This window comes from Hyla sarda, chromosome 3 (assembly GCF_029499605.1).
Source record: "Hyla sarda isolate aHylSar1 chromosome 3, aHylSar1.hap1, whole genome shotgun sequence".
In the NCBI taxonomy this organism is placed as follows: domain Eukaryota; kingdom Metazoa; phylum Chordata; class Amphibia; order Anura; family Hylidae; genus Hyla; species Hyla sarda.
The window spans coordinates 273,531,449-273,603,537 of NC_079191.1; positions in this window are offsets into that span (position 1 = coordinate 273,531,449).

Sequence of the window (72,089 nt, forward strand, 5' to 3'; positions counted from 1 at the left end):
CATCCCTTCCCCTTATCCCCTTACACCCTTCACTTCAATTCCCCGGTTGGTCTTGATGGACGTATGTCTTTTTTCAACCGTACTAACTATGTAACTATATTTACCCAAACTTTGCTTTTTTTTATTTTAGTTTTAATATAAGCATGCCTTAGATAATAAGCAAATCTGCCCAGCTGCCAAGTATTCTATGTTTTACAGATGATTCCTGACCTTCTTCGCTTCTGTTCGTGCTGCAGGACACAAGTAACACTTACCTAAAAGCTGTGCAGTGGGCGCAGCTTTAGTGGCATCAGTTTAACACATTTCCTTTCAATTGAAACTATATATATTTAACAAAATACCTAACAAGAAGCTGGTATCTGGTAGAAATGAGTCGCCTACCTATGTCTCCATATCTGACTACATGCTACATCTTTATCTCTTAAAGCCTTGGCTTAAAAGCTGAAAGTCAGTTCTGAGTATTATAATTTATATGATGCTCAGTTTTATGACATCCAGAATACACAATACTTACTGATATTCCACATATTTTCAATCCATTCCAATTCATATGAACGGATAAAGTCTAAGCAGAAATGCCAACTCAACTCTTGGCACTAATCTCAAAGGAGATTCCTTGTCAGGTCATAAATAATGGTTTTTCTAATTTATCATCTGGCAAATGATATTGTACTCGACAGATTGACAAATCAGGTGGATATATTATTAACTCTGACAGGTCAAACGTAAGACTTGAGGGGGGACTCCGCCCTAGACATCTTATCCCCTATCCAAAGGATACCCCCCACGATCTCCCTGCTGCACTCTGTGTTCGTTTAGAACATCAGGTGCAGCTCTGGAGCGCCGGAGGCTTGTGACATCACGGCCACGCCCCCTCAATGCAAGTCTATGGGAGGGGGCGTGCACCGGATGTTTGGGGTATAGCAGCCGAGATCTTTGGATGGGGGATGGGATGTTTATTGTCAATTTTCTCTTTAAAGTAATGAGCAATAATTGCACCTAATCTAAAGCTGGCAGATGGGGGGGTAAGTGTAAAGTCTGACCTGGTAGTTAGAGTGTCCATACATGTAGCAGTTTATGCTGCACTGACGGAATATGCTTTTACAATGAATTGCGTGATATTTCAGGCTTGCCACTTGTTTCAATGTGCTTCACCTATAAAAGATGCACATATGAGAACTGTATTGCAATTTGTGTTGGTACTCTGTAAATACATGATGTATAAACCACTGTATGTGCGACCACGAGTTGCATTTAAACTTCATTTTCCCTTATGGGTCTCTTTTGCCTTATTCCAATAAACAAATGTAGAATTATATATATATGGTACTAACTTTAATAGGTTGGAGACTTGCAAATCTCTATACGTTCTTCCTAGTGTGGCGGTCTGTTCTTCTGACATGGATGATCATTTTCTTTTAAAACGGTTGAAATGATTGATGACCACTTACAGACTGTAACTGCATTGACCCTCCTTGTCTTGAACATGTGAAGCCATAATGCTTTATTTGCCCAAGTCTTATTGGATACATTTTTGCAATTGCAGCGTGCCTTTTTTAAGGTTTTAGGGGAACATTGTGATTTATATTATTCAAACAAAGAATTGCAACAGAAAAAAAAAATATATGTATATTTTTAATTTCCCCTCCCAACTATTTCACAGAGCCACCCCTGTCCAGACTCCCCTGCTAGGGGAATATCTTATCCAAGATACCATTGCCATCATGTCCATGTCTTTAACCATTAGGGGGCCTGAAGTTCCCAATGTTAACCAGGATCCTATTGTGGACTAAGAGCCACATTCTGACTCTATCCGTGGCCCACTCTCTGCTGGCAGCCTACTCATAGCAAGTTTTCCATGCTGAAGACTTCTGGTCTAAGGCAAATATAAACTCATCCTCCACCTTGTTCTATTGATCACTCTTGTAGTTAGTTCTGGCTAGCCTTATCGGGCATGGCTTGCTCACATTATCACTTTTTAAATGACATTTCCTGGCATCTGTCTCCCAAGGACATCCATTTTACCAAGGGTTAAGCCCACCACCAGCTACCATGTTGAAGACCAGCGATCTTTCTCCATCTGATATTATCTACAGGACTAGAAGTTCTTCTTCTATTACATGACTCCTAACTTTTTTTTTCATGATTTTTCTTCGGCATGGATTGGATCTGGTATTGGTTGTAGTATTTTTCCTGACATGCAGATTATTTTCCAAGAAGTCACCCATCTGGCTACTTTTTGGTTAACCACCATACTTTATGACCTCATGGTCCTTAAGGTATTCAGTCATCTCCCTACAATCTTAAGTGTGAGATTATTCTGCAGATGGTTCATAGTTGTTTTGGTGGTGGTCACTTCCATCCATTCCGTGCTGTTCTTCATCCAGTTTTATTCCTGTCCCAATTAATACCTGTTTAATCCCCGCTGTCTAGCGCCACTGCTGTTGTCTTCCTTGTCAGCTTTGTTTACTTGGCTGCAGAGATAAAGTGCCTGTATACTCATGTCACTATTACAGCCAATCCAAAATCTCAGGCTATGTTCACAAGGCAATGTCCGTACAGAAAATTTGCGTGGACATTGCCCCTGAATGAAGAGCACTGGCATAACATGCCGGCCCTAGGACCACTGGAAATGTGCCGTCTCATAGACAGCAATGTATTCCATGCGGAGTCCACAGAAAGAATAGACATGTTCATTCCTTCTGAGGACACCGGAATTTTAATTTCTGGCGTGAAAATCCTGCTATGTGCACAGCGCAGCAGAATCCCATTGAATTCAAATGTAGAATTCCACACAGAAATTCTGGCATGTGAACATAGCCTCAGGGTTTCATGTCCTCTTTTGTTGAGATCGGCTGTTTTGTTGACATTGAAAAACATGTCAACTAGGCTGGCAGGGATGATCAGTGTAGAGGTGCTGGATGCAGTATGGAATAAACTGGTAAGTAGAGGTTTGCTTGTTTTCACACTAAAGCATTTCCGGTGCAGCAGCCTCCCAATCTCTTCTATGGGATTTTGCTATGCAGTGCACCCTGCAGAGTTCGGCAGCAGACGTTCATTTTTTCACCAGAACCCACGTGTACTACATTGCTGTCAATGGTGGCGGCGCATGTCCTTGCAGTCCTAGTGGCGATGGAGTTTATCATGGCTGAATTTATTATGACAGAAGTTTAAAACTCCGGTCCTAAAGAACAAGTACACCAGATTGGGATGCACTCAATTTATAAAGGGGTACAGATCCTAAATCTTTTATTGACCCCACTCCACGCTCTGAAATGTACTCATCTATGCGCTGGAGTAGATTTCTGCCATAGTTTACACTCATTTCTGACACTCATTTCAACCCACTGGGCCGAGGGAGATTGTGAGACACCACCAAGCCCAGATCACTATGGAACAATTCTAGAACAAATGACACAAGAAACACTTTTTATCTTTTAGATGCACGTTTTTATTAAAGAGCTTTATTTGCACTTTTTAATTATATTTTTATTAGGGCGATCTTACAGGGGCATTAGCTACATTGCACCTGGACATGTACCCCAAAACAGAGGCCAGTCCAGTTACAAATAGTAGTAAATCAGGTGGTGGCCACAGCTACTAATGCCCTTTTAAGAGTGTCCTTAGCAGTAGGCAGAGGTTTCATATTCTATTAAATAATGCAGCTTGTGACTCTTTCTCGGGTCCAGTACAGAGTAAACTTGAAGAAGAGCCACCACCGGGTAATCCAGAGGAAGGCGAAGAAAAACCCCGGAGATTTCAATCTCAGGGGAAAAAATAATTCCTTCCTGACCCCACAAGTGGCGATCGGACATAACCCTGGATCACGTCTATCGTCTGCCTCCTGCTGCTGAGTGTGACTATTACCATCTCTATACAACACAATGGTACTTATACATCTCTATACAATACAATGATAATTATTCATCTCTATACAATACAATGCAATGATACTTCTACTCTATACGATACAGTGATACTTAGACACTATTCAATAGATCCCCCTTAAAAGGGATCCCGCTTTCTCCATCTGTATCTTCAGCAGCTTCTTTCTTCAGCTAAATCTTCAGCCTCTTCAGCCACAACTCAGCAGCTCCAGCTGTGTCTCCTTCTTTTATACAAGTACATCATTGTGATGTCACACAGTGTTGGTTTTGTGATGTCATGTCTTGCCAAGGATATCAAAGCAAACGGCAGCCATTTTGTTGGTCTTGTTATGAAATTGCTAATGCTAGCTACTGTCCTTAGATCATTTATTCTCCAGAAATGCAGATTTAACCTGTTGAAGACCAGAACATTTTAATATTATTGTTTTTTTTTATCCTTGCCTTCTAGGAGCCATAACTCTTATTTTATTTTTTATCTACAAAGGCCTTTTTTATTGCAGAGCCCAATGTCCTTCATTTTACCACAAAATGGACTACTAAACGAATAATGAATTATGTCTGGGTGAAATTGTGGTGGCCCGGTACAGGAGTTGTACCCCTGTACCCCAGCTGCCCTGTCAGGCAGCCTCCCTGCAGTGTCCCCTGGGCCCCCTGCACCTGTTCCACTTGTACAGTTATCATTATGCTGTGTATTGTATATAAAAGTGTCATGTCTTTAAGAACCGTTGACATGTGATTAAACAAGTGTCATGTGATTAAGGAATGTCCAGCACCAAGTGCGGTAAAACCAAAGGTACTTTTTTGTAGGATCAGCGGATAGAAACTTGCATCAGGCAGGAGCCGACATGTTTCGGACCGTTACAGGCCCTTAGTCATGGCATAACACACAAGATAACATCCAAACTTGAAATACTTTCTTAGGAACATCTCATGTATCATGACATCACACTTAATAAAGACATTTGGAAAACATGGAAATGGAACTGGAACAATGGATGTGTATGTACCGACACAGTGTTAGAGGGGGCGATTTGAAACGTAAGTTATTCAATAGAGAATCCTATTGGATTTTCATGTTAAACACAAGAGAGCCGAATGGAATGAACTGGAGACATGACCTAATATTGACCTATTGACGTGTCCATCTAATTTATCCTGCCCCCCTTATTTCTTTTTTATTTTATTTTTTATTACTTTGTGTAGGGTTGCTGTATAATTGCATTCATTTTTTGTGTGGGTTTTTTCTGCCTGAATTCATGTGTACATGAAGCCTCTCTCCCCCCTTCCATTGTATGTGTGCTTAGTCACGCTGGAGGGAACTGGGAGCAGGCTACATGTCGACCTAGTGCTGCTGTAATTGCCCACTGGCCCCTGGTTTTTGCTTATTACGCACAGGAAGGTTAGCGTTAGGTCCCGTGCCATCTGAGAAACCTTGGCGTTGGTGTGCGGGCTCTGGTGTGTCCTTAATATAAGGATACACAGGCGAATGTCTCAATTTTAACATCAGTGTTGAGGGATTAGCCAATGTCATTGTATACATCTACCACAGTAGTGCACCTACATTTCTGTATTGTAATATTCTAATTGTTACACATCCACACCGTTTATCTGGTGTAGGATTCTATTGTGGCACTTGTAGTGCACTGCAGGCATCCTCCATTGTATGCATTTTTATGCTGGGGATCGCCCCTAGCAACGGACTACAAGGGCAGGATCTGCTCCCCCAGTATATATACACAACTGCATTTGGGGTTGAGCACCTCCAGCCATTTAAGACCACGTTTTTTGTTGTTGTTTGTAAATTTATACGTGGAGGTGTGTAAACTCCATATGTTAATGTGCCTTGATCATTTTCCAGGCAGCATTAGGGTTGCACCTGTGAGGCCATGCACCTATATCAGCCAACTTGGGTGAGGCTTGTAGCCTCTCTCCCCCCTTCCATTGTATGTGTGCTTAGTCACGCTGGAGGGAACTGGGAGCAGGCTACATGTCGACCTAGTGCTGCTGTAATTGCCCACTGGCCCCTGGTTTTTGCTTATTACGCACAGGTAGGTTAGCGTTAGGTCCCGTGCCATCTGAGAAACCTTGGCGTTGGTGTGCGGGCTCTGGTGTGTCCTTCATATAAGGATACACTGGCGAATGTCTAAATTTTAACATCAGTGTTGAGGGATTAGCCAATGTCATTGTATACATCTACCACAGTAGTGCACCTACATTTCTGTATTGAATTCATGTATACATACACATCCATTGTTCCATTTCCATGTTTTCCACATGTCATTATTAACCCCTTAAGTACTCAGGGTTTTTCTGTTTTTTGCACTTTCGTTTTTTCCTCCTTACCTTTTAAAAATCATAACCCTTTCAATTTTCCACCTAAAAATCCATATTATGGCTTATTTTTTGCGTCGCCTATTCTACTTTGCAGTGACATTAGTCATTTTAACCAAAAATGCACGGAGAAACGGAAAAAAAATCATTGTGCGACAAAATCGAAGAAAAAACGCCATTTTGTAACTTTTGGGGGCATCCGTTTCTACGCAGTGCATATTTCGGTAAAAAATACACCTTATCATTATTCTGTAGGTTCACATGGTAAAAATGAAACCCTACTTATATAGGTTTGATTTTGTCGCACTTCTGGAAAAAAATCATAACTACATGCAGGAAAATTTATACGTTTAAAAATGTCAACTTCTGACCCCTATAACTTTTTTATTTTTCCATATACAGAGCGGTATGAGGACTAATTTTTTGCACCGTGATCTGAAGTTTTTATCGGTATGATTTTTGTTTTGATCGGACTTTTTGATCACTTTTTATTCATTTTTTAATGGTATAAAAAGTGACCAAAAAACGCTTTTTTGGACTTTGGATTTTTTTTGCGCATACGCCATTGACCGTGCGGTTTAATTAATGATATATTTTTATAGTTCGGACATTTACGCACGCGGCGATATCACATATGTTTATTTATTTATTTTTTTACACTGTTTTATTTTTTTTTATGGGAAAAGGGGGGTGATTCAAACTTTTATTAGGGAAGGGGTTAAATGACCTTTATTAACACTTTTTTTTAATTTTTTTTGAAGTGTTATAGGTCCCATAGGGACCTATAACACTGCACACACTGATCTTTTACACAGATCACAGGCGTGTATTAACACGCCTGGGATCAGTGTTATCGGCGCTTGACTGCTCCTGCCTGGATCTCAGGCACTTAGCAATCGTTCGCCGATCGGACACCGAGGAGGCAGGTAAGGGCCCCTATGCTCTGAATCATCATTCTGGGAATGTGATGTGTGTGGCCGTCCCTATCCTGTTGCCTCAAATGCGCACCCGCCCAGGTTTTTTTTGGGCAATTTAGTGGTTAATGGGGGTTAAAATTTTGAATGTACTCTGGACTTGGTACATTGGTCAAATTATGGAAAATTCAAATGAAAAGGGAAAATTTAGCGCTCCATGGAAGTGTGATACTCCCTGAAGCAGTTTTTTATGCAGAGGCCCGGATAATCTGGGCAAGCGTCACACTGACTGGTGGTGTCCTTCCGTATCCCCTTCCTGTGACACACTCTGCATCTTTTCTGGAATCGTCCTGTCCTTCCAGTGCGGGGGACCTCACCTGGAAAGTGCTGGCCAGGGACGATCCTGGCGCCTATAATTCCAGACCCTTGGGAAGTCCGGCCTGATCTTTCCCGGTCAGCAAAGATCAGGAACCTTAGGACTTCTTCTTAGTACTGGAGGAATGTCCCTGTGTTGCCAGCATACTGGGATAGTACAAAAGTGTTGTACATGGCAAACTGTATCAAGTAGACCGCAACTTTTTTGTACTATGCCTATGTTTTCCGCATGGCGTTATATGGCTTGAGGACTTGATCTGAGAGATCAACTCCCCCCATATACCGATTGTAGTCCAGAATACAATCGGGCTTGAGGACAAGTCCCACGGTACCTCGCACAGGGACAGGGGTGCTGCCATTCCCATGAATAGTGGTGAGTATAAGGACATCACTCTTATCCATATACTTCACCGACAACAGGTTATCATGGGTCAGGGCACGGGACTCACCCTTGGGGATAGGCGTCTGGATCAAATTTAGAGGGAGGCCTCTCTGGTTCTTCCGCACGGTCCCACAAGTGGACGTGGATCTGGCAGAAAGGGATTTGAACAGAGGGATGCTGGTATAAAACTTATTTACGTACACGTGGAAACCCTTATCCAGCAATGGGTGCATAAGGTCCCAAATGAGTTTCCCGCTAACACCCAGAGTGGGGGGACATTCTGGGGGGGTTCAATACGAGAATCTCGTCCCTCATATACTCCAAACTTGCAAATGTACTCGGAGGTACTCTCGCAGAGTTTGTAGAGTTTCACGCTATACCGCGCCCGCTTGAGGGAATATACTGGCGGAAGATGAGTCTCCCCTTAAAACTGATGAGAGGCCTCCAAAAATTTGGCCCCAAAGTGATCAATGACCGGCCTAATGCAAGCATTTCCGAATGGCCTCGAACCGCTTCCTTGTCATCACCATACTGTAAAGCGGGGTCTGATAGAGGACATCCCCGCTCCAGTAAATGATGAGAACTTGGGTTTTTTGACCAGGCCCATATGCAGCGAGAGGCCCCAAAATGTCCTCATTTCCGCTGCATCAATGGCGCGCCATTCAATGGACCTGGCCGAAAATGAATCGGGGTGGTGGGCAATGAACTGCTGGGCATACCAGTTTGTTTGCTCCACCTTGGGATTGACCCGGCTGTCACTGAAAAAAAACTTTAAAAAGTCTGGAGGGGCAAGCTGTGCATAACTAGCTTGCCCCCTGACTGATGAGCAGTTAAGGGGTTAAGAAATATACTGGCAAGGTTTTTAGCCCCCTCCCCCGCCTGTAAAACTTGTGGGTAAATATAGTGGTATGTCCCATGGGTGGGGGGGAAGGAGTGCACCAATCAGGGGTTTAATAGTTTCCCGGGCTTTCAGGGGCCCTCCCCTGGGTATTTATAGCTGTGATGCCTCCCTTCCCCCCTCAATCTGCCCAGGACCTGGAGTTTTGGCTGCCGGTTCGTATGTTTCTGCCCCTTATTTATGGCCCGGATGGAGCAGGAGGGTGAGGGCTGGCATGCTCCCTTGTGGCTGAGCTGGCCTCCCCTCCTGTTGTGCCTGAGGCGGGTTCGGGAGGCTGGCGGACCTCTCACAGTCCCGCTCTCCTTTCCCACTATGTTCCCTGTGAGACCTGTCCCGCCCGTTCCTTTTGCCCTCTTCCCTGCCCGTGGCCAAAGCCTTCTCCCCTGCCTGTGCCTGGATCCCTCCCTCCGGGTGTGCTCCTTATGAGCATGCTCTGCTGTTTTCCTTGTCCCCCCTGTCCCCCTCATTGTCCCCTCCATCTCCTTTTCCTTTCTTGTGGTCCCCTCCATCTCCTCCCCCCCCCCCCCCCCTGTTCCCCTCCGTCTCTGGATTCAGCGGCCCCTGGGGGGCTGCTGCTGTTTTAACCCCCTATGCGCGAATGGACGCTTATTAACGTCCATTTGCGCGTCTCCAGCTATAATGCATGCTCACAAGGTGAGTGCGCATTATATCCTCGGGGTACCGGTTGCTCTTAGCAACCAGGACCCATGCTACTGCCGGACATCGTCGATCGGGCAGATGTCCGGCATTACATCTTTAGACGCGGCGATCTAAGTTCATCGCCGCGTCTGAAAGTGTAATTCCAAGCATCCCGGCTGCTCAGTCGGGCTGATCGGGACCATCGCGATCTAATTGCGATGTCCCGATCAGCTGGGACGCAGCAGGAGGGTCACTTACCTGCCTCCCGCGCGTCCGCTCGTTGGTTGATTGCTCCAAGCCTGAAATTCAGGCTTAAGCAATCAATCGTTGATAGCACCGATCATTGCCATGTTAACCCCTTCCCGCAGAATGTCATATATAAACGCCGGGTTGTGCAGTGCGTTCGCGCATCCCGGCGTTTATAAATGACATTCAGTTAACCCGGCGATGCGCAGCATCGCACGGGTTAACTGGCAGAAGTCCCGCTGTTTCCAGCAGGGGACAACTTCTGCTTCACCCCCAGGACCATCAATTGATGGTCCTGGTCAGCGATCACTGTGATTGGTCCCTGTGGACCAATCACAGTGATCTGGGGTGAAAGTTCAGATCCCCCGCACTGCCCGCCCCTGGAAGTCGGGCAGAACGGGGGACGAAGGCTGCGGGGGCTCGCGGGGACCTGCGGCACACGGGGGGGAACAGGAGGGGACCGGCGGACTTACCTGATCCAGCGGCGGGACCGAGGAGCAGCGCGGGACTGGCCACGTGGACGAGCAGCGACGGGTAAGTATGTAGTCCTCAGAGGCAGCAGTGAAGATCTTCACTGCTGCTTCTAGGAGTCTGAAAACTACAACTCCCAGCATGCCTAGACAGCCTTTGGCTGTCCGGGCATGCTGGGAGTTGTAGTTTTGCAACATCTGGAGGGCCCCAGTTTGGAGACCATTGTATAATGGTCTCCAATCTGTGCTCTTCCAGCTGTTGCAAAACTACAACTCCCAGCATGCACTGACTGTCCAGGCATGCTGGGAGTTTTAGTTAAGCAACATCTGGCCCTTCAGATGTTGCCGAACTACAACTCCCAGCATGCCCTTCAGCTGTCCGGGCATGCTGGGAGTTGTAGTTTTGCAACAGCTGGAGACACACTGGTTGGGAAACATTGTTTCTAACTCAGTGTTTCCTAACCTGTGTGCCTCCAGCTGTTGCAAAACTATAACTCCCAGCATGCACTAAAAGACCATGCATGCTGGGAGTTGTAATTTTGCAACATCTGGAGGGCCCCAGTTTGGAGACCATTGTATAATGGTCTCCAATCTGTGCTCTTCCAGCTGTTGCAAAACTACAACTCCCAGTATGCACTGACTGTCCAGGCATGCTGGGAGTTTTAGTTCAGCAACATCTGGCCCTTCAGATGTTGCCGAACTACAACTCCCAGCATGCCCTTCAGCTGTCTGGGCATGCTGGGAGTTGTAGTTTTGCAACAACTGGAGACACACTGGTTGGGAAACATTGTCTGTTTCTAACTCAGTGTTTCCTAACCTGTGTGCCTCCAGCTGTTGCAAAACTATGACTCCCAGCATGCACTAACAGACCATGCATGCTGGGAGTTGTGGTTTTGCAACAGCTGATGCAAGCCCCCCCCCGCCCCGCCACCCCCGTGAATGTACAGGGTACATTCACATGGGCGAGGCTTTTACAGTGGGTTTCTCGCATCTTGAGATGCAGCAAATTTTGCGCTGGGAAACTCGCTGTAACCCCCCGCCCATGTGACTGTACCCTAAAAACACTACACTACACTAACACAAAATAAAATAAAAAGTTAAAAACACTACATATACACATACCCCTACACAGCCCCCCTCCCCCAATAAGAACGTCCGGTACACCACTGTTTCCAAAGCAGAGCCTCCAGCTGTTGAAAAACAACAACTCCCAGTATTGTCGGACAGCCGTTGACTGTCCAGGCATGCTGGGAGTTTTGCAACAGCTGGAGGCACCCTGTTTGGGAATCACTGGCGTAGAATACCCCTATGTCCACCCCTATGCAAATCCCTAATTTAGGCCTCAAATGCACATGGCGCTCTCACTTTGGAGCACTGTCGTATTTCAGGGCAACAGTTTAGGGTCACATATGGGGTATCGCTGTACTCGGGAGAAATTGTGTTACAAGGTTTGGGGGGCTTTTTCTTCTTTAACCCTTCATGAAAAGGAAATGTTGGGGTCTACACCAGAATGTTAGTGTAAAAATTTTTTTTTTTTTACACTAACATGCTGATGTTGCCCTATACTTTACATTTTCACAAGAGGTAAAAGGGAAAAAAGCCCCCCAAAATTTGTAACGCAATTTCTCCCGACTACAGAGATACCCCATATGTGAGCGCAAAGTGCTCTGGGGGCGCACAACAAGGCCCAGAAGGGAGAGCGCACCATGTACATTTGAGGTGATTTGCACAGGGATGGCTGATTGTTACAGCGGTTTTGAAAAACGCAAAAAAAAAAAAACCCCACATGTGACCCCATTTCGGAAACGACACCCCTCACGGAATGTAATGAGGGGTGCAGTGAGAATTTACCCCCCACAGGTGTCTGACGGATCTTTGGAACAGTGGTCCATGAAAATGAAAACTTGTACAGCCCACTGTTCCAAAGACCTGTCAGACACCAGTGGGGGGCAAATGCTCACTGTACCCCTTGTTACGTTCCTCAAGGGGTCTAGTTTCCAAAATGGTATGCCATGTGGGGGTTATTTTGCTGTTCTGACACCTTAGGGGCTTCCTAAATGCGACATGCTCCCCGAGCAAAATTTGCTCTCAAAAAGCCAAATATGACTCCTTCTCTTCTGAGCATTGTAGTTCGCCCATAGTGCACTTCAGGTCAACTTATGGGGTACCTCCATACTCAGAAGAGATGGGGTTACAAATTTTGGGGGGTACTTTCTGCTATTAACCCTTGCAAAAAGGTGAAATTAGGGGGGAAACACACATTTTAGTGGAAATTTTTTTTTTTTTCTTTTACATATGCAAAAGTCGTGAAACACCTGTGGGGTAATAAGGCTCACTTTATTCCTTATTACATTCCTCAAGGGGTCTAGTTTCCAAAATGGTATGCCATGTGGGTATTTTTTGCTGTTCTGGCACCATAGGGGCTTCCTAAATGCGACATGCCCCCCGAGCAAAATTTGCTCTCAAAAAGCCAAATATGACTCCTTCTCTTCTGAGCATTGTAGTTCGCCCATAGTGCACTTCAGGTCAACTTATGGGGTACCTCCATACTCAGAAGAGAAGGGGTTACAAATATTGGGGGGTATTTCCTGCTATTAACCCTTGGAAAAATGTGAAATTTGTGGGGAAACACACATTTTAGTGAAAAAAAATAATTTTTTTTTACATATGCAAAAGTCGTGAAACACCTGTGGGGTATTAAGGCTCACTTTATTCCTTGTTATGTTCCTCAAGGGGTCTAGTTTCCAAAATGGTATGCCATGTGAGGGTTTTTTGCTGTTCTGGCTTCCTAAATGCAACATGCCCCCCAAAAACCATTTCAGAAAAACGTACTCTCCAAAATCCCCTTGTCGCTCCTTCGCTTCTGAGCCCTCTACTGCGCCCGCCGAACACTTACCATAGACATATGAGGTATGTGCTTACTCGAGAGAAATCAGGCTACAAATAGAAGTATACATTTTCTCCTTTTACCCCTTGTAAAAATTTAAAAATTGGGTCTACAAGAACATGCGAGTGTAAAAAATGAAGATTGTGAATTTTCTCCTTCACTTTGCTTCTATTCCTGTGAAACACCTAAAGGGTTAAAATGATGACTGAATGTCATTTTGAATACTTTCTGGGGTGCAGTTTTTATAATGGGGTCTTTTGTGGGGTGTTTCTAATAAGAAGACCCTTCAAATCCACTTCAAACCTGAACTGGTCCCTGAAAAATAGTGAGTTTGAAAATTTTGTGAAAAATTGGAAAATTGCTGCTGAACTTTGAAGCCCTCTGGTGTCTTCCAAAAGTAAAAACTCGTCACTTTTATGATGCAAACATAAAGTAGACATATTGTATATGTGAATAAAAATTTTTTTTATTTGTAATATACATTTTCCTTACAAGCAGAGAGCTTCAAAGTTAGAAAAATGCAAAATTTTAAAATTTTTCATCAAATTTTAGAATTTTTCACACGGAAAGGATGCAAGTTACCAAAAAATGTTACCACTACGTTAAAGTAGAATATGTCACGAAAAAACAATCTCGGAATCAGAATGATAACTAAAAGCATTCCAGAGTTATTAATGTTTAAAGTGACAGTGGTCAGATGTGCAAAAAACGCTCTGGTCCTTAAGGCCAAAATGGGCTTGGTCCTGAAGGGGTTAATACATGGCAAGTGATCAGTGTCAGGATCAGTGTGTGCAGGGTTATGGCTCCTATGGAGCTATAACATTGCAAACAAAAAAAAAAGTTAAGTTAATAAAGGTCATTTAACCCTTTCTATAATAAACGTTTGGTTCGCCCCCTTTTCCCCATCCAAAAATAAAAATAAAAAAGTGTGTGTATGTGTATGTATATGTATGTATATGTGTATGTCTGTATGTATGTGTGTATGTGTGCGTATGTATGTATATATCTATGTATATATGTGTGTATGTATGTATATATATATATATGTACATAACTGAACAAATAAAATGCTTTGTATTGCAGACATGCACATATGTGGTATCGCCGCATACGTGCATGTCTGGGGTATAACAATATGTCGTCATTTGAAGTGCTCCGTCTATGGCGTACGCGCAAATGTAAATAAATGAATAAATCAAATAAAATAAATTTAAATGAAAATAAATAAATAAATATTAAATTTAAATATATACGTGAAATATATAAATAAATATTATTGGTAATAATTGAATAGTTACATATGACAGTTCTGATTAGCATATTTGATAATTTTTTCTACCGTATGTATGAATAAACAGCAATCTCAAAATCCGCAGAGAACTGCAAGGGTACTGTGGACTACTTCGGATCACGGCGCAAACTATTTGAGCCCTCATACCGTCCCCTCTCATTTACCCAGCTCCTCACCCCCACCACACTAGCACCTCCCCCCTTATCTCCCCCTGCCCACTGCGACCACCCCCCCTCCCCATCACCTCTCCGCCCCGTGTTCCCAAACCCCCCCCCCTGCTGCCGCTACTGTCCTTCTTCCTCCTGCCTCTCCAATGCCCCCCGTGGAGGGCACCCCCGTGAGTGCCCGCGACCCGGTGGTCTCCAGCATGCCTTGCCCACGCCTGCGGCGGTGGTGAAGTGGTTCTTCCAGCTGTTGTGCTTCTCCATCTTCTGGAATTGGTGAGTGTTCTGATGCGGGGCTTGGCCCCTTCCCCGGTTAGTGTGCTTATGGCTGCGTTCTGTGCAGTGTTCCTCCTTTTGTTTCTGTGTGTATGTTGAGTTCGGTCTCTGGTTGGGAGTTGGGTACGTCTCTTCTTGACAGGGTGCTTTGGTAGGGTATCATTTTCTGTGGTGTGCGCTTGGGTGAGTGCTCTTTTGGCCTTACGCTCTGGGTGGCCGGGGTTTGGCGGACTTAGCTCCCGAGGCTTGTTCCTTATTCTGAATCGGTGGGTGCTGCCCAGTTACGGTTTTGTTTATTTTTGTTTTCTCCCCCTTTGTTTGGTTTATCTCTCCGTCTTTAGCTGTGGTCTCTCTCTCCACTGCTCCATTTGTCCTGGTGTATTTGTCTGTTTTTCCTGTTTTGCTCCCAATCTCTGGTAGGCATGGGACTTCTGTATGTCGTGCTTGGTGCTTTAGCTGATGTGTTCGGTGGGTAGGTTTCGCTTGAGTCTCCGGTGGGTAGATTTCGCTTGAGTCTCCGTTTGCCTTGCCTTGTGAGTTCTTCTGTTCGTGGTGGTATTCCGGAGGGGGATTCTCCTGTGCTCTACGCTTGTTGGGGTGTGGTTTGTTGTTGCAAGGCTGACACGCAAATTGTGAAGCGTTCCATATTTTGTGCTCGCTTCGGCAGCACATATGATAAAATTGGAACAATACTGAGTAGATTAGCATGGCTTCCGCATGCAGCGTTGGCGTTGGTCTGCTGCTTTCCTTTGGTCAGTGTGTGATTGTGTTTTCTTTGTTTTGGTTTCTTCGGGGGTCGCTAGGGGCCCTGGTTCCTGTCCTTGCTGGTTTCCTGATTGTTCCACGTGGAATATGGTTCTGGGCGGAGTTTTTTCCTGCAGGTTGTCTCTGGCCGCCGAGGGTATGTGGTATCTGTGCCCCCGCATATGTGCCCTGGGTGCGCTAAGGGCTGCTGTTTTGGTTGGTTGGGGTGTTTTCAGGAGTCGTGCAGTGGACAGGCCTGCTTTCTGTCCCCCGTTGCAGCTCACGGGGAGCTCGCTCTGTTCCCGGATGTGGCCGGTTTGGTTGGTTGTTGGTGTGGTTTGGTTTTCCAGTGGTGCTGCTGGGTGGTTTAGCCCTGGGTCTTGGTAGTCAGTGGGTTTCTGCCATGCTTGGGTTTTGTTTGCGCTTTTCCCTTGGTATTGGTTGTGGAACTTTGGGTGCTTGCTTCGGCAGCTCATGTTCTGGACTTGTAACGATACTGTGTGGGTTGGCATGGCCCCTGCGCTTGGTAGCGCTCTAATTTGGTGTTCCTTTTCTTCTTTTCTGGGGTGTGATATGAGTAATCGTGAGGCATGTTGTCGGTCTGACATTCGGGGAGTTGTCACTGCAATTACTCTTTAAGATTTCTTCCTGTGCTCAGCTTGTTGCACCTAGTGCTTCGCTGTTTGGAGTTACAATTTATTTTGGGGCTATGCTCCCTGGGGTCGGTATTGGGTGTTGACGCTTTGTCCCGTTTTTCTCTGGCAGTGGTTCCGGAGGTTGCTCCCTCGGGCGGAGTCGGAAGGTTTACTCGTGTGGCTGGCCTGTGGGTCATCGTGGAGAGTGGTGTGCATTTCTTGGTCCGCTTTGGTGGCTCCTGCGACTTGGTCGCACTCACGGTAAGGCGTTTGCGAGTGGTTGGTTTGGTGTGGAGGCCGGGATGTCTACAGCCGAGGTGGGTCCCGGAGGTTCCAAATGTGTCCAATGTGATTTGTTTTTCGTACCTGGAATGCCCTTTGTAGTAACCTTCCAGGCTCTGATGTTTAATTCCTATTTCATTTTCATAGGATGTGATGACGGAAGTTAACTGCTGTGTCACCTCTCCAAGGAGGTTCGAGATTTGGGCTGTGTTCTCCGTGCATCCAAATAACATTCTTAGTATGTGCCGCCGGGTATCTTCACCTGTTCATGTGAATCACCTTCAATTCCAAAAAAAATAAAATAAAAAGGTGGGCGGCTTTCCCATGGTGCTGCGATCCAGTGGGGTGCGATTGGCGCATGGCAGGGGGTAATTTTTTCTTTTCTGCTTTGCGGTTGGTGGAATGTTGGTGTGTACCTAGGGGCTGGGCCCATGAGTAGGTGACCTTGTTGTCGGCGACCGGTTTTTCCTATCAGTTTTTGGGTCGCTTGGTGGCAGCTGCGGGTCGGATTTTTGGTTGTCGCTTTTGCGTCGTTTTGCTGATCCGAGGTTTTGCGCTGCCTTTTTTCGGGGCTATGTGGATGGGGCACTTCCTTTCTCCTCGTCTGGGACTGGGGTGTCTGTTTTTTGGGTGCTTATTTTGTGCATTTCGCGAAACAGTAAAGAAAAAAAAAAAGGCCCTTTTGTCCGAGACTGCTTAGGCGATCCGGGTAGCGCAGCTTGTGCTGCATGGGGGTCAGTGAATGACTGTTTTTTCGGGTTGTCGTCCTTTTTTCTTTTTTGCTCCCCGCCCCCCGATTATTCAGTCTCGAATTTTTTGTCTGTTTTGGGTTTTGCTTTTCTTTGATAGGATGGGGTGTTGTGAGTTTGAGATTCGCCCTCTTTTGTATCGGGGCCGGCGGAGATGGCTTGGTTTCCGGAGAGGATAGCACAGCGCGTGGGGTGCTGGTGATCTGCATGTTGCGATGCTATTTTCGCCCAGTTTGATGTTTCCCATATGTGTTATGTTTTGTGAGCGGCTTTCCGCAAGGTGGTGCGAGTGCTGCGGCACTCTTCGGTGTATGGGCGAGTCTGAGAGATGAGTTCACACAAGAGTTATTAAAACAAAATAAAAAAATAAATAAAAAGGTCCTGGCGGCAGGTACCTCGGATTTCCTGGAGAGGAAATGTGTTGGGCGGATTTCCTGGAGAGGAAATGTGTTGGGCGGATTTCCTGGAGAGAAAATGTGTTGGGTGTGTCCGGGGGGCTGAGGTGGCCCCAGGTGTTGGCTATCCAGTATCTCTTGGGTGGGGGTCGGAGCCCAGTGTAGGGCTAACTGGTCTCCTCCGTGGTGGTAAGAAGACGGTGAAAGCGGGGTCAACCCGGGGTAGACCTCCACACAGGGCAGTGTGGCAGCACCTCTCGGGTTGGCAAGAAGCCAATCGGTGTCTTTGTTACAGTTAAATTGTTATTTATATAAGTAATTTTAGAAATAAAGCTGTGGCCGATCCCCACCCACGAAAAAGTTGAATTGTTGTTGTTTCAGTTATTATTTAATTATTTATTGTAGTAAGGGGGAGGGGTAGTTATAGCCTGCTAGGAGGTAATTGGGTCTCAACAGTCTGGAGGGGCAAGCTGTGCATAAATAGCTTGCCCCCTGACTGGTGAGCAGTTAAGGGGTTAAGAAATATACTGGCAAGGTTTTTAGCCCCCTCCCCCGCCTGTAAAACTTGTAGGTAAATATAGTGGTATGTCCCATGGGTGGGGGGGAAGGAGTGCACCAATCAGGGGTTTAATAGTTTCCCGGGCATTCAGGGGCCCTCCCCTGGGTATTTATAGCTGTGGTGCCTCCCTTCTCCACTCAATCTGCCCAGGACCCGGAGTTTTGCCCTCCCTCCCATTTTTGTATCTCTGTTCGTTGTAAGTCACAGCTTGGCGGTAAGGAGATGATGAAAGCGGGGTCAACCCGGGGTAGACCTCCACACAGGGCAGTGTGGCAGCACCTCTCGGGTTGGCAAGAAGCCAATCGGTGTCTTTGTTACAGTTAAATTGTTATTTATATAAGTAATTTTATAAATAAAGCTGTGCCGATCCCCACCCACGAAAAAGTTGAATTGTTGTTGTGTCAGTTATTAGTTAATTATTTATTGTAGTAAGGGGGAGGGGTAGTTATAGCCTGCTAGGAGGTAATTGGGTCTCAACAGTCTAGATCAGTGAAGCCAGCATGGTCAATCCGGATTCCTGAGTCGCCAACAAACTCAGGAATCTGTGGCTGATAACCCTCTGGTGGGCTCCAGACAGGGTCATCGGAAGGGGGCTCCGGTGCACTTGTCTGGGGAGCCGGACTCCTATTGCGAGCGGCATTGCCACTCGTACTAGTGTCGGCCACTGGGTCACTTTCATGGGGGGTGCGTGGCCTTGCCTGGCGGCGTCTCCGCCACCATACAGGGGACTCATCATCACTACTAGATGATGAGGAGGACGAGGAAGAACACAAAAAGTAGGATCTTCCTCGTCCTCACTGGCAGATTCGGAGTCGGAGGCTAAAAAGCGTAAGCCTCCGCTGCCGAAAATGCACGGCGAGCCATCGTTTTTTTTCTACAGTGGCGGGGGGAGGGGCGGTGACTGGGGGGGAGGTGGTGTGTGCGGGGGGGGGGGGTGCGAAGTATGTAGTGTGGTGCTTGGTGTACTACTTTATATAACAGTGTGTGATTATCCCTCACACACCGTTATAATGGGGGGGGGGGGAAACGCTGCAGCCAAAAAAAAGTGGTGACACACGCAGCGCCCTGAACCCCTAAAAGGTCCCTGGTGACACTGATCACAGGACCCTAGGGGCCTATTAGGGGGTCAGGTGGGGGGGGATTTTTTTATTTTTTTACTTTCACTTTTATTTTATACTTTCACTTTTATTTTACACCTACCTTTCCCTGAAAGAACACTGTCCCTGTACAAGGGGGGCAATCGCCGTGGATGAGGGGGCTCCGGAGCACAGAGGGGGGGACCCGGTCCTCTTCTGGTACCACTGCCCGCTGACTGAACTCAGCGAGCGGGCAGAGCTGCGTGAGGGGACCGTTAACCCCTCCTCTGCCGTGCTGCTATTGGCCGGACGATCGCCGGCCAATAGCAGCATTGTTGGAGCGGTGACAGTATTGTCACCACTCCCAGCAACCGAAGGTGATTGGCGGTGCGCTCTGCTGCGATCGCCGACATGTGGGGGTCCTGGGACCCCCTTCGGCGTTTATATGGCATGCCTGCCGAACGATTTCACCAGTCACACCATTCCGATCTCTGCCGGGTGCCGCGGCAGGGGCCGGAATATACCATGACGTACATGTATGTCATGGGTCCTTAAGTACTGGGGTCCCATGAGGTATATGTACGTCATGGGTCCTGAAGGGGTTAATGTGTTCAATAACATTCTATGGAAATGAATATAATAAAATATAATAAAACCAAACTGCAGCAATTCAAGTGTTGTTCCAATGTTGGAATTACTGCTTTTATATATCATACAGTGGCCCAGATCAATCTGCTTGAAACCCAGACTGTCTGGTGTTGCCCATAGCAACCAATCACAGCTTAGCTTGCATATCTTATTGAGTTTTGGATAATGAAAGTTGAGCTGTGGTTGGTTGTTATAGGCATAGCCAGATCAGCTTGGTTTAAAGGGGTATTCTGGGCAAAAACATTTTATCCCCGAGGGGGTCTCAGCAGAGGGTCCCCTGCAATCAGCCAGCTCACTATATTGTACTGCGGCCACGGATACTTTACATGAGCTACATTGGCTGCTGGGCCTGTCATGTGATGTCCCTGCGTGGAGATGCCGACACAGCGCAGAAAGACATCACCCATCAGTGTGGCCCTCCGACTCCCGCCGAACGGGATAGACCTAGGCCTGGTAAGCATGTTAAACTAAGTGTAACACCGCAGTATGGGAGGGTGTTATTCTATGTATCTCATATATTGGCCCAGAGGGATCAGAGGGGACATACTTTCACCCTTTGGGGGAATATTCGAGAAAAAGGTTGAGAACCACTGGATAGACTTTTCTGTTTAGTTAGTCTGCTACATTTTTATATATATATATATATATATATATATATATATATATATGTTTTTTTTTTTTTTTATATAACAAACTATCATTGTTGATAAACAAAGATACAATTATTAAAACCTGACAGCGATTTCTGCTAACAGAAGATATAAGGGACATATTGTTGAATATACAAAGAAACCAATGGTATATTTACCCAAACTCTGCATTTTTTTAATTTTAGTTTTAATATTTTTGTTTTCCCCTCTCAACTATTTCACAGAGCCACCCCTGTCCAGACTCCCCTGCTAGGGGAATATCTTATCCAAGATACCATTACCACCATGTCCATGTCTTTAACCGTTAGGGGGCCTGAAGTTCCCGATGTTAACCAGGATTCTATTGTGGACTAAGAGCCACATTCTGACTCTATCCGTGGCCCACTCTCTGCTGGCAGCCTACTCATAGCAAGTTTTCCATGCTGAAGACTTCTGGTCTAAGGTGAATATAAACTCATCCTCCACCTTGTTCTATTGATCACTCTTGTAGTTAGTTCTGGCTAGCCTTATCGGGCATGGCTTGCTCACGTTATCACTTTTTAAATGACATTTCCTGGCATCTGTCTCCCAAGGACATCCATTTTACCAAGGGTTAAGCCCACCACCAGCTACCATGTTGAAGACCAGCGATCTTTCTCCATCTGATATTTTCTACAGGACTAGAAGTTCTTCTTCCATTACATGACTCCTAACTCCTTTTTTTTTTTTTTTTTCAAGATCTTTCTTCAGCATGGATTGGATCTGGTACTGGTTGTAGTATTTTTCCTGACATGCAGATTATTTTCCAAGAAGTCACCCATCTGGCTACTTTTTGGTTAACCACCATACTTTATGACCTCATGGTCCTTGAGGTATTCAGTCATCTCCCTAAATCTTTAGTGTGAGATTATTCTGCAGATGGTTCATAGTTGTTTTGGTGGTGGTCACTTCCATCCATTCCATGCTGTTCTTCATCCAGTTTTATTCCTGTCCCAATTACTACCTGCTTAATCCCCGCTGTCTAGCGCCACTGCTGTGGTCTTCCTTGTCAGCTTTGTTTACTTGGCTGCAGAGATAAAGTGCCTGTATACTCATGTCACTATTGCAGCCAATCCAAAATCTCAGGCTATGTTCACAAGGCAATGTCCGTACAGAAAATCTGTGTGGACATTGCCCCTGATTGCAGAGCACTGGCATAACATGTCAGCCCTAGGGCCACTGGAAATGTGTCCTCTCATAGACAGCAATGTATTCCATGCGGAGTCCGCAGAAAGAATAGACATGTTCATTCCTTCTGAGGACACCGGAATTTGAATTTCTGGTGTGGAAATCCTGCTATGTGCACAGCGCAGCAGAATCCCATTGAATTCAAATGCAGAATTCCACACAGAAATTCTGGCATGCGAACATAGCCTCAGGGTTTCATGTCCTCTTTTGCTGAGATCGGCTGTTTTGTTGACATTGTAAAACATGTCAACTAGGCTGGCAGGGATGATCAGTGTAGAGGTGCTGGATGCAGTATGGACTAAACTGGTAAGTAGAGGTTTGTTTGTTTGTTTTCACACTAAAGCATTTCTGGTGCAGCAGCCTCCCAATCTCTTCTATGGGATTTTGCTATGCAGTGCACCCTTCAGAGTTCCGCAGCAGACGTTCATTTTTTCGCCAGAACCCACGTGTACTACATTGCTGTCAATGGTGGCGGCGCATGTCCTTGCAGTCCTAGTGGCGATGGATTTTATCATGGCTGAATTTATTATGACAGAAGTTTAAAACTCCGGTCCTAAAGAACAAGTACACCAGATTGGGATGCACCCAATTTATAAAGGGGTACAGATCCTAAATTCGATACATCTTTTATTGACCCCACTCCACGCTCTGAAATGTACTCATCTATGCGCTATAGTAGATTTCTGGCATAGTTTACACTCATTTCTGACACTCATTTCAACCCACTGGGCCGAGGGAGATTGTGAGACACCACCAAGCCCAGATCACTATGGAACAATTCTAGAACAAATGACACCAGAAACACTTTTTATCTTTTAGATGCACGTTTTTATTAAAGAGCTTTAGTTGCACTTTTTAATTATGTTTTTATTAGGGCGATCTTACAGGGGCATTAGCCACATTGCACCTGGACATGTACCCCAAAACAGAGGCCAGTCCAGTTACAAATAGTAGTAAATCAGGTGGTGGCCACAGCTACTAATGCCCTTTTAAGAGTGTCCTTAGCAGTAGGCAGAGGTTTCATATTCTATTAAATAATGCAGCTTGTGACTCTTTCTCGGGTCCAGTACAGAGTAAACCTGAAGAAGAGCCACCGCCGGGTAATCCAGAGGAAGGCGAAGAAAAACCCCGGAGATTTCAATCTCAGGGGAAAAAATAATTCCTTCCTGACCCCACAAGTGGCGATCGGACATAACCCTGGATCACGTCTATCGTCTGCCTCCTGCTGCTGAGTGTGACTATTACCATCTCTATACAACACAATGGTACTTATACATCTCTATACAATACAATGATAATTATTCATCTCTATACAATACAATGCAATGATACTTCTACTCTATACGATACAGTGATACTTAGACACTATTCAATAGATCCCCCTTAAAAGGGATCCCGCTTTCTCCATCTGTATCTTCAGCAGCTTCTTTCTTCAGCTAAATCTTCAGCCTCTTCAGCCACAACTCAGCAGCTCCAGCTGTGTCTCCTTCTTTTATGCAAGTACATCATTGTGATGTCACACAGTGTTGGTTTTGTGATGTCATGTCTTGCCAAGGATATCAAAGCAAACGGCAGCCATTTTGTTGGTCTTGTTATGAAATTGCTAATGCTAGCTACTGGCCTTAGATCATTTATTCTCCAGGAATGCAGATTTAACCTGTTGAAGACCAGAACATTTTATTATTGTTTTTTTTTTTTTATCCTTGCCTTCTAGGAGCCAAAACTATTTTATTTTTTTTATCTACAAAGGCCTTTTTTATTGCAGAGCCCAGTGTCCTTCATTTTACCACAAAATGGACTACAAAACCAATAATGAATTATGTATGGGTGAAATTGCGGTGAACCGGTATAGGAGTTGTACCCCTGTACCCTAGCTGCCCTGTCAGGCAGCCTCCCTGCAGTGTCCCCTGGGCCCCCTGCACCTGTTCCCCTTGTACAGTTATCTTTATGCTGTGTATTGTATATAAAAGTGTTATGTCTTTAAGAACCGTTGACATGCGATTAAACAAGTGTCATATGATTAAGGAATGTCCAGTGCCAAGTGCGGTAAAACCACAAGTACTTTATTGTAGGATCAGTGGATACAAACGTGCATCAGGCAGGAGCCGACGCGTTTTGGACCTTTACAGGTCCTTAGTCATGGCATAACACACAAGATAAAATCCAAACTTGAAATACTTTCTTAGGAACATCACATGTATCATGACATCACACTTAATAAAGACATGTGGAAAACATGGAAATGGAACAATGGATGTGTATGTACACATGAATTCAGGCAGAAAAAAACCCACACAAAAAATGAATGCAATTATACAGCAACCCTACACAAAGTAATAAACCAAAAGTAAATAAAAAATACGACTTCGGTTTTTTATTTAGCTGCTTGCTCTGCCTGTAGATGCCAATATGTGGGATGCACTTCAAACCCCCTCAAAACCCGCATTAGATGTCACATATCAGATGCCAGAGGTGAACAATTTAATATATCAGCCTTGTCCCGACATTTTCCGGACCAACATAATGGAGATGTATCCACATTGTGCGTTAATGCAATAGAACGGGTCCGAAACAGTGTTAGAGGGGGCGATTTGAAACGTAAGTTATTCATTAGAGAATCCTATTGGATTTTCATGTTAAACACAAGAGAGCCGAATGGAATGAACTGGAGACATGACCTAATATTGACCTATTGACGTGTCCATCTAATTTATCCTGCTCCCCTTATTTCTTTTTTATTTTATTCTTTTATTTTTTGGTTTATTACTTTGTGTAGGGATGCTGTATAATTGCATTCATTTTTGTGTGGGTTTTTCTACCTTAATTCATGTGTACATACACATCCATTGTTCCATTTCCATGATTTCCACATGTCATTATTAAGTGTGATGTCATGATACATGTGATGTTCCTAAGAAAGTATTTCATGTTTGGATGTTATCTTGTGTGTTATGCCATGACTAAGGACCTGAAACGGTCCGAAACACCTCGTCTCCTGCCTGATGCAAGTTTGTATCCGCTGAGCCTACAATAAAGTACTTGTCGTTTTACCACAATTGGCGCTGGACATTCCTTTGTTATACTGTTGATCCGGTCCGGGGACACTGCTAGCTAGCCCGTGCGCTGGTGCTGGAAACACAAGGGAGAGAGCTGTCCACACACAGTGTTGCTTTACAGTGACATGTGATTGTAACCCAGTGAGGTATCAGTGACCATGTGACCTTAGGGTGACCTATGGGACCCCTCTCAGTCTCCCCCATATAAGCCCTGGGAGGAGTTAGCTTAGTCTCTTGATTTCCAGTTAAAGGGGTACTCCGTTGCTCAGCATTTGGGACAAACTGTTCCGAACGCCGAAGCCAGCGCCGGGAGCTTGTGACATCATAGCCCCGCCCTCATGATGTCACACAAACCCTGCCCCCTCAATGCAAGTCTATGGGAGGGGGCATGACAGCCGTCACGCCCCCTCCCATAGACTTGCATTGAGGGGGTGGGGCGTGACATCACAAGCTTCCGGCACCGGCTCCAGCATTCGGAACAGTTTGTTCCTAACGCTGAGCAGCGGAGTACCCATTTAAGTCTTTGCTGAGTTCCGGTGCAGTCAAGTCCTAAGAATGTGTCTGGAGTACCGAGGAGGCCTCAAGTCAAACACGCAGCCACAAGTCTATAGGTTCACTACCCCCATGTCCCAGTCAAAGCCTGGTAAGCTACAAACGGGGTATAGTCAGTCTCAGTCAAGTCAGTCAAAGTCAACCTGTCTTCAGTCAGCGTGGCCTGCATCAAAATTGTCCCAGTCCACTACAAGTCCTAGCAAGCCCTAAGGTCACTGGTCACCTCCGTGGGCCTGACTAAGCTGTATAGGCTATTCCACCTGTCTAACTCAGTAAAGCTACCGTTGTTACGTAACTTGGCGTCAGAGTCATTATTGCCCCCATGCCTCCAGTTGTATACCTTCAGGTGGTATTGAGGATAAATCATGCCCTGGCATTGCTAACACCAGGGGTTAATGCCATCTGACCCTAGGGTACTAACCCCCTATTATTACCCCAGTACCCAACGCCCTAGGGGTACCGGGAAGAACCAGTACCAACAGGCCCGGAGCGTAAAAAAATGGTGCTCCTGGGCCTAGGCGGTAACAGGTTGGCGTTATTTAGGCTGGGGAGGGCCACAGTGTCACTGCTCTTACAGTATAGAACCCCCGTCTGTGCTGGTGTAGAAACCTTCTTCCCTCTAAACGTAGAGGCTGCCCCCTTGTTATAGATACAGTCCTGGGTACAAATAGATCATGGAGAAATCTCTGTACGGTCCCCTGATTTATTTATACATAGTTATGTGGTCGCCCCTAAGCCTTCTTTTTTCTAAACTAAATAACCCGAATTCTGATAATCTTTCTGGGTACTGTAGTCCTTTCATTCACCGTACGACTCTGGTTGCCCATCCAGCTGGTGCAAAATAAGGACTCCCTGTATTCCCGGACAGCCATTGACTGTCCATGCATGCTGGGAGTTTTGCCACAGCCGGAGGCACCCTGTTTGGGAAACAATGCCGTAGGGTATTTTTTGGTGGTGGAGGCAAGCGCTATGCTTGCATCTGGGTCCACCCTTATAAAAATGTATTTATGCCTCATATGTGCATGGTGCTCTCTCACTCTGGAGCCCTGTTTTATTTCGAGGCAACAGTTTAGGGCCACATATGGGGTATTTCCATACTTGGGAGAAAATGTGTTACAAATTTTGTGGGGCCTTTGCCCCCTCTGAAAAGGTAAAGTTGGGGTCTACTCCAGCATGTTATTGTAAAAATTTTTTATTTTTTACACTGACATGCTGGTGTTGCTCAATACTTTTCATTTTCATAAGAGGTAAAAGGGGAAAAAAACTAAATTTGTAACAATTTCTCTTGAGTATGGAAATACTCCATATGTGGATGTAAAATGCTCTGCGGTCACACAACAAGGCTCAGGAGTGGGAGCACACTATGTACATTTGAGGCCTAAACTGGTGATGTGCACATATGTGACCACATTTTAAAAACCACAACCCTCACGGAATGTAACAAGGGGTACAGTAAGCCTTAACACTCCACATGTGTTTGACAATTTTTTGTTAAAGTTGGACATGAAAATGAAAAATTTGATTTATTTCAGTAAAATGTTGGTGTTACCCCTAAGTTTTCATTTTCACAAGGAGTAATAGGAAAAAGCCCCCCAAAATTTGTCGCAATATTTCTTCTGAGTATGGAAATATCCCATGTGTGGACGTAAAGTGCTCTGCGGCGCACTACAGTTCTCAGAAGAGAAGAAGCGCCATGTAGGAGAGAGAACGTGTCTGGAATTGAAGGCCATGTGTGTTTACAAAGCCCCCATACTGCCAGAACGGTGCCCCCCCCCCCCCCCACACACACACACACACACATGTGACCCCATTTTGGAAACTACACCCCTCACGGAATGTTAAAAGGGGTACAGTGAGCATTTACACCCCACAGGTGTCTGACAGTTTTTTGGAAGGGTGGTCCATGAAAATGAAAAATGTCCTCTTGGGCTTTACAGGTGCTGTACTACAACACCAGAGATGAAAACTTAACATATAGGGATGAGCGAATCGACTTCGGATGCTTCATCGGAAGTAGATTCGTATAAAACTTTGTTGTAATACTGTAAGGAGTGGGAGCATAAGCTATTTCCTAATCATCAGATGGACCGGGCCCTTTATCCTATAGTATCCAGCCTTTTTATGTAGCATAAGCTATTTCCTAGTCATCAGATGGACCAGGTCCTTTATCCTATAGTATCCACCCTTTTTATGTAGCATAAGCTATTTCCTAGTCATCAGATGGACCAGGTCCCTTTGCTGGCTAGGATTTAGCAATCTCACATAGAGCAGGCTATTTCCTAGGCAGCAGAGGGACAAGGTCCTTTAGCTGGTTAGAGTCAGCCCTTGTTAAACGCTACTCTGAAAGTTAGATCTCATGCTAAAAGACACACTTCTTCTAGGCAGCTGATGGACCAGGTCCTTTATCCTATAGTATCCACCCTTTTTATGTAGCATACGCTATTTCCTGATCATCAGATGGACCGGGTCCTTTATCCTATAGTATCCAGCCTTTTTATGTAGCATAAGCTATTTCCTATTCATCAGATGGACCAGGTCCTTTATCCTATAGTATCCAGCCTTTTTATGTAGCAGAAGCTATTTCCTAGTCATCAGATGGACCAGGTCCTTTATCCTATAGTATCCACCCTTTTTATGTAGCAGAAGCTATTTCCTAGTCATCATATGGACCAGGTCCCTTTGCTGGCTAGGATTTAGCAATCTCACAAAGAGCAGGCTATTTCCTAGGCAGCAGAGGGACAAGGTCCTTTAGCTGGTTAGAGTCAACCCTTATAAGACACACTTCTTCTAGGCAGCTGATGGACCAGGTCCTTTATTCTATAGTATCCAGCCTTTTTATGTAGCATACGCTATTTCCTAATCATCAGATGGACTGGGTCCTTTATCCTATAGTATCCAGCATTTTTATGTAGCATAAGCTAATTTCCTAGGCAGCAAATAGACCGGGTCCTTTATTTCCTAGTCATAAGCTGGCTAGGATTTAGCAATCTCACATAGAACAGGCTATTTCCTAGTCATTAGATGGACCAGGTCCTTTATTTCCTAGTCATCAGATGGACCAGGTCCCTTTGCTGGCTAGGATTTAGCAATCTCACATAGAGCAGGCTATTTCCTAGGCAGCAGATGGACCAGGTCCTTTAGCTGCCTAGGATTTAGACTCTACCATGTGACACGTAATGTGACCGGAAGTGAGGCATCAAGCGCGGTGCGCGCAGTGTCATGAAACAGGAAGTGTGGCATAACATTACTAGTGAATAAGCTAGATATGGGGCAAGGTGAGTTAATGCAGTGCTGATGGAAATGGGGCCATATAGATGGCAACCCTAGCAGGACTACAAGAGTCTAATATCGGACTGAATGACCAATACTTAACAATAGATTGTGCTACCTTACAATGTTAAGAAAAAAAAAAAATAATAAAAAAAAATATATATATATATATATATATATATATATATATATATATATATATATACATATTCTTTTTTATCCATGCACCAATAGATCACAGCACAGAAGCTCAAAACTCCAATATATAAAGCAAGCTGTAGTCTTTTATTAGTTACCAGCAGTGCAACGTTTCGGCTGTATGTTAGCCTTTGTCAGGCATTAATAACAAGTGAACCCAGTGCATATGTATGTATATATATATATATATATATATATATATATATATATATATATATGTGGTACAAACATTTCTGATTGGTACAAATACAGGTGTAGGTGCTTCATCATTAAAAAGCCACATCCCCCAAAACATTCTCATTGGTCCATTTAGACATGTGTTTATGTAGTCATAGCAACCATAGTGGTTTATCCACAAAACACTAAAATACAACATCAATTATAAAGTGCTAAACATCCTAAAGTGTCCAGTGCTATAACTATGACAGGAGATATCTAGAAAGCTGAGCTGTGCCCTTGATGTCCATAACGCCGATTAACCAGCATTGCAAGCTTCTCTGTTTGTAAACATTCACAGAGCGCTTGCGCGCGTGTGATGTCATTTACTTCCTCCTCCTATTCGGAGGAACTATGCCAGTGCCCTCAGTAGCCCATGGCTGGATATTGCGCACGCGTCAGTTCTTTATCTCTTTACGAACTGACTGCCTCCTGTCCATGCGCATCAATAACTGACTTGCGCTATGGATCTAGGAGCATTCATGCATATGCGCATGCGCATCGATGTCACATATATATTGTGCATTGCGATGCGATTATTAAACAAAATATACAAAATTCCATATACATATACAAAATTGCTAAATAAAATCATCTTTATTATTACTGCTAAATAATAATGACTTGCAATTGTGGTGAACCTCTGTTTTACAATAAGTCTTATATTACATTACATACATATATAGAAATTGAACATCGGGAGCAGGTCAGCGAAGTCTAGATGTCATCATTCACCAGTGTTTTTGTTTAAAAGAAAGTGTTTCGTGCTATATATTAACCTACAAAAAATGAGATGAAATACCAATTAATAATATGTTATTGCACTGAGCAGTAAATAGAGAAAAGCATGAAAATAAAATGAAAAATGAATAAATGAAAAATAAAGATTGAAAAAATGAAGAAATAAAAAACAAAGAATAATAAATAAAAAATATACCATATTTATCGGGGTATACCACACACCGGCCTATAACACGCACCCTCTTTTACCAAGGATATTTGGGTGAAAAAAGTTTTTTACCCAAATATCCTTGGTAAAATGAGGGTGCGTGTGTGTGCAGGCGTATACCCCGATACACCCCCAGGAAAGGCAGGGGGAGAGATGCCGTCGCTGCCCGCTTCTCTCCCCCTGCCTTTCCTGGGGTCTAGAGCCCTGCTGCCGCCACTTCTCTCCCACTGGCTATCTGCACCGCTGCCCGTTCTCTCCCCCTGACAATCGGTACCAGGGGGAGAGAAGCGGCGCTGGCAATGGGGCAGCGGTGCCGATAGCCAGGGGGAGAGAAGGGGCAGTGGCACCCATTGCCGGCGCCGTTGCCCCGTTGCCTCCCCCATCCCTGGTTGTATAATTACCTGTTTCCGGGGTCGGGTCCGCGCTGCTTCAGGCCTCCGGTGTGCGTCCCCTGCGTCGTTGCTATGCACTGCACGGCGCGGCGCAATGACGACTGACATCATTGCGCCGTGCATTGCATAGCAACAACGCATGGGACGCACACCGGAGGCCTGAAGCAGCGCGGACCCGACCCCGGCAACAGGTAATTATACAACCGGGGATGGGGAGGCAACGGGGCAGTGGCGCCGGCAATGGGTGCCGCTGCCCGTTCTCTCCCCGTCTGTCGGCGCTGCTGCCCCATTGCCGGCACCGCTTCTCTCCCCCTGGCTATTGGGGCCAGCAATGAGGCAGCAGCACCGATAGCCAGGGGGAGAAAACAGGCAGCGGCACCGATAGCCAGGGGGAGAGAAGGGCCGGCAGCAGGGCTCTAGACCCCAGGACAGGCAGGGGCAGAGAAGCCGGCAGCGACGCAGGTCTCTGCACCTGCAAAGCCGCTGCAGTTCATTGATTAAAAGCGCCCGCTTTAAATCATTGAACTGCAGCGGCTTATCGGCGTATAACACGCAGGTAGACTTTAGGCTAAAAATTTTAGTATAAAAAGTGTGTTTTATATGCCGATAAATACGGTACTAAATAAAAATATACTAAATAAAAAATAAATAAAAAATAAACAATAAAAAGTAAAAAATTTGAAATAAATAAAAAATAATGATAAAAAATAGAAAATAAATAATAAATAATAAAAAATAAAATATGAAAAATAAACAAAACAGATGAAAAAATTGATAGTTGAAAAAAAGAAGAATAAGGAAAAGAAAGAGGGGGGAGGGGAGGGGGGAAGAAAAAAGAGAAAGAAAAGGGGGTGGAAAAAAAGAAATTAGAGAAAAAAAGAAAGGAAAAAAGGAGAGAAAAGGAGTGACAACAAAAAGTAAAAAAGAAGAATGAAAAAAAGAAGAAAGGGGACAGGGAAAAAGGATATCTTGGAAAGTTACATAAATGGTTTCAGGCTAAAATCCATATTAAGCCCCTTAGGGTGCAAAGTACCTAATCTGTGGATCCATCTTAACTCTTTTTGTCTCAATAGATTTTCACGATCCCCGCCCAAACGCATTGGGGGTACATGATTGATTACTCTGAACCTTAGCTGGGTGATGTTGTGCCCTGCCTCTATAAAATGTTTAGGTAACGGTAAGTCCATTTTACGTGTTCTGATTGAGGATTTATGTCCATTTAATCTTATGTGTACTTCATTTGTGGTTTCCCCTATATAATACAGTTCACATGGGCACTGTATCATATAAATCACGAAACTAGACCGACAAGTATATTTACCTTGTATCTTGATGGGTTGACCAGAATGTGGGTGATTAATGGTTTCCCCCTTTCTAATGCTGTTGCAATGACTGCACCCCAAACACGGAAAATTACCTGGTCGTAATGGTGCAAGTATGGTTTGTTGTCCTTGTTGGCTCCTTAAACTACCAATGTCTGATCTAATTAGGCGATCTTTTAGATTTCTGCCCTTGCGGTAAGCAATGATAGGGAACTCACCTATGTCAGTAGTTTTATCTTGTCATGATCCGGATACTGTGAGGATACTGGTGGTGGATCCTCTGTGTCAGTGGGGTGATGACGTGGGCCGTACCAGGGGAACGGAGTCTAAAGGGTTACTGGTTTTCACCAGAGCCCGCCACAAAGCGGGATGGACTTGCAGCGGCAGGTAACCCTCAGGTCGTTCCACCCGATAGCGACTCAACCCCAACTGACGGCTGAGATAGGCGCGGTACAAGGGATTAGGCACGTAGCAGAAGGTCAGGGCAGGCAGCAAGGATCGTAGTCAGGGGCAACGGCAGAGGGTCTGGAACACTGGCTTGGGACATACAAGGAACGCTTTCAATGGCACAAGGGCAACAAGATCCGGTGATGCTGGGAAGGGGAAGTGAGGTAATATAGGTATGGACACAGGTGTATTCACTAATTGGGCCAGGTGCCAATCAGAGGCGCACTGGCCCTTTAAATCGCAGAGAGCCAGCGCGCGCGCACCCTAGGGAGCGGGGCCGCATGCGCCGGGACTGAACTGACGGAGGACAGGACGGGTAAGGAGACTGGGATGCGAACCGCGAGCGGGCGCATCCCGCTTCGCGGGTCGCATCCCAGCCAGTGACATTAATGCAGCGCTCCCGGTCAGCGGGTCTGACCGGGGCGCTGCGACAAGGTGAACGCTGCGAGCGCTCCGGGGAGGAGCGGGGACCCGGAGCGCTCGGCGTAACAGTACCCCCCCCCTTGGGTCTCCCCCTCTTTTTGGAACCCGAAAACTTGTGAATGAGCTCCTTGTCGAGGATGTTATCCTCGGGTACCCAAGACCTCTCTTCAGGTCCACAATTCTCCCAATCTACGAGAATTTTTTTTTTACCTCTGACTGTCTAACCGCGAAGACATCGGAGGAGCCAGAGACAGGAGCTGGAGCGACAACCTTGGGAGAGAAGCGGTTAAGGACAAAAGGTTTGAGAAGAGAAACATGAAAAGAGTTAGGAATACGGAGAGAAGGGGGAAGAAGAAGTTTGTAGGAGACAGGATTGATTTGACTCTTGATTTTAAAGGGTCCAAGATAACGTGGTCCCAGCTTATAGCTGGGGACACGGAAGCGGATATACTTGGCAGAGAGCCACACTTTGTCCCCAGGAGCGAAGACAGGAGGATTTCTTCTCTTTTTATCGGCATGCTTCTTCATACGGGATGAGGCCAGTAGGAGGGACTTTTGAGTTTCTTTCCAGATGATAGAGAAGTCCCAGGTAACTTCATCAACAGCAGGCAATCCAGAAGAAGTGGGAATGGGGAGGGGGGCAGAGGGTGTTGGCCGTACACCACAAAGAACGGGGATTTGGCGTAGGATTCAGAGTTTTTGAAATTGTACGAGAATTCAGCCAAGGGTAGAAGATCGACCCATTCGTCTTGGTGGGAGGAAACAAAATGTCGCAAATAGTCACCAAGGATCTGGTTAACTCTCTCTACTTGCCCATTGGATTGGGGATGATAGGAGGAGGAGAAATTTAATTTGATTTTTTAATTGCTTACAGAGAGCTCTCCAAAATTTCGATACAAATTGAACGCCTCTATCCGAGACGATATGCGTGGGAAGCCCGTGAAGGAGAAAAATGTGCACAAAAAATTGCTTCGCCAACTGTTGCTCTGAAGGAAGACCTGGAAGCGGAATAAAATGTGCCATCTTGGAGAAACGATCAACGACCACCCAGATGACTGTGTTGCCATGGAATAAAGGCAGATTCGTAATAAAATCCATGGCAATTTGAGACCATGGTAGCTCAGGAACAGGTAAAGGATGAAGGAGTCCAGCAGGCTTCTGGCGAGGAGTCTTGTCCCGGGCACAAACTGTACAGGCCTGAACGAAATCAGCGACATCAGCCTCCAGGGTAGGCCACCAATATAAACGAGAAATGAGTTGGATGAACTTCTTGACACCAGCATGGCCAGCGAGGTGCGAGGAGTGTCCCCACTTGAGGATCTTGAGGCGCTGGCGTGGAGGGACGAAGGTCTTTCCAGGAGGAGTTTGTCTGATAGATGCTGGAACAGAGGAGATCAGGCACTCAGGAGGTACAATGTGTTGCAAAGGGGCTTCAGATTTGGAAGCATCGGAGGAACGTGAAAGGGCATTTTTGTCAGCTGGACGAAAATGAATCTCGAAGTTAAAGCTGGCAAAAAACAACGACCACCTAGCCTGGCATGGGTTCAGACGTTGGGCAGACTGGAGATACGAGAGATTCTTGTGATCCGTGTAGATGACAATGGGGTGTCTGGAACCTTCCAATAGATGCCTCCATTCTTCGAGAGCTAGTTTAATGGCCAGAAGTTCACGATCACCAATGGAGTAATTTTTTTCTGCCGGAGAGAAGGTTTTAGAAAAGAAACCACAAGTAATATTATGTCCGGTAGAGATTTTTTGAATGAGTACGGCTCCGGCTCCGACCGAGGAGGCGTCCACTTCCAGCAAGAAGGGTTTAGATGGATCAGGTCTGGAGAGTACTGGAGCAGAAGCGAAGGCAGTTTTGAGGCGATTGAAGGCCTCATCCGCTTGGGGGGGCCAGGGCTTAGGGTTGGCATTCTTCCTGGTTAGGGCCACAATCGGAGCCACAATGGTGGAAAAATGAGGAATAAACTGTCGGTAGTAATTGGCAAATCCTAAGAAGCGTTGGATAGCTCGGAGTCCAGAAGGGCGTGGCCATTCTAAAACGTCTGACAGTTTGTCTGGGTCCATTTGAAGTCCCTGGCCAGAGACTAGGTAACCTAGGAAGGGAAGAGATTGGCATTCAAAGAAACATTTCTCCATCTTGGCATATAGTTGATTTTCACTGAGTCTCTGGAGCACTAGGCGGACATGACGACGGTGTTCCTCAAGACTAGAGGAAAAAATCAAGATGTCGTCCAGGTAAACCACAACACAGGTATATAACAAATCCTGAAATATTTCATTAACGAAGTCCTGGAAGACAGCAGGGGTGTTGCAGAGCCCAAAGGGCATAACGAGATATTCAAAATGTCCGTCTCTGGTATTAAATGTGGTTTTCCACTCATCCCCTTTTCTGATGCGAATGAGATTATATGCGCCTCTTAAGTCCAATTTAGTGAAGATGTTAGCACCACGAAGGCGGTCAAAGAGTTCCGAGAAAAGAGGCAGGGGATAGTGGTTTTTGATAGTGATTCTATTTAAACCGTGGTAGTCAATGCACGGCCGCAAGGTACCGTCTTTTTTTGAGACAAAGAAGAACCCCGCTCTGGCAGGGGATGAGGACTTGCGAATGAATCCCCTCTTTAAATTTTCCTGGATGTAGTCCGACATGGCTTGAGTCTCAGGAGCGGACAGAGGATAGATCCTGCCCGGGGTGGAGTAGTACCAGGAAGGAGGTCAATAGGGCAGTCATAAGGCCTATGAGGTGACAAAGTCTCTGCTTGTTTTTTACAGAAAACATCAGCATAGTCCTGGTAGGCCTTGGGAAGACCTGGTATAGGAGGAGCCACAGGGGTTTGACTGACGGAGCCGGGAGCAGACGTGAGGCATTTTTTGAGGCAAGAAGAACCCCAGCTCTTGATCTCCCCGGTGGTCCAGTCAAGGGTAGGAGAATGACGTTGGAGCCAAGGCAAGCCGAGGAGAATTTCAGAAGTGCAGTTGGGCAGGACCAGAAATTCAATTTTTTCGTGATATAGTCCAATGCACATTAACAGGGGTTCTGTGCGGTAACGCACAGAGCAGTCCAATTTTTCTCCATTAACTGAAGAGATGTAGAGTGGTCTGACGAGACTGGTCACTGGGATGTTGAACCTATTAACGAAAGAGACCAAAATAAAATTTCCTGCAGAACTGCAGAACCGGAATCCAAGAAGGCCACAGCTGAGAAGTTAGCAGAAGAAGAAATCCGCACAGGCACAGTAAGACGTGGAGAAGCAGAGTTCACACCTAGAGCTGTCTCACCTTTGTGCGGAATCGGAGTGCGTCTTTCCTGATGCGGAGGACGGATAGGACAATCCTTCAGGAAGTGTTCGGTACTAGCACAGTACAGGCATAGATTCTCATTGCTTTGGCGAGTCCTCTTTTGTAGGGTAAGGCGGGACCGGTCTGCTTGCATAGCCTCCACGGCAGAAGGCACAGGAACAGATTGCAGTGGACTTGAGAAGAGAGGAGCCGGGGAGAGAAAACGCCTGGTGCTAACAAAGTCCATATCCTGACGGAGCTCCTGGCGTCTTTGAGAAAAACGCATGTCAATGCGGGTGGCCAAATGGATAAGTTCATGCAGCTTAGTAGGAATTTCTCGTGCGGCCAGTACATCCTTGATGTTGCTGGATAGGCCTTTCTTGAAGGTCGCGCAGAGGGCCTCATTGTTCCAGGATTATTCAGAAGCGAGAGTACGAAATTGGATGGCGTATTCGCCCACAGAAGAATTTCCTTGGACAAGGTTCAACAAAGCAGTCTCGGCAGAAGAGGCTCGGGCTGGTTCCTCGAAGACAATACGAACCTCAGCGAAGAAGGACTGGACAGTTGACGACTGACGGCTGAGATAGGCGCGGTACAAGGGATTAGGCAAGAGCAAGGTCCGACGTAGCAGAAGGTCAGGGCAGGCAGCAAGGATCGTAGTCAGGGGCAACGGCAGAGGGTCTGGAACACTGGCTTGGGACATACAAGGAACGATTTCACTGGCACAAGGGCAACAAGATCCGTCGATGCTGGGAAGGGGAAGTGAGGTAATATAGGTATGGACACAGGTGTATTCACTAATTGGGCCAGGCGACAATCAGAGGCGCACTGGCCCTTTAAACCGCAGTGAGCCGGCGCGCGCGCGCCCTAGGGAGCGGGGCCGTGCGCGCCGGGACTGAACTGACGGAGGACAGGACGGGCTTCGCGGGTCGCATCCCCGCCGGTGACATTAATGCGGTGCGGGGACCCGGAGCGCTCGGCGTAACATATCTATTAGCGCAAATTTCACTAAATAATTGGGATCTATCTTCTGGCTATTACAACTATATGTGGACACTAATGGAATTCTGTTAGTCACCTTCTTAGGATGTTTTGTCAACAATGTGGACCTCTCTATCGTGTCTAATCTATTTCTATGATGATTGAACAAAGTTTGTGGATACCCCCTCTGTCTGAATTTTACATTCATCTCCTCTAAACAACTTTCCAATAGTTTTTTACTTTTTATTTTTTATTGTTTATTTTTAATTTTTTAATTTTTTTTTTTTTATATTTTATTTTTTATTTAGTATATTTTTATTTAGTATATTTTTTATAACTTTTTATTTATTATTCTTTGTTTTTTATTTCTTCATTTTTTCGATCTTTATTTTTCATTTATTCATTTTTCATTTTATTTTCATGCTTTTCTCTATTTACTGCTCGGTGCAATAACATATTATTAATTGGTATTTTATTCTCCTTTTTTTGTAGGTAAATTTATAGCACGAAACACTTTCTTTTACACAAAGACACTGGTGAATGATGACATCTAGACTTTGCTGACCTGCTCCCGATGTTCTATTTCTATATATGTATGTAATGTAATAAATGACTGTCTTATAAGATTTATTGTAAAACAGCAGTTCACCACAGTTGCAAGTCATAATTATTTTGCAGTAATAATATCTCCTGTCATAGTTATAGCACTGGACACTTTAGGATGTTTAGCACTTTATAATTGATGCTGTATTTGTTTTGTGGATAAACCACTATGGTTGCTATGACTACATAAACACATGTCTAAATGGACCAATGAGAATGTTTTGGGGGATGTGGCTTTTTAATGATGAAGCACCTACACCAGTATTTGTACCAATCAGAAATGTTTGTACCATATATATATATGCACTATGTTCACTTGTTATTCATGCCTGACAAAGGCTAACATATAGCCGAAACTTTGCACTGCTGGTAACTAATAAAAGACTACAGCTTGCTTTATATATTGGAGTTATATATCAGACAGGAGGCTCATATCTTATGCATTAATCTTTCTTTCTTAATGCCCATAGCAGAACCTTTATAACTTCTTTTAATAAAGTTCAAACAAAGAATTTCAATCATAAAACTACAACTCCCAGCAGTCCTAGTAATCCTGTAAGCCACACCCAGGCTGGTGGCCCCTATATAATGGACTGCCCCAGGATGATCCTCCTCTTTCTTTCTGCTCATGGCAGCATACATACAGATAAGTCTCATATAATATACTGTGTAACGTTGTATACTTGATATTTTGTACAGATACCCTAAGGTATCTTCCGTCCTATATATATATATATATATATATATATATATATATATATATATATAAAATATAGATATATATATATATATATGGTTCACTTTCCATTATTTCTTACTCTATAGTTTCTTTCCCCTTCCTGTGTTGGGGTTATATAGGCACCGGAGCCGTCCCTCCGGTTCAGATATCGCCGAATATTTCTCTTTTTCCCTGTCCCCCCCACCCCCCCCCCCCCCACCCCTTCCCCCGCTCGGCGCCATTTTACCTCTGCGCCTTTTTCTTCCTTCCTCCTCCTTCTTCGTGCTCTTCGCGCGCGCGCGCGCGGGCAGGGGGGGCGGGTCCTCCTTCTTCCTTTCTTCTTCTGACGTATGCAGCGGGCGTTCTGCGACGTCCTATCAGCTCCAGGGAGGTAGTCTCGCGAGACTTCATCCCTGGGAACTGGAGCTTATCGGCTTCTCCTCCAGTTACAGCGCGGACGGCGTAGAGGAAGGAGCCTGTAAGCAGTGGAGAGAGGGAATTTATTCCACTCTCCTACTTAGTGTTAGCCTTTGTAGTTATATATACCTTGTAATTATATATAGATATATATTTATACCTACTATCCTTTATTGGTCCTGTAAGAGTCTCTTAACTACTTACCTCTCAGAGATACTGTATATTTATATATACTCCATATTAAGTTAACACCTTCTCTTACCTTCATGGCTGAGGAACCTACAGATGCCCCCCTCAGAGGGGAGGTCTTCTCTACAGACTCAGCACAGTTTATGAGTGCAAGCCAGATTCAGGCCCTCATTAATCAGTCGGTCCAGGCAGCTCTGGCCTCAGTCACTGTGACCACTAAAGCCCAACAACCAGTGACTTTTCTACCGCTACCTTCGCAGGGTAGCGAACCGCCAATTAAGAAAGGGAAAGCGTCCCATAAACGCAAGCATTCCCTGGCGGCACATGACTCCCCGGCAGGGGAAGACAACAATATGCTCCAGGCAGCTCCAACCACGAGCTTCCAACCCCAGCATCCCTCAGACACCACTCGACCCCTGGGCCCCAGGGAGATACATGTGAAGGGGCATAGATCCGCTAGACGGGCTAAACCCGACCTCAGATGAGGACTCGTCGGATAATTCCAACGAGTCGGACCACTCCGAGTCTGAATCTTTTCATGATGATGCTGGGGACACGGCGATCGCCACAGACGCCAACCCTGCAACGCAGGGCGAGGTCCTCCTAGATGCTCTAGGCGAACCATTCTTCCACCCAGACGGCATCTCTCATCCCCGTTCTGGTGAATGGACCCCCTTGCCTCACGTATCTAAATACGTAGAATCGTGGGCACGTAAGTCCCTGGATAGGACTAGCCGAAATAAACTGAGAGCAGAGTGCCCTAGGCCCTTCATTCCTAGAAAGGCAGCAGCTACCTCAGAGGTAGACCCAATTCTAACTAAATATTTATTAAAATCTGGGAAATTCCCTAAGAAAGGGATTGAGAGGTCCTTTAAGTCAATACAGGACCGCATTCTAGACCTAATGGGTCCCCTCACGAAGATTTTGAACCTATCGGAGCAAGCAGCTGCAACTGATCAGCCTGTGGATCTCCAACAACTGCGAGGGTGGGCACAGAGAGCGGTCTGCCTAGCTGGCAGCGCTAATACTACTTGCTCCATAGAGAGGCGCCGATCAATATTGATGCGCCTGGATCCTCAATTGTCCCACCTGGCAGAATCTGAGCCTGGCCCCTCAGCAGAAGGAATGCTGTTTGGGGACTCCTTAATAAAGGACATTAACAAATTTGTAGGGCTTTTTACAAGCTTAGACAAAGCCCAGACGTCATTGAAGAAATCGGGGACCAATAAGGTTTTCCCTAAGGCCGGCAGAGGTAGAGGCCGATCTGCCGGCCGCACCCCATCCTATAGGCCACAGGGCAGAGCCCCTCCTCAGTTCCAATACTCGCAGGCTCCATCCTATCCCATGCCTGTGGCGCAACCAGCGCCCTTCTTTCCACCCCGGGGCAGACCCTGGCACGGCCGCGGCGGACGTGGTTACCCTCGATCCAGACTTCCTACCGGTGAGTACACCTTTCACTCCTCTTGCTCATATTCCTGTGGGGGGACGCCTGAGGTATTGTATCCATGCTTGGTCTGCGATTACGGCAGACGCGTGGATTCTACAGACAGTAGCGGGATTTCTCATAGACCTCCAGTCACTACCGGTTCTAAATGTTATCCCCCCCCCCTATCCGATTTGCAAACCAAAACGTTACCCTCATAGACAAGGAGTTACAAGACCTCCTAGCCAAGCAGGCGGTCATGGAGGTGGAACCCTCCTCTCCGGGCTTCGTAAGCAATCTCTTTTTAGTAAAGAAGAAAGGGGGTGGTTATCGTCCTGTGATCAACCTCCGGGACTTGAACCAACATGTCAAGTATCGACATTTCAAAATGGAGGGCATTCACTTCCTTCGGGACCTTCTTCAGCTGGGAGACTGGCTTGTGAAAATAGACTTAAAGGACGTCTACCTCACCGTCCCGATTCACAGGGAATCACAACACCTACTTCGATTCCTCTGGAGGGACCGAATGTGGCAGTTTACTTGCCTTCCATTCGGTCTATCCTCCGCCCCGTGGTGTTTCACAAAACTCATGAAACCCGTGGTGGCGTCTTTAAGGAGCCGAGGTGTTCGTCTGATCATTTATCTAGACGATCTCCTCATCATGGCTTATTCCAAACCTCAAGCATATCTCCACATGACATGGACGATGTCATTGTTACAAGGGCTGGGATTCATAATCAACCTAGAGAAATCTATTCTACTCCCAGCCCAAGAGATAGAGTTCTTGGGATTTCTGGTGGACACCAATCAGGCCGTCCTCCGTCTTCCCAAGTCAAAACTTACCCTGATCCGCAAAGAGATCAGGGCGGTCCTACGAAAGGGTTGTTTATCCTTACGTGCGCTAGCGCGTCTGGTGGGTCTCCTAGCGGCTTCTATCCAGGCCATCTTCCCGGCCCCGCTTCACTACAGGGCCCTACAGAGGCTCAAGATCATGCATCTGAGGCAGGGTCTCAGATATGCGGACGAGGTACCCCTCTGCCCGGAGACCACCGAGGAATTATGATGGTGGCTTCATCATGCCGTAGAGTGGAACGGCAAGACCATTTTCAATTCCAGTCCGGACGTTATCATAGAGTCGGACGCGAGTCGACGGGGTTGGGGTGCCCGGTACGGAAGCTCTTCCACAGGAGGGACATGGTCCGCATCCGAAGCTACTCTTCACATCAATGCATTGGAACTCTTAGCGGCGTTTTTCGCCGTCAGGAGTCTCATACCACACGCGTCCAATTGCTGTGTATTACTGCGCATGGACAATGTGGCAGCGGTGCAATACGTCAACCGCTTAGGGGGCACCAAATCGAGAGTCCTGGCGAACGTCGCGAAGGACTTCTGGCACTTCTGCCTAGCCCGCGAAATAATCCCGATCGCGGAGTATATCCCGGGGGTCTCCAATATGGTTGCCGACTGGAATTCCCGCTATCTGCTCGATTCCAGCGATTGGCGACTGGATCGTTCCATTTTTCTTCAGCTGAGGCAACTTTGGGGTCCGTTCCACTTGGATCTATTCGCCTCGCGCCTCAATCGCCAGCTACCCCACTTTTTCAGCTGGAGGCCGGACCCGGAGGCGTACGCGGTGGACGCGTTCCGCCTAATCTGGCCGAAGGGCACGCATTATGCGTTTCCCCCCTTCCAGTTGATTCCCAGGGTCCTCTTACAAATAGCGAACTCGAATACGACGGGGGTGCTGATCACCCCCTGGTGGCCGACACAACCGTGGTTTCCCCTCCCCACTTTCCACAGCTGCTCACCAATCCGACCAAGGGTCTTCACCCCCTAGTTCTGGAGGGCAACTTGCCTCTCCTGGCGTGGTTGGTTTCGGGATCCCAGATGCAGATAGCGACCTTTCAAAGTCAGCTAGGGATCTCCTCGCCTTGGCCTGGGCCCCCGGGACTAGATCGGCATATCGATCAGCCTGGAGACTCTGGGTGCGTTGGTGTGATCAACGACAGGTTGATCCCGTACAGGCACCTGTATCAGTAGTGGTGAATTACTTGGCTGATTCGTTTGAATCCGGCAAGTCCTATAGCTCCATTAACGTCTATCGGTCGGCTATCTCAGCCTATCACTGCCCGGTAGATTCCTTGCCGGTTGGCAAACACCCGCTGGTGTGTAGACTTTTGAGAGGCGTGAAGTTTCAACGACCTCCGCGGCCCAGGTACCAAACCACCTGGGATGTTTCCAAGGTGCTTGACATGTTTTCCACCTGGGAAGACAACATCGATCTTTCCCTGAAATTGTTGTCCTTTAAACTAACGGTGCTCTTGTGCTTGGTGTCCGTCAAAAGGGTGTCGGACGTGAAGGCCCTAGACATTTCTAGGCGACAATTTTCGCCTCAGGGAGTTAGTTTTTCGGTGGTCTGTAGGACCAAGACCGGTATTCATTCGGTCTTCTACCCGTTTTTTCCGGATCATCCGCGGCTTTGTGTTGTCCGTTGCCTACAGGCCTACGAATCGCAGACTGCCGCCTTTCGTTCCTTGAATTCTCCCCAACTTCTTGTCTCTTACATTAAACCGCACCTCCCGGTTTCGTCAGCCACGCTGGCACGTTGGGTGCGTTCCGCCATGGCACTGGCAGGCATAGACGTTTCCCTGTTTGGTGCTCATTCCACCAGGGGAGCAATGGCTACTAAGGTAGTCTCTTCAGGGGGCTCCCTTTCCGACCTTTTGATGGCGGCAGATTGGTCTTCTGAGACCACTTTTCGCCATTTCTACTTCAGGCCGGAGGAACATATTTCCATGTCGGTCTTATGACAGTTTACGTATCTTATGTATTGATGTATCATTATGAACTGCTAGCTTAGAACTTGCATAAGATATGAGCCTCCTGTCTGATATATAAATCTAGATTTTCCTAGCTTGTGACGGAAAATATTAGTTATATGAAGACAGGAGGCGAGTATCTTCCCTCCCGACCCAACCCTGTGATGGATGTCTTTATCTCTTCCCAGGTTACTGAAAGACGGAGACGTGTCCGTGTTGGTGATTGACCTGGTCGAGCAGTTGACGGTTGTCTTCATCCCCTGTTGGGATGACGTTCCTCTGATACCATCCCCGTTGGGATGGACCCGTTGGTGATGTTCAAGATCTGGAGTCGGAGAATGCGGGCCGGCTGGCCGAAGATTCGTGTGGCGGTGCGGTTCTCCGGATGGCTATCGTGCTTCCAGTGTTGCTGAGGTTGTCGCATCAAGAAAGAGGAGGATCATCCTGGGGCAGTCCATTATATAGGGGCCACCAGCCTGGGTGTGGCTTACAGGATTACTAGGACTGCTGGGAGTTGTAGTTTTATGATTGAAATTCTTTGTTTGAACTTTATTAAAAGAAGTTATAAAGGTTCTGCTATGGGCATTAATAAAGAAAGATTAATGCATAAGATACTTGCCTCCTGTCTTCATATAACTAATATTTTCCGTCACAAGCTAGGAAAATCTAGATTTTGCTGCTTCTGTGCCGTGATCTATTGGTGCGTGGATGTCAATAGACTGGACTGGTTATCCAGACGATCACCTACACTAACAGCTGGGGCTGATGCTGTTCTCCTTCTGCTCCTTTCAATATATATATATATATATATTATTATTATTATTTTTTTTTTTTTAAGTGATACCTAAAAATAATAATTTTATAACGGGAAAGGTTTTAAAATAAAACAAACACAACCATATATACAATTTCACACACACAAGGATGTCCTAAGGCAAAAACACCCGGCGGGCCGGGTAAATGCACTCCGCGGGCCGCATGTGGCCCGCGGGCCGTAGTTTGAGGACTTATACTATATATATATATATATATATATATATATATATATGTATATATACAGTCATGGCCGTAAATGTTGGCACCCCTGAAATTTTTCAAGAAAATTATGTATTTCTCTAAGAAAAGGATTGCAGTAACACGTTTTGCAATACAAATGTTTATTGCCTTTGTGTGTATTGGAACGAAACCAAAAAAGGGAGGAAAAAAAGCAAATTGGACATAATGTCACACCAAACTCCAAAAATGGGCTGGACAAAATTATTGGCACCCTTAATGTAATATTTGGTTGCACACCCTCTGGAAAAATAACTGAAATCAATTGCTTCCTGTAACCATCAATAAGCTTCTTACACCTCTCAGCCGGAATGTTGGACCACTCTTCCTTTGCAAACATCTCCAGGTCTCTCTTATTGGAGGGGCGCCTTTTCCCAACAACAATTTTAAGATCTCTCCACAGTCGTTCAAAGGGGTTTAGATCTGGACTCATGGCTGGTCACTTCAGAAGTCTCCAGCGCTTTGTTGCCATCCATTTTGGGTGCTTTTTGACGTATGTTTGGGGTAATTGTCCTGCTGGAAGACCCAAGATCTCGGACGCAAACCCAGCTTTCTGACACTGGGCTGTACAGTGCGACCCAAAATCCGTTGGTAATCCTCAGATTTCATAATGCCTTGCACACATTCAAGGCACCCAGTGCCAGAGGCAGCAAAACAACCCCAAAACATCATTGAACCTTCACCATATTTCACTGTAGGTACTGTGTTCTTTTCTTTGTAGGCCACATTCCTTTTTCGGTAAATAGTAGAATCATGTGCTTTACCAAAAAGCTCTATCTTGGTCTCCTCTGTCCACAAGACATTTTTCCAGAAGGATTTTGGCTTACTCAAGTTCATTTTGGCAAAATGTAGTCTTGCTTTTTTGTCTCTGTGTCAGCAGTGGGGGGTCCTCCTGGGTCTCCTGCCATAGCGTTTCATTTCATCTAACCTCCCTGGCGGTATGATTCTGTCTGGAAATGTGTACCAAAAGCGGTACAATTTTTTTTAACTGAATTTCACATCTCCCTCCGCCCATTTCACATCTCCCCCGTCACATTCCCCTCTCCCTTGTCACATCCCCCGTCACATTCTCCCCCCTCCTTGTCACATTCTCCCCCCTCCTTGTCACATTCTCCCCCCTCCTTGTCACATTCTTCCCCCCTTGTCACATTCCCCCCCTTGTCACATTCTCCCCCTTCATGTTACATTCCCCTCCCCCTGTCACATCGCCCCCTTGTCACATCCCCCCTTCATGTCACATTCCCCTCCCCCCCTGTCACATCCCCCCTTCATGTCACATTCCCCTCCCCCCCTGTCACATCCCCCCTTCATGTCACATTCCCCTCCCCCCCTGTCACATCCCCCCTTCATGTCACATTCCCCTCCCCCCCTGTCACATCCCCCCTTCATGTCACATTCCCCTCCCCCCCTGTCACATCCCCCCTTCATGTCACATTCCCCTCCCCCCTGTCACATCCCCCCTTCATGTCACATTCCCCTCCCCCCCTGTCACATCCCCCCCTGTCACATCCACCCCCCATTCACATTCCCCCCCTTGTCACATTCCCCCCTTGTCACATTCCCCCTTGTCACATTCATCCCCCCCCCCCCTTGTCACCTTGTCCTGCAGCAGCATACACTAGGATTGCCGGGCAGATTTCAAACCTAGTGTATTTGCTGCAGAACAAGCCCTTTCCCCTTCAGCCAATCACAGGCTTTACACCACTGCGGCCTGTGATTGGCTGAAAAGTGAAAGGTCCTAGATGATGAATAGGGAAGAGAGGACACCCCGGACCGCACGGAGGGGAACGGCATCTGCAGGGACCGGGACTAGGTGAGCAAAAGTTTTTTTTTATTTTACTACTTCTTCCTTTTACACTTAGCTCAGTGTTTTTCTACCAGGGGGCCTCCAGCTGTTGTGAAACTACTACTCCCAGCATGCCCGGACAGCCTTTGGCTGTTCGGGCATGCTGAGAGTTGTAGTTTTGCAACAGCTGGAGGCCCCCTGGTAGGGAAACACTGACTTTTAGTATTTTTCTTTACCTGCTCTGGCCGGCCCCCGCAACGGGAGCCGACCAGAGCAGATAATCGCAAGTTTTCCCGGGGGCCGCATTGCTATATTGCATTGCTTTTGCGATATATCGTGCAGCCCGGCCGGGAACTCTGCAATTCTACCCCGAGCGTGACTCGGTGTTACCGATCCTGGCAGGGAAAATTAACCCCGAGTCACGCTCGGGAATACCGCTCAGGAGGTTAAATGTCAATGGATAGTTCACGCTGACACTGATGCTCCCTGAGTCTGCAGGACAGCTTGAATATCTTTGGAACTTGTTTGGGGCGGCTTATCCACCATCTGGACTATCCTGCATTGACATCTTTCATCAATTTTTCTCTTCCGTCCATGCCCAGGGAGATTAGTTACAGTGCCATAGGTTGCAAACTTCTTGATAATGTTGCGCACTTTGGACAAAGGCAAATCTAGATCTCTGGAGTTGGACTTGTAAACTTGAGATTGTTGATATTTTTCCACAATTTTGGTTTTCAAGTCCTCAGACAGTTCTCTTCTCCTCTTTCTGTTGTCCATGCTTAGTGTGGCACACAGACACACAATGCAAAGACTAAGTGAACTTCTCTCCTTTTTATCTGCTTTCAGGCGTGATTTATATTGCCCACACCTGTTACTTCCCCAGGTGAGTTTAATGAGCATCACATGCTTGAAGCAATCTTATTTTTCCACAATTTTGAAAGGGTGCAAATAATTTTGTCCAGACCATTTTTGGAGTTTGGTGTGACATTATGTCCAATTTGCTTTTTTTCCTCCCTTTTTGGGTTAAGTTCCAATACACACAAAGGGAATAAACATGTGTATAGCAAAACACTTGTTAGGGTACGTTTCTACTTGTTTTTTTGTCCTGTGTTTTTTGGGTTGAAAAAAACGCCTGAAAAAACGGCAGTGCAATTTCCTGCATTTGGCGTTTTTTCTGCCGTTTTTTCTGGCATTTTTTCATTTGTATGGAAATTGCACCTTGGCATTTTTTTGGGTACCTACAATTTGTTGGGTACCAAAAGAAAAAAAGGATGCAGTAGTGATGGAAAAAATATGTATTTAACGACATTTATATTTTTTAACTACATTTTAATTATTTTTAATAAAGTGTGCGTGTTTCACTTTTTTTCTCTATGTTTTAAATTTTTAAGGTAGTACTACTACTCCCAGCATGGAAATGACTGTTCCATGATGGGAGTAGTAGTACCTGTACTAATAGACATATCGCCCCGAGTGTCAGTCGTGACACCCGATGCGATCGTCCATAATATAGCAGAGATGTGGAGCAGCTCTATACAGCGCTCACATCTCTGCACTATACTCCGGCCAGTGATGTGAATAGTACATCACTCATTCATACTTTGTGGTCATTGGCCGGATGGTTGCAGCCAATCACAGCTCTGAGGGAAATATGAATGAGTGATGTTCTATTCACATCACTGGCCGGAGTATAGTGCAGAGATGTGAGCGCAGGGGAAAGCTGCTCCGCATCTCTGCAATAGAAAGAACAATCGCCGCGGGCCCCCTGTGATCAGCCAGCTCACTATATTGTACTGCGGTCGCGGATACTTTACGTGAGCTACAGTGGCTGCCGGGCCTGTCGTGTCACGTCCTGACGTTGCGTGGAGATGCCGGCACAGCGCAGAAGGACATCACCCATCAGTGCGGCCCTCCGACTCCCGCCGAACGGGATAGAGCTAGGCCTGGTAAGCATGTTAAACTAAGTGTAACACCGCAGTATGGGAGGGTGTTATTCTATGTATCTCATATATTGGCCCAGGGGGATCAGAGGGGACATGCTTTTACCCTTTGGGGGAATATTCGCGAAAAAGGTTGAGAACCACTGGATAGACTTTTCTGTTTAGTGGGCCTGCTACATTAATATATATTTGTGGTCAAGGCTTCCCATAATGGATATGAACTTACCTAACCTTATACTAACAGCGGTCTGAGGTGTGCCATAACCGCATGAGATGAGGGCCCGCCTATAGAGGGCATGCCCTGTTGTGAAAATATGATAAATGAGGGAGGGTTGGGTGGGAATAACGCCGCACCCGCCCCGAGGTACAGGAGCCCGGGGTTTATGTAGTGTCCAGCCCCTCCCACAAATACAGCCCATTGGGCTTTAATACTTGTGGTCAAGGCTTCCCATAATGGATATGAACTTACCTAACCTTATACTAACAGCGGTCTGAGGTGTGCCATAACCGCATGAGATGAGGGCCCGCCTATAGAGGGCAAAAGACAAGCCAGAATAGGTAAATATATATAACCTTTATTAATTCACAAAACTAACACCTTAAATACATCTGACATTTCTTTCTCGGGGTTTGGAATGTATCGAGTGTAACAAGCCGACTTCCATCTACCCAACCTCTTTATTACATGAGCGGGCACCTTGTGCTTTGACGCGGCCGATGCTGCACCTATCCTGAAGGAATGGCCAGAAAATTTCTGCGGGTCTAGGCCTAGCATGGTGAGTAGAGAGCGAATAGAACTAGTGAAAAGACTAGTTGACAACGGCAAACCATCTACTGCCAGTAAAGGCACCTCGGGACCCACTCCGCGTGTGATATTCATGAATTGATCCAAGACCCTTACTGGGCACCACTTGTTACCCGAGAAAAAATAAGTAATCAAAACCTCCGATTTGGATGTCTTGGTACTTAGCAGAGATAAAACATATCTATCTCCAACTCGCGATAACTGTTGCCTTAAAACTGGCCTGCCCTTGACTGAACTAGCTGTCACTTCTCCAGGCCTGAGAAAACCATAAAAAATTAAGTACATGGCTGATTTAATCAAAATGCTGCGTGCAACCCCCAAAGGTGCTGTATCCAACAAATCCGATAAGTTACGGAATATTTCACCTGAAATGGGCCACCTAGCCCCTGCCCTGACAGTTGGGGTGCTGCGAATACCGCGCAACACCGACTTTATCGCATGTACCGAAAAAAGTGAAGGCCTGCTTGGATATTCCATGGCCAGGAAGTGCTGAATACCCGCCAAATATAATTTGATAGTATTGAATGAGAACTTCTTGGTAAAATGACAAAATGAAATGAAACAAACTAAATTTGAAACATAATCTTCTTCAGGATTAGAAAACTCTGCTATAAATTTGGTATACCTGTCCCACGCAAGATTATATGCTCGAGCAGTGCTAGGAGCCAACGAACTCATCATTAGCTTCCGAGCCAGTTGTTTGTAAAGACCTAATCCATGCTGAGAAGTTGAAATTGTGGTACTGGCCACCCTCGCGTATCTGCCCCCGGCATAACCTGAAAGAAAACATCAAATTTTAGCCTAGATAACGCATCAGCTGCTATGTTCCTACTACCTTCAATATGTACAGCCGAGAAATGGAAATTAAATTGTAACGCGATCCAAACTAAACGTCTTAAAAACCTCATTACTTCTGCTGACTTAGATCTCCCTTTATTGACGATGTCCACAGTGGCCGAGTTGTCACAAACAAAAATCACCGACCTATTGCACCAGTACTCCCCCCAAGCCTGCGCTGCCGCCACTATGGGAACGATTTCAAAGGTAGCGGAGCTGTCCGTGAAACCAGGAATAACATAAACCTGCCCCGGCCAGCCGCTAGCTATCCATCGAGAACCCCATATAGCAGCAAAGCCCACGCTGGATGAGGCGTCTGTGAATATGCGGGGAGAATCGGAACCAACAACAGGCACAAAGAGAGACACCCCCTTCCAGTTTGCTAGAAACTGCTGCCACATGAGCAGATCCGACATAGCTGGATGACCCAGGTGCACTATGCTGTCCTGGAGCGGAGCAGCGGCCACCAAATCTAACAACCTAGAAATGAAGGACCTGCCCTGGGGAATTACCCTCATGGCGAAAGCCAACATCCCTAAAAGACTCTGCAACTCTGCTTTGTTCGTGACCCGGGACCTGACGAACTTATTAACCATGTCTCGGATACGTGATAGTTTATCTGCAGGCAATCGGGCCTCCATTTTGTTAGAATCTAAAATTATCCCTAGGAAAGTCAGAACCTTGGTCGGACCTTCCACCTTAGCGGGGGAAACTGGAATTCCTATCTGACTAAAAACCTCAAGTGTCTTTCCCAACTGCCACGGAACTTGCTGAGGGGGCTCTAACAACAGAAAATCATCAAGATAATGAATAACGTTGCTACAGCCAACAGCGTGTTGTAAAATCCACTGCAAAGCACAAGCTAACTGATCAAAAAGCCATGGACTGGATTTGGAACCAAATGTAAGTTTTACCGCAAAATAATACAGTTGTTGCCACTTCACCCCATACCACTGCCAAAGATCCTTTTTTACTGGCAACAGCTTAAAAGCATCCATTATGTCTACCTTGGACAACCATGCACCTGTACCCAACGTTAGCAACATCTGGATTGCTTGGTCAACGGAAGAATATTTCATAGCGAACTCATCTGAGGGGATCAAAGAATTAATACTGGGTATGACAGAGCCGTGCGGTGCTGACAGATCGAAAATCAATCGTTTTTTGTTACTGAACTTCCCTGAGACAATACCAATGGGGCTGACCCGCCAATCTTGAAATGGAGGTACTGAAAAAGGACCAATCATGTAACCTTTATCCACTTCCCTATCCAGCAACTCTGATACTGACATAGGGTCATTGGCCGCTGATAATAAATTATTACATTCATATGTGGATTGTGGAAGAGCTACTAGTCCTGTATGGAAACCGCTGCTGAAACCATCCAAAAGCCAATTTACCCATTCTAAGTTGGGATGAAATTCAAGATACCCCTTCAAGACATGCATCTGTATGACACCTAAATATGATGAACCACCTTTTATTGAGCACAGTGAACGGGGGTGAGCCCGAAAACACTTAAGACAAACATGTAACAGTCTACACTGATTGTAATTGCATGTAGCTAAATTATAATTATTACAAATTTGGTTTTTACCCAAAAACCTAACTGGTCTGCCCAATTTATCAACCGATTCTGTGGCCCTGTTACCAGCATATGAGGTACCTGGTTTACTTGCTGACGCCTCCTCCTGCGCTAAATTGCACCATGCCGTGGCATGTGATATAGATTGACATAACGCGCATGACGGGGCCCTAAGCCCCGCAAAATGCCGGCAAAACAGCTCCGTGTCCAGTTTGGACCAGTCATAAGAGTAACCATGTTGCGCAAATGCCGCTGCTGCTTTTGCTGAAAACGACTTATGATAATCGTAAAAGTAGGTCCCTCCATATTTATTACATAGGTCTGCCATATTAAATAGGTAAATATCCAATTCCTCCCTCCTAAGAGGTTTTGCCGAGCAGACTACATCCCTGAACATGCTAAATGCCACAATGAATTCAGGAAAAGATAATTTCCTATTCAACCTGGCGTCTTTGCTCCTCAGCCACAGACAACCACAGACAACTCCCCGCAGGCAATGGTTCTAGTATCTATCATGTCCTGGGTGGCAATGAGCAAAGACGCCAAATTTACGTCCCTTCCCTCCAAAATGTCCTTACGCACATTGGAAGGAACAAAATACGCTGGTGCCACCCTAGGAGGTACCAACCCCCTACCTGAATCCGTACTGCACCCTGGTACCGGCACTGCCACCTGCATACTGTTAGCAGCTGGAACTGGGACAACGGCAGGCACCAGGACACCTGCTGCAGGCCTCTGGGCATTGTTGCTCTCGAGACTGTCCAACCTAGCCTGCACAGTTGATAGGGAGTCCACCATAGTCGCCATTAAGGCATGCAACTGTCCCAGGGAAGCTGTAATGGGATCCTGCTGCAGACTGGTCCCTGGCAATGGGTCAGCCATCAGTATCTTATATAATTCGGCTTTTCGTGCGGAAGCCGGAAAAGGAACCCCACGCTTCTTAAGTTCCTCCATCAGTTTTGGGATGGTCCATGTGCGATACGAAGGAGCGTCGCCCCCCTCAGACACCCTGGATGGGGTATCCAAGACGGACAAGGACTCCTCGATGTCTGACCCATGAGACATGCTTGAGTAGGTACCTGTCCGGGCCAAACGGGTGCCGGTGGAAAATAAAATATAACAATTAAACCCAAACCAGCATGTGTCATGGACTTCTCTCACTTTTTTTTTTTTTTTTTTTTACCCACCTAGGTGCTGCTGATGTAATCGAGTAACCACCACTGATACTGGACCTGTAATTACTAAAGGAGAAAAACCTGACCGTAAATGGAAATATGCGTACACTAAGTACAACGTAAATAAAGATATTGCAAATCGATCTGAAAACGTGTCAGAAAGCCAACCAGAACCTGCCGCAATGAGGTTGCTCTGAAGAAGAGTCAGAAACAACAAACAAGTAATAACAACCCTCGAGCTGAAGGAACGAGTCAGGCAACAGGGTACCGAGAAATTGACTATATAACTACGTGACGTGCGTAGTTAGGACTGACATACCATTCGTGGCAGTTACTTAGGATAACTGCTGGTGTATAAGCATGACTACCGAAACGAGATTTCTGCCAGACCCAACAACGTGCCGGGTCATCGTCAAGATATAACCAATTTTTACGTAAAACTAGACATCCCATACACATACAATGTGCTCTACTATACACATAAACATAAGCATATACATACATACACACATATGTGCATACCTGCATATACCCGCCTGCATATATACACACAGATACCTACACATACACACACATATATGTAAAGAAAACATGTGCACACCCACGTGCCTATACCCAGACCATACACATATATCCCTGCCTGACCCATACCCATACATATACGCACACTTATGTATCCCCACAGCTTATTTACCCATACGAGCATATACACATATATATATATATATATATCTATCCATATCCCCCCCCCTTTTTTTTTTTTTTTTTTTTATATATTCTATTGTTTGTTCTGAAGACGTGTCAGCAACAACAAAACGTACGCCCGACAGAATCAAAAATAACCTAAAACCATGTGACCTACCCGAGGTAACTTGTAGCTGAACCAACCAGGAGGAACCCCTCAATGAATCACCTGAATCCAGGACCCACCGAATCTATATGTACACACACAAACTAAATAATCAACAGAAAATCACGCCTAACTCTGCAGAAATGTGACAGATATGATGCAAAATAAACGCTGTCCCCATTTTAAGTAATCTATAAACCTCCAGAGACCCCTACAACAGTGTACTAACTATATCTGCCAAATCCAACGCAGATCTGGAAAAACCGACCTGGTGGATGTTCTATAGTATATTAACCCCTGTGTTAGCCCATGTAAACTGTCTTAAAAGCTGACTATGAAGTGACATGATATATTCTAAGTATGAGTGCCTGGCTGCGGGAGCCAACACCATCTCACATGGCAGTAGTGCCCCCCCCCCCCCCCACAAAAATAAAAGAGAAACCTTCAATAGACCCACCTGCAATGGGACGTACAAATGACTCGCGGTTATGCGGTGACCAAAATGACTAACCACCACCCGAACATAACACAATATCTACCTATAACTGTCTTAATGAAATAATCCCTGATCTCAGGAATACCCCGCACGTTATGGACGGACGGCCCCGAGAACGAAGCGGGGAAAACTTGTAGTGGGGCGGGATACGGCTCCCGGTGCATACCTAATGAAGGCCCGTAAAAGTAACTCCAATATGCCGGCCAGCCGGCACTTACCCTCCACGCGCCGCCAAACACCTGACGTGACACTCCGCAGCCGAACGCCGGAGCAGGAAACCGAAACCGGAAACAGGAAACCGAAACCGGAAGTGACGCGACGAGTGAGCTCACTTGCAGCCACACAAGGGAAACTGCAATAACGCCGCACCCGCCCCGAGGTACAGGAGCCCGGGGTTTATGTAGTGTCCAGCCCCTCCCACAAATACAGCCCATTGGGCTTTAATACATATATATATATATATATATATATATATATTTTTTTTTTTTTTTTTTTTATAACAAACTTTCATTGTTGATGAACAAAAATACAATATATAAAACCTGACAGTGATTTCTGCTAACAGAAGAATAAGGGACATATTGTCGAATATACAAACAAACCAACGGTATATTTACCCAAACTCTGCATTTTTTTATTTTAGTTTTAATATAAGCATGCCTTAGATAATAAGCAAATCTGCCCAGCTGCCAAGTATTCTATGTTTTACAGATGATTCCTGACCTTCTTCACTTCTGTTCATGCTGCAGGACACAAGTAACACTTACCTAAAAGCTGTGCAGTGGGCGCAGCTTTAGTGGCATCAGTTTAACACATTTCCTTTCAATTGAAACTATATATATTTAACAAAATATCTAACAAGAAGCTGGTATCTGGTAGAAATGAGTCGCCTACCTATGTCTCCATATCTGACTACATGCTACATCTTTATCTCCTAAAGCCTTGGCTTAAAGCTGAAAGTCAGTTCTGAGTATTATCATTTATATGATGCTCAGTTTTATGACATCCAGAATACACAATACTTACTAATATTCCACACTGTATATCCGTATATTCCACAGCGTATAAGACGACTTTTTACCCCGAATTTTCTTCTGACGGTACGGGGTATTGAGGTCTGGCATAGGAATACCTATGATTATCTGCCCGGGCCGGCTCCCGTGTGTGGCTGCAGGCGGGGGTCGGCCAGAGCAAGTAAAAACTAATACTGTATACTAAAAACCAGGGTGCCTCCAGCTGTTGTGAAACTACAACTCCCAGCACGGCAGAGGCTGTCCGGGCATGCTGGGAGTTGTAGTTTTACAACAGCTGGAGGCCCCCTGGTTTTTAGCATACAGTATTAGTTTTTACCTGCTCTGGCTGGCCTCCGCCTGCAGCCACACACGGGAGCCGCCCCTATGGGACCTATAACACTGCAAAAAAAAAAAAGTAAAAAAAAAAGTGTTAATAAAGGTCATTTAACCCCTTCCCTAATAAAAGTTTGAATTCCCCCCCCCCCCTTTTCCCATAAAAAAAATAAAACAGTGTAAATAAAAAAAAACATATGTGGTATCGCCGCGTGTGTAAATGTTCGTACTATAAAAATATATCATTAATTAAACTGCACGGTCAATGGCGTACGCGCAAAAAAAATTCCAAAGTCCAAAATAGCATATTATACTCACTTTTTATACCACTAAAAAAATAATAAAAAGTGATCAAAAAGTCTGATCAAAACAAAAGTCATAACGTTAAAAACTTCAAATCACAGCGCAAAAAATGAGCTCCATACCGCCCAGTACGTGGAAAAATAAAAAAGTTATAGGGGTCAGAAGATGACATTTTTAAACGTATAAATTTGCATGCATGTAGTTATGATTTTTTCAAGAAGTACGACAAAATCAAACCTATATAAGTAGGGTATCATTTTAACCGTATGGACCTACAGAATAATGATAAGGTGTCATTTTTACCGAAATATGCACTGCGTAGAAACGGAAGCCCCCAAAAGATACAAAATGGCGTTTTTTCTTCGATTTTGTCGCACAAAGATTTTTTTTTCCGTTTCGCTGGGAATTTTTGGGTAAAATGACTAATGTCACTGGAAAGTAGAATTGATGACGCAAAAAATAAGCCATAATATGGATTTTTAGGTGGAAAATTGAGAGGGTTATGATTTTTAAAAGGTAAGGAGGAAAAACGAAAGTGCAAAAATGGAAAAACCCTGAGTCCTTAAGGGGTTAAGGTTATATATATTTATTTTTTTCCCTCCCAACTATTTCACAGAGCCACCCTTGTCCAGACTCCCCTGCTAGGGGAATATCTTATCCAAGATACCATTGCCTCCATGTCCATGTCTTTAACCGTTAGGGGGCCTGAAGTTCCCAATGTTAACCAGGATCCTATTGTGGACTAAGAGCCACATTCTGACTCTATCCGTGGCCCACTCTCTGCTGGCAGCCTACTCATAGCAAGTTTTCCATGCTGAAGACTTCTGGTCTAAGGTGAATATAAACTCATCCTCCACCTTGTTCTATTGATCACTCTTGTAGTTAGTTCTGGCTAGCCTTATCGGGCATGGCTTGCTCACGTTATCACTTTTTATATGACGTTTCCTGGCATCTGTCTCCCAAGGACATCCATTTTACCAAGGGTTAAGCCCACCACCAGCTACCATGTTGAAGACCAGTGATCTTTCTCCATCTGATATTTTCTACAGGACTAGAAGTTCTTCTTCCATTACATGACTCCTAACTCCATTTTTTTTTCATGATTTTTCTTCGGCATGGATTGGATCTGGTATTGGTTGTAGTATTTTTCCTGACATGCAGATTATTTTCCAAGAAGTCACCCATCTGGCTACTTTTTGGTTAACCACCATACTTTATGACCTCATGGTCCTTGAGGTATTCAGTCATCTCCCTACAATCTTTAGTGTGAGATTATTCTGCAGATGGTTCATAGTTGTGTTGGTGGTGGTCACTTCCATCCATTCCGTGCTTTTCTTCATCCAGTTTTATTCCTGTCCCAATTAATACCTGTTTAATCCCCGCTGTCTAGCGCTACTGCTGTGGTCTTCCTTGTCAGCTTTGTTTACTTGGCTGCAGAGATAAAGTGCCTGTATACTCATGTCACTATTACAGTCAATCCAAAATCTCAGGCTATGTTCACAAGGCAATGTCCGTAAAGAAAATCTATGTGGACATTGCCCCTGAATGCAGAGCACTGGCATAACATGCCGGCCCTAGGACCACTGGAAATGTGCCATCTCATAGACAGCAATGTATTCCATGCGGAGTCCACAGAAAGAATAGACATGTTGCAACGCTGAGCGCTCCGTCCTCTGCTCTTGGACCGGAGCGCTCACCACGTTTGTCCCCCTGAATGCCCCGGTCAGACTCTCTGACCAGGGACACTTAGCTTCTGTCGCCGGCAGGGACGCGGTCCACGCTGCGGGCTGTCCCCGCGTGCGGCCCGTGGCCCATCCTTACTTACCGGCACCCGCTCCGGCTCTCTCCTCTGCTCCCCTGTCATGTCGTTCCTGGCGCGCCAGTTGTTTAAAATTTGAAGGGCCAGTGCACCATTGATTGGTGCCTGGCCCAATCCAATGTCCTCTGTTCCTATAAATGTACCCTGCCCCTTCCTGCCCTTGCCGGATCTTTGTGTTGCCTCAGTGCCCAAGAGAAAGCGTTTATTGTGTATTCCTTGCCCGTTGCTAAACCCGTTGCTAACGACTACCACCTCAGAACCCGTGCTGCCTGCCCTGACCTTTTGCTATGTCTGACTACGCCTATGCCTGTCCCTTCTGTGCTTCGCCTGTCTCATCAGTCATTGAGGTTGAGCCGCTACCGGGGGACACGACCTGGTAGTTACCGCCGCAGCAAGACCATCCTGCTTTGTGGCGGGCTCTGGTGAATACCAGTAACTACTTAGAACCGATCCTCCGGTACGGTCCACGCCAATCCCTCACTGACACAGTGGATCCACTACCAGTACCACTTCCTGCTACCAGTCCGGCTCCTTACACATGTCTATTCCTTCTGAGGACACCGGAATTTGAATTTCTGGCGTGAAAATCCTGCTATGTGCACAGCGCAGCAGAATCCCATTGAATTCACATGCAGAATTCCACACAGAAATTCTGGCATGTGAACATAGCCTCAGGGTTTCATGTCCTCTTTTGCTGAGATCGGCTGTTTTGTTGACATTGTAAAACATGTCAACTAGGCTGGCAGGGATGATCAGTGTAGAGGTGCTGGATGCAGTATGGAATAAACTGGTAAGTAGAGGTTTGTTTGTTTGTTTTCACACTAAAGCATTTCTGGTGCAGCAGCCTCCCAATCTCTTCAATGGGATTTTGCTATGCAGTGCACCCTGCAGAGTTCCGCAGCAGACGTTCATTTTTTCGCCAGAACCGAACCCACGTGTACTATATTGCTGTCAATGGTGGCGGCGCATCTCCTTGCAGTCCTAGTGGTGATGGCTTTTAAAACTCAGGTCCTAAAGAACAAGTACACCAGATTGGGATGCACCCAATTTATAAAGGTGTACAGAACCTAAATGCGATGCATCTTTTATTGACCCCACTCCATGCTCTGAAATGTACTCATCTATGCGCTGGAGTAGATTTCTGGCAGAGTTTACACTCATTTCTGACACTCATTTCAACCCACTGGGCCGAGGGAGATTGTGAGACACCACCAAGCCCAGATCACTATGGAACAATTCTAGAACAAATGACACCAGAAACACTTTTTATCTTTTAGATGCACGTTTTTATTAAAGAGCTTTATTTGCACTTTTTAATTATATTTTTATTAGGGCGATCTTACAGGGGCATTAGCCATATTGCACCTGGACATGTACCCCAAAACAGAGGTCAGTCCAGTTACAAATAGTAGTAAATCAGGTGGTAGCCACAGCTACTAATGCCCTTTTAAGAGTGTCCTTAGCAGTAGGCAGAGGTTTCATATTCTATTAAATAATGCAGCTTGTGACTCTTTCTCGGGTCCAGGACAGAGTAAACCTGAAGAAGAGCCACCGCCGGGTAATCCAGAGGAAGGCGAAGAAAAACCCCGGAGATTTCAATCTCAGGGGAAAAAATAATTCCTTCCTGACCCCACAAGTGGCGATCGGACATAACCCTGGATCACGTCTATCGTCTGCCTCCTGCTGCTGAGTGTGACTATTACCATCTCTATACAACACAATGGTACTTATACATCTCTATACAATACAATGATAATTATTCATCTCTATACAATACAATGCAATGATACTTCTACTCTATACGATACAGTGATACTTAGACACTATTCAATAGATCCCCCTTAAAAGGGATCCCGCTTTCTCCATCTGTATCTTCAGCAGCTTCTTTCTTCAGCTAAATCTTCAGCCTCTTCAGCCACAACTCAGCAGCTCCAGCTGTGTCTCCTTCTTTTATACAAGTACATCATTGTGATGTCACACAGTGTTGGTTTTGTGATGTCATGTCTTGCCAAGGATATCAAAGCAAACGGCAGCCATTTTGTTGGTCTTGTTATGAAATTGCTAATGCTAGCTACTGGCCTTAGATCATTTATTCTCCAGGAATGCAGATTTAACCTGTTGAAGCCCGGAACATTTTAATATTATTGTTTTTTGTATCCTTGCCTTCTAGGAGCCAAAACTCTTTTATTTATTTATTTTATCTACAAAGGCCTTTTTTATTGCAGAGCCCAATGTCCTTCATTTTACCACAAAATGGACTACCAAACCAATAATGAATTATGTATGGGTGAAATTGTGGTGGCCCGATACAGGAGTTGTACCCCTGTACCCTAGCTGCCCTGTCAGACAGCCTCCCTGCAGTGTTCCCTGGGCCCCTGCACCTGTTCCCCTTGTACAGTTATCATTATGCTGTGTATTGTATTTAAAAGTGTTATGTCTTTAAGAACCGTTGACATGTGATTAAACAAGTGTCATGTGATTAAGGAATGTCCAGCACTAAAGTGCGGTAAAACCACAAGTACTTTATTGTAGGATCAGCGGATACAAACTTGCATCAGGCAGGAGCCGAGGCGTTTCGGACCGTTTCAGGTCCTTAGTCATGGCATAACACACAAGATAAAATCCAAACTTGAAATACTTTCTTAGGAACATCACATGTATCATGACATCACACTTAATAATGACATGTGGAAAACATGGAAATAGAACAATGGATGTGTATGTACACATGAATTCAGGCAGAAAAAACCCACACAAAAAATGAATGCAATTATACAGCAACCCTACACAAAATAATAAACAAACCAAAATTATTATTTTTTTAAATACGACTTTGGTTGTTTATTTAGCTGCTTGCTCTGCCTGTAGGTGCCAATATGTAGGATGCACTTCGAACCCCCTCAAAACCCGCATTAGACGTCACAGAGGTGAACAATTTAACATATCAGCCTTGTCCCGACATTTTCGGTACCAACATAATGGGGCTGTATCCACATTGTGCGTTAATACAATAGAACGGGCCCGAAACAGTGTTAGAGAGGGCGAATTGAAACGTAAGTTATTCATTAGAGAATCCTATTGGATTTTCATGTTAAACACAAGAGAGCCGAATGAAATGAACTGGAGACATGACCTAATATTGACCTATTGACGTGTCCATCTAATTTATCCTGCCCCCCTTATTTCTTTTTTATTTTATTTTTTTATTTTTTGTTTATTACTTTGTGTAGGGTTGCTGTATAATTGCATACATTTTTTGTGTGGGTTTTTTCTGCCTGAATTCATGTGTACATACACATCCATTGTTCCATTTCCATGTTTTCCACATGTCTTTATTAAGTGTGATGTCATGATACATGTGATGTTCCTAAGAAAGTATTTCAAGTTTGGATGTTATCTTGTGTGTTATGCCATGACTAAGGGCCTGTAACGGTCCGAAACGCCTCGGCTCCTGCCTGATGCAAGTTTGTATCCGCTGATCCTACAATAAAGTACTTGTCGTTTTACTGCACTTGGCGCTGGACATTCCTTTGTTATACCGTTGATCCAGTCCGGGGAAGCTGCCGGCTAGCCCGTGCGCTGGTGCTGGAAACACGAGGGAGAGAGCTGTCCACACACAGTGATGCTTTAAAGTGCCATGTGATTGTAACCCAGTGAGGTATCAGTGACCATGTGACCTAAAGGTGACCTATGGAACCCCCTCCCAGTCTCCCCCATATAAGCCCTGGGAGGAGTTAGCTCAGTCTCTTGATTTCCAGTTAAAGGGGTACTCCGCTGCTCAGCGTTTGGGACAAATTGTTCCGAACGCCGGAGCCAGCACCGGGAGCTTGTGAAGTCATAGCCCCGCCCCTCATGATGTCACGCACCACCCGCCCCCTCAATGCAAGTCTATGGGAGGGGGCATGACGTCACAAGCTCCCGGCGCCGGCTCCAGCGTTTGTTCCTAAGGCTGAGCAGCGGAGTACCCCTTTAAGTCTTTGCTGAGGTCCGGTGCAGTTAAGTCCTAAGAGTCGCAGGGAAAAACCAAAACATGAAAGTATAATTCTCAAATACGAGCATATATTGTATCATATATTATTTATGTCTATTCACGTTAGAGGAGCCACATGAAAAGGTGGTTATATTTGTATATATGGTTGGCTTTGTTTTATTTTAAAATCTTTCCCATGATAAAATGATTAATAATTTTTAGGTATCACTTAAACTATATATATATATATATATATATATATATATATATATATATATATATATATATAGTCATGGCCGTAAATGTTGGCACCCCTGAAATTTTCCAAGAAAATGAAGTATTTCTCACAGAAAAGGATTGCAGTAACACATGTTTTGCTATACACATGTTTATTCCCTTTGTGTGTATTGGAACGAAACCAAAAAAAGGGAAGGAAAAAAAGCAAATTGGACATAATGTCACACCAAACACCAAAAATGGTCTGGACAAAATTTTTGGCACCCTAAACGTAATATTTGGTTGCACAACCTCTGGAAAAATAACTGAAATCAATTGCTTCCTGTAACCATCAATAAGCTTCTTACACCTCTCAGCCGGAATGTTGGACCACTCTTCCTTTGCAAACTGCTCCAGATCTCTCTTATTGGAAGGGCGCCTTTTCCCAACAGCAAATTTAAGATCTCTCCACAGGTGTTCAATGGGATTTAGATCTGGATTCATTGCTGGTCACTTCAGAAGTCTCCAGCGCTTTGTTGCCATCCATTTTTGGGTGCTTTTTGACGTATGTTTGGGGTCATTGTCCTGCAGGAAGACCGAATATCTTGGACTCAAACCCAGCTTTCTGACACTCGGCTGTACAGTGCAACCCAAAATCCCTTGGTAATCTTCAGATTTCATGATGCCTTGCACACATTTAAGGCACCCAGTGCCAGAGGCAGCAAAACAACCCCAAAAACATCATCGAACCTTCACCATATTTCACTGTAGGTAATGTGTTCTTTTCTTTGTGGGCCTTTGTAGGTAATGTGTTCTTTTCTTTTGTTTCACCAAAAAGCTCTATCTTGGTCTCCTCTGTCCACAAGATTTTTTCCCAGAAGGATTTTGGCTTACTCAAGTTCATTTTGGCAAAATGTAGTCTTGCTTTTTTGTCTTTGTGTCAGCAGTGGGGTCCTCCTGGGTCTCCTGCCATAGCGTATCATTTCATTTAAATGTCGATGGATAGTTCACGCTGACACTGACGCTCCCTGAGCCTGCAGGACAGCTTGAATATCTTTGGAACTTGTTTGGGGCTGCTTAGCCAACATCCGGACTATTCTAAGTTGACATCTTTCATCAATTTTTCTCTTCCGTCCACACCCAGGGAGATTAGCTACAGTGCCATGGGTTGCAAACTTCTTGATAATGTTGTGCACTGTGGACAAAGGCAAATCTAGATCTCTGGAGATGGACTTGTGAACTTGAGATTGTTGATATTTTTCCACAATTTTGGTTGTCAAGTCCTCAGACAGTTCTCTTCTCCTCTTTCTGTTGTCCATGCTTAGTGTGACACACACAGACACACAATGAAAAGACTAAGTGAACTTCTCTCCTTTTTATCAGCTTTCAGGTGTGATTTTTATATTGCCCACACCTGTTACTTGCCCCAGGTGAGTTTAAAGGAGCATCACATGCTTGAAACAATCTTATTTTTCCAGAATTTTGGAAGGGTGAAAATAGTTTTGTCCAGCCCATTTTTCGAGTTTGGTTTGACATTATGTCCAATTTGTTTTTTTTCCTCCCTTTTTGGGTTAAGTTCAAATACATACAAAGGAAATAAACATGTATATAGCAAAACACTTGTTAGGCTAAGTTTCTACTTGTTTTTTTGTCCTGCATTTTTTGGGTTGAAAAAAACGCCTGAAAAAACACCAGTGCAATTTCCTGCATCTGGCCTTTTTTATGCAGTTTCTCCTGGCGTTTTTTCATTTGTGTGGAAATTTCACCTTGGCATGTTTTTTTTTTTGGTACCTAAAATTTGTTGGGTACCAAAAAAAATAAAAAAGGATGCAGTAGTGATGGAAAAAAAGATGTATTTAACTAAATTTTAATTTTTTAACTACATTTTAATTACATTTTTAATAAAGTGTGTGTGTTTCACTTTTTTTCTCTATGTTTTAAATTTTTAGGTAGTACTACTACTCCCAGCATGTGAGACTGTTCCATAATGGGAGTAGTAGTACCTGTACTAATAGACATATCGCCCCGAGTGTCAGTCGTGATACCTGATGCGATCGTTTATAATATAGCAGAGATGTGGAGTGGCTCTATACAGAGCTCACATCTCTGCTCTGTACTCCAGCCAGTGATGTGAATAGAACATCACCCATTCATGCTTTCCGCCCACAGTGGGGATTGGCTGGATGGTTGCAGCCAATCACCGCTCTCAGAGGGAAATATAAATGAGTGATGTTCTATTCACATCACTGGCCGGAGTATAGTGCAGAGATTTGAGCGCAGGAGAAAGCCGCTCTGCATCTCTGCAATAAAAAGGACGATCGCCTTGGGTGTCAGTAGTTATACCCGCTATGATCTGTTCTTTCCTGCAGGCACTACTACTCCCAACATGAAGCACACTCTGCTCCATGATGGGAGCTGTAGTACCTGCATTAATAGACAGATTGCAGTGTAACTTCTGACACCTGTTGTGATCTGTCTATTAATGCAGGTATGACAGCTCCCAGCATAGAGTAGAGTGTGCTCCATGTTGGGGGTAGTAGTACCTGCAGTTAAGGAAAGATCACAGTGGATGTCACTCCTGACACCCGCTGTAATCCTCATGTGTAATGTATAGATGCGGGTGGCCACTGTTCTATGGTCCCCTGCACTGACGTATATATACACCTATTCATATATCCCACAGAGAGTTGTGAGTGGCTGGAACCATCTCACCAATCACAGCTCTCTGCGGGAAATATGAATAGGTGTATATATATATATATATATATATATATCAGTGCAGGGGTCCATAGAAGAGCAGCCGGACGCATCTATACATTTTACAGTAGGATCGCAATGGGCGATCTGTCAATTAGTACAGGTGCTACTACTCCCATCAGTGAGTCAGTTCCATGCTGGGAGTAGTAGTATTACCTTAAAAATGTAAAAAAATTAAGAAAAAAAGTGAAAAACACACACACTACATTTTTATAATTGTCGACTACATTTTTAAGTCCCTGCCCGCCCACATAAATTGTGCCCGTTTTAAAATTAATAAACATTTTGTTTTAAAAAAGATAAATTTCGTTAGATACAATTTTTTCCTTTACTACTGTATCTTTTTATTTTTTTATTTTTAACCCCTTAAGGACTTAGGGTTTTTCAGTTTTTGCACTTTTTTCCTCCTTACCTTTTAAAAATCATAACCCTTTCAATTTTCCACCGAAAAATCCATATTATGGGTTATTTTTTGCGCAACCAATTCTACTTTGCAATGACATTAGTCATTTTACCCAAAAATTCATGGCGAAACGGAAAAAAAAATCCTTGTGCGACAAAATCGAAGAAAAAACGCCATTTTGTAACTTTTGGGGGCTTCTGTTTCTACGCAGTGCATATTTCGGTAAAAAAGACACCTTATCATCATCATGTAGGTCCATATGGTTAAAAGGATACCCTACTTATATAGGTTTGATTTTGTCATACTTTTGGAAAAAATCATAACTACATGCAGGAAAATTTATACGTTTAAAAATGTCATCTTCTGACCCCTATAACTTTTTATTTTTCCACATAGGGGGCGGTATGAGGACTCATTTTTTGTACCGTGATCTGAAGTTTTTATCGGTAGGATTTTTGTTTTGATCGGACTTTTTGATCACTTTTAATTCCTTTTTTAATGGTATAAAAAGAGACCAAAAATACGCGCGTACTCCATTGACCGTGCGGTTTAATTAATGCGGCGATACCACATATGTTTATTTATTTTTTTATTTACACAGTTTTATATTTCTTATGGGAAAAGGGGGGGATTCAAACTTTTATTAGGGAAGGGGTTAAATGACCTTTATTAACACTTTTTTTTTACTTTTTTATTTGCAGTGTTATAGGCCCCATAGGGACCTGTAACACTGCACACACTGATCTCCTATGCTGATCACTGGCGTGTATTAACACGCCTGTGATCAGTGTTATCGGCGCTTGACTGCTCCTGCCTGGATCTCAGGCACGGAGCAGTTATTCGTCGATCGGACACCGAGGAGGCAGGTAAGGGCCCTCCCGGTGTCCTGTAAGCTGTTCGGGACGCCGCGATTTACGATGACTAGCCGGGATAGTTTCACTTTCACTTTAGAAGCGGCGATCAGCTTTGACCGCCGCTTCTAAAGGGTTAATACCGCACATTGCCGTGATCGGCGATGTGTGGTATTAGCCGCGGGTCCCGGCCATTGATGAAAAAAAAACGGCATGCGGCAGATTTGGCGTTTTTTCTTGCCGTTTTTCAAAAAATAAAGCGAAGTAGAAATTTAACCTCACTGCAATGCTTTTCTGTGAGAAATACTTAATTTCCTTAAAAAATTTCAGAGGTGCCAACATTTAATCGCTTAAGGACACAGCCCATTTTGACCTTAAATGGGCACTGTCATGAAAAATAATTTTTGATATGTTGTAGTACTCAAGTACTACAACATATCTCTAATATACTTTTATTTAAAAAAATGCTTTTAAAACATTTTAAAAGCAATTTGAAATTCGGCCACTAGGGGGCGCCCTCCTAGTGGCCGAATGCAGTGCGGAGTGACGTCACAGCAAAATTCCGACTGATTCCGGCAGGGCATCAGTCGAAATTTTGCGCAGGCGCAGTAACAGCCAGGGCTCCGCATCGGCTTCCCGCACTCGCCGACGGCCCTGCTGCAAGGTGCGGGCGGCGCGGGGGGGTTGGCTGCTACAGCAAGGTGCGGGGAGTGCTGCTCTAAGGGACGGGGGGGATGGGGGGAGCTGCTGCAAGGTGCGGGGGGATGGGGAGCGCTGCTGCAAGGTACGAGCGGGATGGGGGGCGCTGCTGCAAATTACGAGCGGGATGGGGGGCGCTGCTGCAAGGTACGGGGGGGGGGGATGGGGGTTGTTTGGGTTTACTTACCGAGCGGCAGGAAGAGTCTCTCCCGCACCCGTCCCTCCCGCATCGGCTCCTTCCCCCATGAAACTCCTGTCCTGGGTGCCTCCAGTTGTTTTACCACTACAACTCCCAGCATGCCCTGACAGCCAATAGATGTCAGGGCATGCTGGGAGTTGTAGTGGTGAAACAGCTGGAGGCACCCTGTTGGGAGAACTAAGGGCGGAAGTCCCCCCCAGCAGGCATCAGTGACGTGGTGCCTGCTGGGGAAGTCTGCCTGGTAGTGAGCACACTACCAGGCAGACTAAATGCCATTTTAAAAATAGTAAAAAAAATAAATAAAGGCAGGGAGGGTGTTAGGGATAGAAGGGCAATAGGCAGGGACATAAAAAAAAAATCATGATGGTGGGAGCTACCCTTTAAGGACACAGCCAATTTTATTTTTGCATTTTCGCTTTTTCCTCATCGCCTTCTAAAATTCATAACTCTTTTATATTTCCATTCCCAGACCCATATGAGGGCTTGTTTTTTGCGTGACCAATTGTACTTTGTAATGACATCACTAATTTTACCCTTAAATGTATGGTAAATAACAAAAAAAAATTTTTTGTGTAAGGAAATTTAAACAAAAATCTAATTTAGCAAATTAGGGGGGGCTTAGTTTTCGCACTGTACACGTTGCATAAGAATTACATGTTTTCTTTATTCTCTGGGTCAATACGATTAAAATGATACCCATGGTTACATACTTTTCTATTATTGCACTGCTGTTAAAAAATCTCAAACTTTTTTTTAACAAAATCAGTACGTAAAATTGCCCTATTTTGACCACCTCTAACTTTCTTATTTTTCCGTATTCAGAGTTGTGGGAGGGCTCATTTTTTGCGCCATGATCTGTAGTTCGTTTTCGTACCATATTTTCACATATATGACTTTTTGATCATTTTTATAAAAAATAATTTGCAGTTTGATGTGACAAAAAAGCAGACACTTTTTCCTTTCTGTTTTTTTTTTTTATTTTTTATTTTTTTTTACGTTAAGGCCGTTTGCCGTACGGGATCATTAACATTATATATTTATAGTTTGGACATTTACGATGATACCAAATATGTTTATTATTTATCATATTTTTATGCTTTTTTGTATTAATATGTGGAAAAGGGGTGATTTTAAACTTTATTGGGGAGGGGGGTTTTCAAAAATGTTTTCACTTTTTTAAAAACTTTTTTTTACATTTATTTTACACTTTTTCAGTCCCCATAGGGGACTACTTATAGAAATTATTAGATTGCTAATACTGTTCTGTGCTATGTATAGGACAAAGCAGTGATCAGTATTATCGGCAAACTTTTGCTCTGGTCTGCTGAAAGGCAGATCAGTGCAGAAGACACCGGAAGACGGACGGCAGTGCCGCAGGCGATCATATCAGCCATTATAAATGCCGCACTGCCGCAGATGCCATGATCTGTATTGATCACGGCACCTGAGGGATTAAATGCAGACATCAGCACGATCGCTGATGTTCGCCATTATCGGCGGGTCCGCAGCTGCTGACAGAACCCTCCGGGAATGAAGCGAGTGCATCTCCTGCGCTCGCATCACAGCCATGCCGTAAATGGCGCTGTGCGCTAAGTGACACTATACAGCGCTGTACATTTACGGTGCATGTCGTTAAGGGGTTAATATATATATATATATATATATATATATATATCCACAACAAAAAACGGCAGCACACAGAAAATATCAATCCAGGTGAAGTTTATTTCCTCCTCAGCACAATACAAAGGTGCAACGCTTCAACGATCTCCCATCGTCTTTTTCAAGCATGTTAAAGTGAATTAAGGGGCTCTTTAAATAGCCCAAACAAGGTGCATAATAATTACATACAGTAGTGACCAATTACAATAAATATATTGTCAGGATCTGGGTTGGCGGAGGGTGAGGACACTGGAAGTGGATCCTCTGTACCAGAGAGGTGATGGCGTGGGCCGTACCAGGGGAACGGAGTCTAAGGGGTTACTGGTATTCACCAGAGCCCGCCGCAAAGCGGGATGGACTTGCTGCGGCAGGTAACTGTTAAAATGATTAATATACAATATAACTTATGCAAGGGTATACAAGATGGCTGACAAGAGTCAAACCTAAAAAGGATGCCATGACCTTTAGGAACAGTTAAGCTATAGCTGAATACTATAGATAGAATTGCTGAGGTATGCAGAACACACTATACTATTCTAGGAAGGGTACTAATGTCCAATTAGTATGTAAGTTAAGCATGACATAATGTATACACCCTTAAGTTAAAGATATACTCAAACCAACCCACTAGGAGGAGATATATAGAGATAAGTATATTTATGGATATAAGGCGTAGTATAACCACGCCCACATATGTAAAGAACACACCCATAAGTACGGTATTTAAGAAGACTGCATCATTATGGAAGCATCATTATGGAAACGTCATAATGGAAGCATCATTAAGGCATCATCATTAAGGAAGCCTCATCCATGGAGGACGAGGAGGACATCATGAAGCAAGACCATTGAAGTAAGCCAAGCCAAGCTGAGGAAGGAGGCGGAGCCAGACAAGTCTGATGAAGGAGGAAGCCATCTTAGATGAACTTTCCATGATGGATCCAGCCCACACAACCCTCACTTGGTGAGATTGTTCTCAGAACATGCCTATACTTCCTAATGTCATTATTGTAATACTTAAGCAAGAACTGTTATTAACATAAGATTTACTAGTTTGTTCTGTTTGCCATATTTGTCTATGAGCCTAAAATAAATGTATGATTGTTTACTTAATTTGACATAACCTGAGTAATTTATTCCTCTCCAATGGTGACTGTGTCAAATGAAATTTGACCAGTATAACAATGTAACAGTAACCCCCAGGTCGTTCCTCCCAGTAGCGACTCAACCTCTCTGGCGGCTGAGATGGCGCGGTACAAAAGGACAAGGCAAGGCAAGGTCAGACGTAGCAGAAAGGTCAGGGCAGGCGGCAAGGTTCGTAGTCAGGGGCAACAGCAGAGATTCTGGAAACACAGGCAAGGACACACTGGAACACTTTCACTAGGCACTAGGCAACAAGATCCGGCAGGGACAGGAAGGGGAAGTGATGTTTTTTAGGGAAAACAGTGATTGGACTAGATTGGGCCAGGCACCAATTAGTGGTGCACTTGCCCTTTAAATTTCAGAGAGCCGGCGCGCGCGCACCCTAGAGAGCGGTGCCGCGCGCTGGGCAGGGACAGAGGAAGGACGGAGCAGGTGAGAAGAGACATGGGATGCGATCAGTGAGCGGGCACGTCCCGTCCCGCGGATCGCATCCCCTCCGGTGACAGGGTAGCAGCGCTCTCTGTCAGCAGCGCCAACCGGAGCGCTGCAAGCAGAGTAACGCCTCGAGCGCTCCGGGGAAGCAGCGGGACCCGGAGTGCTTGGCGTTACAGTACCCCCCCCTTGGGTCTCCCCTTCTTTTTGGAACCCAGAAATCTATGAATGAGTTCCTTGTCAAGGATATTGACCTCGGGTTCCCAGGACCTCTCTTCGGGGCCACAATTCTCCCAATCAACGAGAAAAAATCTTTTACCTCAGACAACCCTGGAGGCGAGGATCTCTTTCACAGAGAATTCATCAGAGGATCCAGAGACAGAAGCAGGAAGAGTGACTTTGGGAGAATAGCGGTTAAGAACAACAGGTTTGAGTAGAGAGACATGGAAGGAGTTAGGAATACGGAGAGAGGAGGGCAGATGAAGTTGGTAAGAGACAGGGTTGATTTGTTTTTTGACTTTGAAAGGCCCTAAAAACCGGGGGCCCAACTTGTAACTGGGTATACGGAATCGAATATACTTAGCAGAAAGCCATACCTTGTCACCAGGGGAAAATACCGGAGGAACCCTTCTCTTTTTATCAGCATGCGCCTTCATTCGAGATGAGGCCAGTAGAAGCGACTTTTGAGTCTCACGCCAAATAGAAGAAAAATCTTGCGTCAATTCATCAACGGCAGGAACCCCAGAGGAAGTGGGGATAGGGAGGGGGGGAAGCGGGTGACGGCCGTACACCACAAAAAATGGGGATTTGGAAGAAGACTCAGAGTTTTTAAAATTGTACGAAAATTCAGCCCAGGGCAAGAGGTCCACCCAATCGTCTTGGCGAGAGCAGACAAAATGTCGCAGGTAGTCACCAAGTATCTGATTTACTCTTTCCACTTGACCGTTGGATTGAGGGTGGTAAGCAGAAGAAAAATGTAGTTTGATTTTTAATTGACTGCAGAGTGCCCTCCAAAATTTAGAAACAAACTGGACGCCTCTGTCTGAAACGATGTGCGTGGGAAGCCCGTGGAAGCGAAAAATATGAAGAAAAATTGTTTCGCCAATTGAGGCGCAGAAGGAAGACCCGGCAGAGGAACAAAATTAGCCATTTTAGAAAAACGATCAACGACCACCCAGATGACTGTATTATTGCGGGATGGTGGCAGATCGGTGATGAAGTCCATACCAATATGGGACCATGGCTGTTCAGGTACAGGTAAAGGAAGGAGGAGACCTGCCGGCTTCTGGCGTGGAGTCTTGTCACGGGCACAGGTAGTACAAGCCCGAACAAAATCTGTCACATCCTTCTGCAAGGTGGGCCACCAATAGTGTCTGGAAATCAACTGCTCCGACTTCTTGACACCAGCATGTCCGGCCAAAAGAGAAGAATGACCCCATTTAAGAATCTTGTGGCGAAGGCTGGAGGTACAAAGGTCTTCCCTGGAGGAACTTGCACAAGAGTGGTAGGAGCGGAGGAGATGAGACACTCAGGAGGTATGATGTGCTGTGGAGGGGCTTCAGATTCGGAAACATCGGTGGAACGTGATAGTGCGTCAGCTCTAACGTTCTTGTCGGCTGGACGAAAATGAATTTCAAAACTGAAGCAGGCAAAAAACAATGTCCATCTAGCTTGGCGAGGATTTAATCGCTGGGCAGTCTGGAGATACGATAAATTTTTATGGTCCGTGTAAATGATGATGGGATGCAGGGACCCTTCTAGAAGATGTCTCCACTCCTCGAGTGCCAATTTAATAGCTAAAAGCTCACGATCTCCAATCGAATAATTTTTTTCTGCAGGAGAGAAGGTCTTGGAGAAAAAGCCACACGTGCGATTTTTCCCAGTAGTGGTCTTTTGAGTTAAAACGGCACCGGAACCAACAGAAGAAGCATCTACTTCAAGGATAAAAGGCTTCGAGGGGTCAGGCCTGGACAGAACAGGTGCAGAAGCGAAGGCAGCCTTGAGCAGGTTAAAGGCCTCCTCCGCAATAGATGGCCAGGACCTCGGGTTTGTGTCTTTTTTGGTCAATGCTACAATAGGTGCAACGATGGTGGAGAAGTGGGGAATAAATTGACGATAGTAATTAGCGAACCCGAGGAAGCAATGGATAGCTCGCAATCCAGAGGGGCGTGGCCAATCCAGAACTGCAGAGAGTTTGACAGGATCCATTTGCAGGCCTTGGCTGGACACAATGTAACCCAAGAAAGGTAGACTACTGCGTTCAAAGAGACACTTTTCAATCTTAGCATAAAGGTGAATTTTGCGTAGGCGCTGTAACACCTGACGGACATGGAGGCGATGTTCCTCAGGGTTAGAAGAAAAAATAAGAATGTTTAAAGGACGGAGCAGGTGAGAAGAGACATGGGATGCGATCCGTGAGCGGGCACGTCCCTTTCCGCGGATCGCATCAACTCCGGTGACAGGGTAGCAGCGCTCTCGGTCAGCAGCGCCGACTGGAGCGCTGCAAGCAGAGTAACGCTGCGAGCGCTCCGGGGAAGCAGCGGGACCCGGAGCGCTCGGCGTTACCTATATATTATATAATATATATATATATATATATATATATATATATTCTTAACATCGTAAGGTAGCACATCTATTGTTTAGTATTTGTGGTGCGCCACGGGGGTGCGAAGTGAGGTGGATGGGGCAGATGTGGTAGCCCAGGGGAAGATGGTGTTAACCCCTAAATGTTTGTGAAGCCAGGGCGTGGTTTCAACTGAGAACCACCCGAATGGTAGCACCGCTAGTCCTAGTTAGGC